Raw genomic sequence first — 72,089 nt, forward strand, 5'->3', positions numbered from 1 at the left:
GAAACTTACCACTGCAATTTCATCTAAATTGCAATGTTAATTATTGTTTTTAAATATTTGCAAAAATTAATTAAAGTCTACTACTCCACGAAACTTATTGCATTCCTGATACAAGTAACATTAAGGAAGCCGTGAAAAAATCAACAAGATTCCAGATGCCGATGTTATTACTGCAATATGTTATATAAATAATATTATTAAAATATTAAAATGAAAAATAAATCATTACATAACCTTACCGTTTGTTTTAAGTTCGCATTTATAGACTGGGGGAAAAAAAGACAGACGTATATCACGGCCTGCTGGAGTATAGTAAATACAGAAAACATTTTATAGCAACAATGTTGAAGAAAGATATTTTGGTGTTCCGAAGTTGCCGTCATTAAACAGAAACCAACATGGAGATTTCATTGCAACTAATTATAAATTCGTCTTTCAGGTATGTAATAAACGATCTTCGCACAAAATAATGTACGATACACGAGCGGTATGTTTGTTTTCATGTTCTCGGAAATTAAAAAAGCTCAACTACGTTTCGCTTTTTCAATCTTTTCCTCGACCATGAAAACGTCAACGTACCGCTCTTGTAACGTATATTACTATTACAAAATAGCTCTCCTTGTTTTTCATTTTCCGAGATTTTGTAATGCACTTCACAAAAGTGAATTGTGTTCGATCATATTTTTAAAATTGCAAACATTACAATATGAAGAGTTCGCGGGAAAAACGATGACCGTCACAGTCTTGTTAAGGTTGATGTCATTATCTAATTCAGTAGATCACTACGAAATGTAATGTTGCTCTTATGAAAAAATGGTAAAAAAGGAGAATTATCACCACGAATACAGTACTCCTTTCCTTTATTTTCTATAGAAACAGCACTACATCTTGCAGTTATAGACTCAATTAGATCATTATCTAATCCTTAACAGAAATGTGACATTCATCGTTTTTCTCGCGAACTCTTCATATGTTTTGCATTAAATTTAGAGCAACATTATTCCAAAGCCTTCGCAAAACTGCACTGTAACGGTAACTAAGTAACAATAAGTGCGCTGTAATGGGTCTAATTATAGTTTTATATTAGTTATGAAGAATGGTTTCCTTAGCAACACGTTTATGTGTGGGAATTCTAACTTACAAGGTCTTACTTACTTACAAATGGCTTTTAAGGAACCCGAAGGTTCATTGCCGCCCTCACATAAGCCCGCCATCGGTCCCTATCCTGTGCAAGATTAATCCACTCTCTATCATCATACCCCCACCTCCCTCAAATCCATTTTAATATTATCCTCCCATCTACGTCTCGGCCTCCCTAAAGGTCTTTTTCCCTCCGGTCTCTATATGCATTTCTGGATTCGCCCATACGTGCTACATGCCCTGCCCATCTCAAACGTCTGGATTTTAAGTTCCTAATTATGTTAGGTGAAGAATACAATGCGTGCAGTTCTGTGTTGCGTAACTTTCTCCATTCTCCTGTAACTTCATCCCGCTTAACCCCAAATATTTTCCTAACCACTTTATTCTCAAACACCCTTAACCTATGTTCCTCTCTCAGAGTGAGAGTCCAAGTTTCACAACCATACAGAAGAACCGGTAATATAACTGTTTTATAAATTCTAACTTTCAGATTTTTGCACAGCAGACTGGATGATACGAGCTTCTCATCCGAATAATAACACGCATTTCCCATAGTTATTCTGCGTTTAATTTCCTCCCGAGTGTCATTTATATTTGTTACTGTTGCTCCAAGATATTTGAATTTTTCCACCTCTTCGAAGGATAAATCTCCAATTTTTATATTTCCATTTCGTACAATATTCTGGTCACGAGACAACCATATACTTTGTCTTTTCGGGATTCACTTCCAAACCGATCGCTTTACTTGCTTCAAGTAAAATTTCCGTGTTTTCCCTAATCGTTTGTGTATTTTCTCCTTACATATTCACGTCATCCGCATAGACAAGCAGCTGATGTAACCCGTTCAATTCCAAACCCTGCCTGTTATCCTGAACTTTCCTAATGGCATATTCTAGAGCGAAGTTAAAAAGTAAAGGTGATAGTGCATCTCCCTGCTTTAGCCCACAGTGAATTGGAAACGCATCAGATAGAAACTGACCTATACGGACTCTCCTGTACGTTTCACTGAGACACATTTTAATTAATCGAACTAGTTTCTTGGGAATACCAAATTCAATAAGAATATCATATAATACTAACTTACAAGGTCTAACAGCTATAAATACAGCAAAAAAACAAGATTGTACAAAAATGATAATAAGGTATTGGAATAAAACGTACCAAATACATTTATATAACAGGTCTATACAGGGTGAAAGGGGAATAGTTGCATCAATTTTAAGAACAGAATCTTAAGGTTGTAAGTAACCAAAAAGTAAAATGTGATTTTGGTGTTTGAATAATGGTTTAGCCGAAAAAAAATTGTCTGAAGTTTGAATCTCATTTGTGGTAAAACTATTGGGTATTGGTATGTTTGAGTGGTGAGATATCAACTCGAAGAGCAAGCCGAAAAAAATATTTCTTTGTCATTTCTACGAAAAACGCTTCTTTTGTGTAACAACGTACAACATTAACTGATTAAGAGGCATTTATAATGTGGCAGAAATTTAATCACCGCACATTGTAGTACCGGTAACTTTATCGTAGATGTCATATGTGTCCACCATTTCGTTCTTGTACATGTAACAGCAGGGAAAACTTTAGTATTCGGTTTATAATAGATAGTCTACTAGGCCTATATACAGTCACGAAGCTTGAGTTTTGAGGGTGCTAGAAACAATAGACTGTGGCGGTACTATTTTGCATTGCCTGTAATGAGGCGATATTAGCGATCCTAGTGGCGAGCAACTATCTAATGTTTGCATATTTACTACGTATTGAGCTTCGCGACTGTATATACTAGACTGTGATAGCATACTGTTAGTATAGATGTCATAGACGCTACCACAAACAGGCTATCACTATTACCATTACAAATATTACTATCACCAGGACAAATGGCATCACCACCACAAACAGTGTCATAGTCACTACCAGAAATGTCACTATATTACTCCTATAAATGCCACAGTCACCATAAAAAATGTCACTATCACTACCAACAATGTCACAATCTCCATCACAAATGCCACTATACTAGTATAAATGCCACAGCCACCACGAAAAATGTCAATCACCACCGCAAATGTCACTATCACTACCAACAATGTCATAATCACCACCAGAAATGTCACTATACTACTATAAATGCCACAATCACCACCAGAAATGTCAATCACCACCGCAAATGTCACTATTATTACCAACAATGTCACAATCACCACCAGAAATGTCACTGTACTACTAAATGCCACAGCCACCACCAAAAATGTCAATCACCACCGCAAATGTCACTATTATTACCAACAATGTTACAATCACCACCAGAAATGTCATTATACAAGTATAAATGCCACAATCACCACCAGAAATGTCACTGTACTACTAAATGCCACAGCCACCACCAAAAATGTCAATCACCACCGCAAATGTCACTATCACTACCAACAATGTCACAATCACCACCAGAAATGTCACTGTACTACCAAATGCCACAGCCACCACCAAAAATGTCAATCACCACCGCAAATGTCACTATTATTACCAACAAAGTCACAATCACCACCAGAAATGTCACTATACTACTATAAATGCCACAGCCACCACCAAAAATGTCAATCACCACCGCAAATGTCACTATTATTACCAACAATGTTACAATCACCACCAGAAATGTCATTATACAAGTATAAATGCCACAATCGTCACCAGAAATGTCACTGTACTACTAAATGCCACAGCCACCACCAAAAATGTCACTATACAGCTATAAATGCCACAATCATCACCAGAAATGTCACTATACTACTATTAATTCCACACTCACCACCAGAAATGTCACTATACTACTATAAATACCACAGTCACCACCAGAAATATCAATCACCACCGCAAATGTCACTCACTACTGTAAATGACTGTGACCACCAAAACTGTCACAATCACCAACACATATGCCACAATCGCCACCATAAATGTCAAATATCATATCACCACCACAAATACCATATCACCGTAAGTACCATACTAGATACCACAAGTAGGCCTATCACTATTACTTATTACTAAAAATATTACTATCACCACTACAAATACCACTACCAGTACCAACAATGCCACAATCGCCACTAATGGCGAAGTGCATCAACATTGATTAAAAACGCAGTAATCATAGATTACGAAACGATGATTAAACAGTAGCCGTGGTTAAAATGTAATTTATGTGCACCATTCATAATCACCGATTACTAAAACATGGCTAGCTGACACCTCATTTAACCAGAGTAAAGTCTATGATGGTACATTGTTTCTACAAAATGACTAAAGGAAAGCATCCATACCGCTGCAAAGATAATAGTCAACGTCTAAAAACGACTGCGCTCACTATGTTCTACATCGAAATGAACGTATCCTACATTTTCGCGTTGCATTTGTTTGCCTTTGGGCGCTGTTATATTTGTGAGTTCCATTTCTTTGTTTTTCAGTACTTTTAGGTTAAAATCGTACAAAATGGAAAATTGAATCCAAAAATGATTATATCCCAATGTTAGGTTGAAGTATCGATAGACTTAATTACTAGATTTAAATGTAGGCCTATTATATAAAAAAGATGGAATATCCATAAAGGAAAAGGATGCAGAAAATTGGTAGGAATGTGTGTACGATCTTGGACTACACCAGGGAATTGTGCATTATCCTAAGATCCATCCAGAACCTCTCTTTGTTCAGCCAGTGACATAGAGAAAGAGATACTGGTATTCGAGTATTCCCTCTTAAAATACAGAAAATAATAGTTACATAGAATCGTAATATAAGCAGCCGATCCGTAGGAGAAATATGATTGTTCTTGTGTTATTTCAATTGATCCATTTGTAGATTTTGATAAACGAAATCCCTCCTGAAATTTTCTGTCACCTAATTGCTCGTAAGAATTCTCTCTTTCCACTAAAGAACCTTCACGCTCACGCTCTATCCAAGTAATTCAAGTACTGCACAATAATAATCGTCTTCGAAATAATCACCTGTGGTTATGGCCGCCATTTTGCTTTACTTGCTCTACTAATCGCTGGTTATCTCCTTTAACCGCTCATATTTGGCCGGTTAGAGATTACTGTGGTTAACTTCCTACTTAAGTCGTAACCGAGGTCGATCCACCGTAAAAATGCTTAATCGGGGATTAGGTCACAATTTTAACCGATGGTTACACTAACCGACGTTGATGCACGTGGGCATAAAGATTTAACTATCACCACTACAAATATCACTGTCACTGCTACATATATCAAACTCACCACCACAAACAAATGTCATTTCTATCATTATTGCTATTTAATATTATGATCGTCATTACTTTCTGTCACTGCTTTTTACAACAATCACCACCACATCACGATAGAATTTTGTAAAATATTGTCCGGTGAGTGAAAACAAATATAATAATATTAATGTTTATAATAATCGTAATATTTGTGATAAGGCGAGGTAATATGTCTGTCTACCTTACAGAAATAGCCGTGTAACTCTAGAGACACGTGGTGCCGCCCACAATTGTGCATTCCTGGTCCGTAATGATGCATGAAAGCCTGCAGTTCGACAGGCCATTAACAACTTCATGTGGCATTCCGGTTTCCAACGTATCTCGGTTTCACTTCCTCGTTTGCACCTTCACACCAGCTAGCCGAAACCTTCGTCCAACTCCTGCTGGTTACACTGTGGCAGGACATCGTTCATTACTTTGGGATTTAGAAGAAATCATTACGTACCGTGGACTGCACGAAAGTTTAAAGTTGTGCCGTAGCATATGCCTACACAGATAATACTTACAAATGGCTTTTAGAGAACCCGGAGGTTCATTGCCACCCTCACATAAACCCGTCATTGGTCCCTATCCTGAGCAAGATTAATCCAGTCTCTATCATCATATCCCACCTCCCTCAAATCCATTTTAATATTATCCTCCCATCTACGTCTCGGCATCCCCAAAGATCTTTTTCCCTCCGGTCTCTCAACTAACACTACATGCATTTCTGGATTCGCTCATACGTGCTACATGCCCTGCCCATCTCAAACGCCTGGATTTAATGTTCCTAATTATGTCAGGTGAAGAATACAATGCGTGCAGTTCTGCGTTGTGTAACTTTCTCCACTTTCCTGTAACTTCATCCCTCTTAGCGCCAAATATTTTCCTAAGAGCCTTATTTTCAAACACCCTTAGCCTCAGTTCTTCTCTCAAAGTCCGAGTTCAAGTTTCACTACCATAAAGAACAACCGATAATATAACTGTTTTATAAATTCTAACTTTCAGATTTTTTTGGCAGCAGACTAGATGGCAAAAGCTTCTCAACCGAATAATACCAGCCATTTCCCATATTTATTCTGCGTTCAATTTTCTCCCGAGTGTCATTTATATTTGTTACTGTTGCTCTGAGATATTTCAATTTTTCCACCTCTTCGAAGGATAAATTTCCAATTTTTATATTACCATTTCGTACAATATTCTCGTCACGAGACACAATCATATACTTCGTCTTTTCGGGATTTACTTCGAAACTTCTCTCTTTACTTGCTTCCAGTAAAATTACCGTGTTTTCCCTAATCGTTTGAAGATTTTCTCCTAACATATTCACGTCATCCGCATAGACAAGCAGCTGATGTAACCCGTTCAATTCCAAACCCTCTCTGTTATCCTGGACTTTGCTAATGGCATATTCTAAAGCAAAGTTAAAAAGTAAAGGTGATAGTGCATCTCTTTGCTTTAGCCCGCAGTGAATTGGGAATGAATGAGTTGAATCATAATACATAGCTCTCATAAGTTGTCTCAGCATATTCGAAAAATTAAGTCAATAGCTTTCCCAAACCCCGCTATGAAATGTTTCATATAAAATAATTTTTGTCTGGAAAAGGAAGCAAAAAACGAGCAAAACTATCTCAAATAATAACTCCCTGAAATTAAAAATTATATAATATTTGCAGTTCTAAGAATTTGAACGTGTAAAAATAGTCTACTTTCTCTCTTCTTTTCTAACCTTTTCTCGATTCTGTTATAATGTGTTTACCACATTTCTATCGCAATTACCCATATTATATCAGCTCCTTTATTGTAAAAATAAATATCATAATAAATTTTTAACAAACTTTTTTTGCCAAGTTATTGGGCGAAGGTAACAAGGTTTCTGCGCACAGAATGACGCCCTGAATATTTCCCCCGTTTATTCAGTGCTACTGTTATGTATATACAATCCGCTATCTAGATTCTGCAACAAAGAACGCTAATGAAAGAATGTTGGCTTACGAGATAACAGGCGTCGTTTGCTTTGGAGTTGAATGTTATCAGGATATCTAACAGGAGAGCCTGGCCACAAGGAGATGTGCAGTAAAATTTGTACCTCGTTAGTAGCTCTACACATGCACTTAATTTTAACAGGGGGATATAAAACTTAATTTTATTTCTGGAATAAAATTTTACTCCCAGTTGGTTACCATAAATCACATTGACAATCAGTGAATGGGTGGATGGGAGATTCTGGAGTCTAATTGGGCAGACACATAAATACTAGCGATACAAAAGCTGCTTCGACAACGCACTCTGCTTCGTGTTTGTTACGGAAAACCCAGTTGGAACTGCATGTCTGTATTTGACTATAATTATATGTGTACAAAACAACCTTTGCTTATCATAAAATAAATAAATTTTCATTAACGTTTTCGATACTTGTGTATCATCTTCAGATGTGAAATGTTAGATTAATATGATGAGAACCTTGCCTATTAGATGGAACTTAATGTGGTAATTTTCGGGTCATATTAGTGTGATTGCTTGGACTTAACTTAGGTTGATCTATGATATACATGCTATGTTAGGTTAAAATCACTGCGAGTCATGTGATATGATCTAAAATATAAAATAAAACTGTTTAAGAATTGTAACCACTACTAGCGTAGTTATTGAAATGTGAACACTTTGTGTAAACACTTTAAAAGTTTTATCACTTTGAACATGTGTTGGCTGTATTTACCGATTTAAATCACTGCAAGTCATGTGATATGATGTAAAATATATGAAAATAAAACTGTTTAAGAATTGTAACCACTATTAGCGTAGTCATTGAAATGTGAACACTTTGTAAAATCACTTTGAAAGATTATAATCACGTTGAACATATGTTGGCTGTATTTGCCGATTTAAAGTTCGTTGAATAGGGCAGTTTCTGTTGATCTCGATGTTTGACGTTGAACTAAGCGCAGTGTCGTTTTGTCACTAACATGTTTATATTTTGTTAAAATGCGTGTTGTTAAGACGTTCCATCCAATTGTAGTTGATGAAATTGATGTAAATCATAGATATATTACTGATACAATATAGAGGTTGTCAGGTCCAGTAATATATCTATGATTTACATCAATTTCATCAACTACAATTGGATGAAACGTCTTAAAAACACGCATTTTAACAAAATATAAACATGTTAGTGACAAAACGACACTGCGCTTTAGTTCAACGTCAAACATCGAGATCAACAGAAACTGCCCTATTCAACGAACTTTAAATCGGCAAATACAGCTAACATATGTTCAACGTGATTATAATCTTTCAAAGTGATTTTACAAAGTGTTCACATTTCAATGACTACGCTAATAGTGGTTACAATTCTTAAACAGTTTTATTTTCATATATTTTACATCATATCACATGACTTGCAGTGATTTAAATCGGCAAATACAGCCAACACATGTTCAAAATGATAAAACTTTTAAAGTGTTTACACAAAGTGTTCACATTTCAATAACTACGCTAATAGTGGTTACAATTCTTAAACAGTTTTATTTTATATTTTAGATCATATCACATGACTCGCAGTGATTTAACCTAACATAGCATGTATATCATAGATCAACCTAAGTTAAGTCCAAGCAATCACACTAATATGACCCGAAAATTACCACATTAAGTTCCATCTAATAGGCAAGGTTTTCATCATATTAATCTAACATTTCACATCTGAAGATGATACACAAGTATCGAAAACGTTAATGAAAATTTATTTATTTTATGATAAGCAAAGGCGGTTTTGTACACATATAATTATAGTCAAACATTAATAGCTTATCGGCAAACTTCAACATGAAATTGCATGTCTGTAGCATAACGTAAGTATACACAAAGAACACCGTTTGATTTTAGCTTGTTAAAGTAGAGGGATATTTGCAAGAAACGTTTGCGAAGAATGTGGTTTGCCCCATTTTTAAGTGTCTCACTTTTTCTACGAGAAATTGTGGGAAAATCATCCAATAACTGATGTAAAGCTCGCACGATTAGTAACGTATCACCGCAACAGCACCATTTCCTTTCTTTTTCTAAGGTTTTTGTACCTTTCATTTATGTTTTCTATTTCCTCTATACCCTAAGTTATTATCTTGTGGTTTGTCATTCTTCATTTTCTCCTTTTCCCATTTCATTTTCCTCTTCCTTTTTTGTCCATCTTCATATTTTTTTCATCCTTTTATTTCTACCTCTGTTTCTCTCTCATTTACTTTCTTCCGTTCTTACGTTTCTCTCCTTTTTTGCCATCATCTCTTTCCTGCTTGGTATTTCCCTTATGGAGGACTACATACAGGGTGTTTACTATTATATGCGGGCAACTTTGGGAAATGGATAGAGGACCTAAAAAGAAGCAAAAATAGTTGATGTAAATATACAGGGTGATTCACGAGGATTTACCGTCACTTACGGAACTTATTTCCGAAGACATTCTAAGCAAAAATGTCATACAAACATTTGTCCTAATCTCAATATTTTCAAAATTACACTAATTTGAAATTGTTTGTCAAATACTTTTTTTTTCTTTAGGTTTAAGGGTAAAACAATATTACAAATAGAGAATGAACATTCAGAAGTATCATTTCTTTAATTGGCTAGTGTTCTGAAGCTAAAAATTTGTTGTCTGTTGCTTTGCACAGATTTTGTTTTTCAATATTTAACTAAAAATTACATTATTCTTATGCACTTATCACGAAAATTGTCACGAATCATATTACTTTAGGAACTTCATTCTTTACAGTTTAATTATGCATCCTAATGTAGAGTCTTCAAGAATTTACAAGAGTGACGTGATTTGTAACAATTGTTGTGATAAATGCGTAAGAAAATGTAAAAAATCGAAAAAAAAAATCTGTACGAAGCAACTATGGAATTCACAACACATTTTTAGCTTCAGAATACTAGCTAATTAAAGAAATGATACTTCTGAATAGTTCATTCTTTATCTGTAATATTCTTTTGCCCTTAAAACTGAAGAATAATGGTATTTTACAAACAATTTCAAAATAATGTAAATCTGAAAATATTGAGATTAGGACACATGTTTATATGACATTTTTTTGCTCAGAATGTCTTCGGAAATGAACTCCGTGATAGTAAATCCTCACGAATCACCCTGTATAGCCAGTTACGCTTTGTTACTGAATTACAGATTTTTAATGCGATTTATTTCTTATGATGATGCGGTGATGATTGTGGTATCTGCGGTGGTGATTGTGGTATCTGCGGTGGTGATTGTGGTATCTGCAGTGGTGATTGTGGCATTTGCGGTGATGATTGTGGCATTTGCGGTGATGATTGTGTTATCTACGGTGGTGATTGTGGTATCTACAGTGGCGATTGTGGTATTTTCGGTGGTGATTGTGGCATTTGAGGTGACGATTGTGTTATCTACGGTGGTGATTGTGGTATCTACAGTGGCGATTGTGGTATCTGCGGTGGTGATTGTGGTATCTGCGGTGGTGATTGTGGTATCTGCGGTGGTGATTGTGGTATCTGCGGTGGTGATTGTGGTATCTGCGGTGGTGATTGTGGTATCTGCGGTGGTGATTGTGGTATCTGCGGTGGTGATTGTGGTATCTGCGGTGGTGATTGTGGTATCTGCGGTGGTGATTGTGGTATCTGCAGTGGTGATTGTGTTATCTGCAGTGGTGATTGTGGCATTTGCGGTGATGATTGTGTTATCTACGGTGGTGATTGTGTTATCTGCAGTGGTGATTGTGGCATTTGCGGTGATGATTGTGTTATCTGCGGTGGTGATTGTGGTATCTGCAGTGGTGATTGTGGTATCTGCGGTGGTGATTGTGGTATCTGCGGTGGTGATTGTGGTATCTGCGGTGGTGATTGTGGTATCTGCGGTGGTGATTGTGGTATCTGCTGTGGTGATTGTGGTATCTGCGGTGGTGGTGATTGTGGTATCTGCGGTGGTGGTGATTGTGGTATATGCGGTGGTGATTGTGGTATCTGCGGTGGAGATTGTGGCATCTGCGGTGGTGATTGTGGTATCTGCGGTGGTGATTGTGGCATTTGAGGTGAAGATTGTGTTATTTTCAGTGGTGATTGTGGTATCTGCGGTGGTGATTGTGGTATCTGCGGTGGTGATTGTGGCATTTTAGGTGAAGATTGTGTTATTTTCAGTGGTGATTGTGGTATCTGCGGTGGTGATTGTGGTATCTGCGGTGGTGATTGTGGCATTTTAGGTGATGATTGTGTTATTTTCAGTGATGATTGTGTTATTTTCAGTGATGATTGTGGTATCTGCGGTGGTGATTGTGGTATCTGCAGTGGTGATTGTGGTATCTGCGGTGGTGATTGTGGCATTTTAGGTGAAGATTGTGTTATTTTCAGTGGTGATTGTGGTATCTGCGGTGGTGATTGTGGTATCTGCAGTGGTGATTGTGGTATCTGCGGTGGTGATTGTGGCATTTTAGGTGAAGATTGTGTTATTTTCAGTGGTGATTGTGGTATCTGCGGTGGTGATTGTGGCATTTGAGGTGAAGATTGTGTTATTTTCAGTGGTGATTGTGGTATCTGCGGTGGTGATTGTGGTATCTGCAGTGGTGATTGTGGTATCTGCGGTGGTGATTGTGGCATTTTAGGTGAAGATTGTGTTATTTTCAGTGGTGATTGTGGTATCTGCGGTGGTGATTGTGGCATTTGAGGTGAAGATTGTGTTATTTTCAGTGGTGATTGTGGTATCTGCGGTGGTGATTGTGGTATCTGCAGTGGTGATTGTGGTATCTGCGGTGGTGATTGTGGCATTTTAGGTGAAGATTGTGTTATTTTCAGTGGTGATTGTGGTATCTGCGGTGGTGATTGTGGTATCTGCAGTGGTGATTGTGGTATCTGCGGTGGTGATTGTGGCATTTGAGGTGACGATTGTGTTATTTTCAGTGGTGATTGTGGTATCTGCGGTGGTGATTGTGGTATCTGCGGTGGTGATTGTGGCATTTGTGGTGACGATTGTGTTATTTTCAGTGGTGATTGTGTATCTGCGGTGGTTATTGTGGTATTTGCAGTGGCAATTGTGGTATTTGCGATAGTGTATTGATGATGGTGATTGACGTATTAGTAATGGTGACTTTAGTATTAAAGATAGCCCCTAATGGTGGTAACTACAACAGTTTTATAATGGCAGTGATTGCGATGGTCTTAGTGTTGTTATAGTGGTAACACTGTAGTAATGGTAGTGGCGATTTTAGTTGTGGGTGAACAACGGTGTAGTGAGACAGTGAATATGAATTGTATTAAACGAAGAAAATGACATATCAGTTTTGCTAATAGAAAAACACCAAGTCAATCATAAATCATACCCTTATTCACTGTGGAAGACGTCATTTAATCCAAAATCGGGCATTACGTAAAATTCCAAACGGAATTCGAATTCAACACTTTTCAAATACCAAAGACAACGGCTGTTGCGAAATGTGGCATTTTGTGAGTATGGAAGATATGTTGTACGGAACACAAGAAACAAGATCAGATATTAAGCATACAATAGCAACACGGATGTATTGATAGCGCATGCGCAAGATTCCATTACCCAACTGTGAGGAAAGCGGTGGCCATAAAAGGATATGATGAAAAGCGCTGAATTATACATATTTACAAAACACAGCACAGTTCCCCATATTTAGGATCATCCAAACGCTGTGATGTATAGTATAAGTTGTTTATTATAAGTAAATTCCACTCCCAGATCACGTTTACGTATGTGACAATAAACGTTTCTGATTCAGGCTTTTGCAATATGTTAACAACAGTGTTTATATCTACGAAATTTAACACTAATCAAAGCATTTGTATGATTATACGAAACGAAAGGAACTACTGCCTAATTTAATCAATTCAGGGCCGACCTCTACGGATAAAATGTAAATCGTGGAAAACCTTTCACCTCACAGACTGCCCGTTCGACCGGTTTCTAGGAACCGGGAAGAAAGAGAGAGAGATTTCACTAAAACGGTCTTTACAAATCACGCAAGCTTACCACAAAACATACCCCTAGTCAGGTTGCATTTACAGAGTAATTTGCTTAAAATAGACCCGATATTCAGATACATCAAGCTTGCATATAAAATGTATAACAACGTTATTACAATCTTTTAGCTTGCGTGCTTTCCTGCACCGGCATTTTCCATAATTTATCTAAATTTGGCGACCACTGCAGAGGACTTAGCAGGGGATAAAATGACGCAATCTAATACCGATTGTATGGTCCCACGATAAACTTAAATTACTTTTAAATGAAAGGAAATATTGAAACATAAATAGAAGTTATTATGTAAGGTACCATTACTGAAAATAATGACGACTGGTATCGGTGAACTTCAGCTTTATGACAAATATTTGAAGAGGTGCATTCCAAACTGGCCTAAGTCAAAATGACAATTATGAGAAAAATGACAAAAACAAACAAAAAATTTTGTGCGAGATCGTGCTTATTTGCTTGGTTTCCGCACAAAACCAATCCGCGGTAAGTCTAAAATTCCACATTCAGTATTCCCAACCTAACACACATAACAATTTCCCTCTTCTTCTTGCTTAAGTGACATATTGATTTTACTGCTTTAGGCTTTTAACATATTATTTTTAGAGACGTTTAACATAGTAATAATTATAAATTGGAAACTTACCACTGCAATTTCACCTAAATTGCACTGTTAATTATTGTTTTTAAATATTTGCAAAAATTAAGTAAACTCTACAACTCCACTAAAGTTACTGCATTCGTGATGCAAGTAACATTAAGGAAGCCGTGAAAAAATCAACAACATTGCAGATGCCGATGTTATTACTGCAATATGTTATATAAATAATATTGTTAAAATATTAAAATGAAAAAAAAAATCATTACCTAACCTTACCGATTGTTTTAAGTTCGCATTTATAGATTGGGGGGGAAAAAAGACAGACGTAGCTATATGACGGCCTGCTGGAGTATAGTAAACACAGGAAACATTTTAAAACAACAATGTTGAAGATAGATATTTTTGTTTTGCAAATTTGCGGTCATTGAACAGAAACCAAGATGGAGATTTCATTGCAACTAATTATAAATTCCTCTTTCAGGTATGTAATAAACGATCTTCGCACAAAATAATGTACGATACACGAGCGGTATGTTTTCTTTCAATTCTCGGAAATTAAAAAAGCTCAACTACGTTTCGCTTTTTCAAACTTTTCCTCGAACATGAAAACTTCAATATACCGCTCTTGTAACGCATATTACTATTAAATGAAAGGAAATATTGCAACTTAAATAGAAGTTATTATGTAAGGTATGATTATTGAAAACAATGAAGGCTGGTATCGGTAAACTTCAACTTTACGACAAATATTTGAAGAGGTGGATTCCAAACTGGCCTAAGTCAAAAATGATAATTATCAGAAAAATGACAAAAACTAGTAAAAAAAAATTGACGATCCTAGTGCTCGCATATTTTATTTCATTAGATAGTTGAATTTGTTTTGACACTTCTCTGAAGTATTTAGAGTCTCTTTGCTTGTTATATACATGGTGAATCCAAAGACTAGAACCATATGAATATCTATATATATGACTTTAGCACAAGCTTCAATGATACGGTTCTTTAAATGTTCTACATAATCAATTTTCTCTTCATCCTACCAAGCTCTTTAATTAACCCCAAAAGAAAAAAAAAATCAAGGGGTGTTAAATATGGAGACCTGGCCGGCCATTCTCCTGGTCCACGTCGACCAACCCAATGTCCAGGAAACTGTTCGTCCAGTCTGCTGCAAAATTTCTGTGGCTTAACCTACCAGAATGAAGAATGATACCAATTTTTTCCTCTTTCGATAATGTCATCACGAAAATGAAGAAATTTGTTATAGGAAAGCTTCAAATAATCACAACAATGCATTGAAACTGTCACAGGTTAACCAAACAGTAAAGCAGGAAAAGTTAATTACCAGAATTACATAAAACATCTTTTCCAAAGCCACCTTAGTACCGTACCATGTTACAATAGTAATATGCGTTACAAGAGCGGTATGTTGACGTTTTCATGTTCGAGGAAAAGATTGAAAAAGCGAAACGTAGTTGAGCTTTTTTTAATTTCCGAGAACATGAAAACAAACATACCGCTCGTGTATCGTACATTATTTTGTGCGAAGATCGTTTATTACATAACTGAAAGAGGAATTTCTAATTAGTTGCAATGAAATCTCCATCCTGGTTTCTGTTCAATGACGGCAACTTTGGAAAACAATTATATCTATTTTCAACATTGTTCCTATAATTTTTTTTGTGTTTACTATACTGCAGCAGGCCGTGATATACGTCTGTCTTTTTTTTTCCCCAGTCTATGTTGAGTCTGGAATCTTGTTGATTTTTTCACGGCTTCCTTAATGTTACTTGCATTACAAATGCAGAAACTTTTGTGGTGTTGTAGAGTTTACTTAATTTTTGCAAATATTTAAAAACAATAATTAACGGTGCAATTTAGGTGAAATTGCAGTGGTAAGTTTCCAATTTATAATTATTACTATATTGAACGTCTTTAAAAGTAATATGTTAAAAGCCTAAAGCAGTAAAATGAATATGACGCTTAAGCGGTAAGAATAGGGAAATTGTTATGTGTGTTACGTTGGGAATACTGAATGTGGTATTTCACACTTACCGCGTATTGGTCGTGTGCGGAAAGCAAGCAAATACGCACGATCTCGCTCAAAATATCTATAGATGCAGTAATTAATGTTTGTATCATTATTACAGTTATCTTTAAATAACTTGAAAACTATTAGAGATATCTCAAAACGGATTGCTCCATTGTTTTTCTCAGAAAATTTCACACGATTTTGAGTACCTACATGACCCCCTTTGCGCTTAAAATTTCAAAGTTTCATTCAAAATGGCGGCTTTTCAGATAGTTGAAGACTACAATCGAATGTGTCACTGGTAGAGCATTTGGTCTTACAAATACTGGTAACACCTATAGTAATCGAAAACCAAGCATATGGAAGATATTTATATGGTCCTAGACTTTTGATTCACCCTGTAGATCTAATGAACTTACAAACATTCTCATGGGAGGGGGGGGGGAAATAAAAAACTTAGTTTTTTCTTCCACCGTGTTAATGTCAAAAGAAGTGCTTATACAAATTTTAGCCTCTCGAGCGTAATTATGAGGGCCGTGATAAAAGTTTTCCTGGGGCCGTTTACAGAAACGAAACACAATTTCATGGACAAATTTATAGGAACAGAAACAGCAATTTTTTAGCTATTTTTCAACACAGGAATTGAGATATTTGTCACATCTCCACAGGATTCTAACCTGGTTACAAGCGTAGAATGCGGACAAGGGATATCATTTTACAGAATAAACTAGAAAGGTGATTAAGCAAGACACTTTTTCCACCACAGACCTTACACAATCTGCCGCCCGAGGTTTCATGACCTGTATTACCTTAGTGTAGTCTACGTGTGTCATAATTTGAGGGGGGAAAAAACTAACCCTCAGGAAGTAACACGAGTTGAATATCCTTGAGTGTATTCCAGCCGCTGTTAACTTCATGAGATGTTGATCTTTACAGCAGAGCTGCAAGCATGATGAAGTGTTTTCCCTGAATACAGAAGAGGCCCTGACAACGGTGTTATCGTGCGCTGCATCTCGGGAGAAATACCACCCAGCCACAGTACACAAATTACAGGCAGAGACGTGTGGGATCAATCTGCGATGAGTTCACGCAACAACAGACAACCTGTTGCTGGCAGCCAGTCCGAGCCACAGTTCCATCTGTCAAGCGACCCGTTTCCATCTTCCCCGTCAGTTTTATAATCCTTGCTGCAATGAAGCGAGTGGTCGCTTGTTCAATTACTGAAGAGCGAAACAGCTGCTTAGAAACTGAGTTACATTGTATGTACAGTACAACGTAATTCAAAAGTCACTTCAATCTGTAAACTATTATTTATAAATAAATAAATATTTGTTTACTTATTTAATTACTCAGTAGTTATTTATTTATTTCATTAATTACTCAGTAGTTTCATTTATTCGTTTATTTCACTTAGTTACTTATTCACTTATTTATTCATTTACTTAATAACGTGTTCACTTATTTATTTACTTATTTATTTGCTTGCTTACTTATTTATTTACTTAATTATCAATTCAGTAGTTCCTTATTTAATTTATTATTTATTAATTTATCTATTTTACTTATTTACTTATTTATTGACTTAATCACTTACTTATTTGTTTATCTACTTAGTTATTTACTTATTTGTTTATTTATTTATTTATTTACGTATTTACTTATTTATGTATTTACATGTTTACTTCTTTATTTACTTAATTACTCAGTAGTTAATTACATATTTATTTATTTATGTCAGTTATTTACTTCTTTGATTGTTTATTTACTTGTTTATTTATTTACATATTTACTTATTTATTTACGTATTTACTTATTTATTTACATATTTATTTATTTATTTACGTATTTACTTATTTATTTACATATGTACTTATTTATTTACATATTTACTTATTTATTTACATATTTACTTATTTATTTACGTATTTACTTATTTATTTACGGATTTACTTATTTATTTACGTATTTACTTATTTATTTACATATTTACTTATTTATTTACATATTTACTTATTTATTTACATATTTACTTATTTATTTACATATTTACTTATTTATTTACATATTTACTTATTTATTTACATATTTACTTATTTATTTACGTATTTACTTATTTATTTACGTATTTACTTATTTATTTACGTATTTACTTATTTATTTACATATTTACTTATTTATTTACATATTTACTTATTTATTTACATATTTACTTATTTACATATTTACGTATTTACGTATTTACTTATTTATTTACGTATTTACTTATTTATTTACTTAATAACTCAGTATAGTAGTTGTTTATTCATTTATCTTTTTACTTAATTACTCAGTAGTTATTTTATATTTATTTATTTATTTATTTCACTTATTTACTTAGTTACTTACTTATTTATTTGCTTATTTACATGTTTATTTATTTCCTTATTCATTTACATATTTCCTTATTTACGTATTAACCTATTTATTTAAATTGTCAGTAGTACTTCATTTATTTATTTATTTACTCATTTATTTATTCATTTATTTTACTTATTTATTTGCTTATTTACTTGTATGCTTATTTATTAACATATTCATCTATTTACTTATTTTATTCAATTATTTATTAGCTTATTTACTTGTTTATCTACCTATTTATTTGCTCATTTACTTGTTCATTTATTTATTTATTTATTTATTCATTTATTTATTTTTTTATTTAGGCCTATTTATTTATTTATTTTGGCAAAGTTAGTTAAGACCCTCAGAAATTACTGATATGCTCATACAAATAATAAAAACAAAAGTAATATTAATAGAAATAGGTCTACTTTTTATATAAAATCATTATCTAACAGGTTAATCAGCTTACATACTACAATAATGAATAGACTGATGCCAGATTTTATCAACAGTAATCTCACAAGAGCTTTTGATTTATCTAGAGAAAATCAGAACTGTAGTGGGATTTAATTGACTATTACACGATTAGGAGAAAGTATATAAAGATTAGAATAAATGAAGTACTCTAATACAACAAAATTTTAATTGACTTCCTAAAATACTGAACTGTCTTGAAAATGTATTATTGTACCATCTCATTATTACAAATATTCCGTGAGATGGCAGTAGTCTGTTATGACCAGCTGTTCTCTCGTTACCAGTTGTGCCAACTATACAATCTTCACTGAACTCTATGAACGGTTACTAGTCAAGAAGGGTTTGTTGATTCAGTTTCATTTTTATTAAAACAGTTGCATTCCATTTCAATTATCAATATATATTAAACAATCTCTGATACGTGACTATCCATAATCTCATAAAGTAGAAGCTGTAACATAACCTAAATAATATAAACAAGTTAAATTATAGAAAAGTTTTAATTGATATAATGATGAAATAAACATGAATCATTTTAAAAGGTACAATTAATTTATTGAAAGTACGTTGGCAAAGAAAGAAACAAATGCTAGGAAGGTGATAAAAATTGTAGGATAAGCAGCCATGATTGGTTGAAACACGTCGTTCCGTACCATTTTATTGGTCAAAAGTAGTATGACGTAGTAAAAGTGTAATAATCACATTAGAGTACAGTCGTTTCACGCTATCATTTTGAATTTTCATAAGTTCCCTGTCACTTCTTTTGTCAGTTTTTAATGATGTTGTATCAACTACCAGATTATTTATTCTCGACGCATATCAACATGGATTTGTGCGCAAGATGAGACCAAAGATTCACCACAGAACTACGTAACATTCCCCATACAAATTGTGGGGGGAAAAAAACTGATCAGGTCAAGCGGGAATCGAACCCATGCCAAAGTGCAGCACCGATAAGTATGTACCTACGACTTGTATATAGGCCTACTTCTACTACAGTGGCTGTGGAATATTACTGAAATTGTTGAGAAGGTTTCCACACTCATTACAACGCAGAATTGTCCACTTCAACGAATCAACCAGGACTTCCAACACAATATCTCACTGTTTGGCTATGAATGACGCATGTTCATATTATAACAGATGATATCTGCACCTGTAACCATTTACTGTAATTGTGTTGCCACAGTAACAATTGTTCCTCGATAAACAAATGACAACTCACAACATCTGAATTCAACGTGTCAGCGTATACCATTAGATCAACGGTTTCAAAATAGTGTGGTGTTGTAACAATATGAACGCGTTGTGAATTATCCTCTATTTTACTGTACCAGTAAAGTCTTATGTTCTCGAATGCATGCATTAATCACGGAGTTGAAAGGTACAAGTCTACAAGCAGAGACGATATTACGGTGTTTGGTCGCCAGATGACAACTCTCGACCCATATTCAAGGCATGAAATCTGTATTTCGAGCCCCTTGAATGATTTTATACGCATAACATGTGAAAATGCTGAAGAAAAAAATATGTTCTGTGTATCGGATTGTCGCGTAACATGTAGAATAGGTATCAAAGTATTAAACTCCGTACTTTTATCTATAGTCTAGTAATCTCGGACCTCGACTGACATTTATTACGACTATTTCGTGAATAAATTGAAAATGTAAATAATATATATCCCTAAAATTCGCTCACAAAATGTTAATAATTGTATATTTATGAATACTTAACCTATTCAGACTTTGTGAAGTCGAAATAGATGAACAACGATTACTGCAATAAATAAATCGAATGTTATTCAGTAATGCCAATTGAAAAAAGCGAAATATGCAGATTTAAAAATGTTATTTACATATACTGCGCTTTTCTCTTGTTATTATAACAGAAATACGTTTTCATTATCTGCTGAAATCATAATTTAATTTAAATATTTTATATTATAATTTAATTAAATGAACATTGTTATGAAGGAATGTCATTTTCTTTAGATACAATGGACATGGAATTAGAAGATGAAGATGTAGATGTGGAAGTAGGATTTCGCACTTTATTCAGTACAATAGATTCATGTTCATCGATTTACGTGGAAAGAGTTGGCGACACTGACTAAACAAAAGAACGACCATGCGATAAATTGATAGTGATAAATCGAGCTGCAGAAATTATCGCGATGTATAATTGTGATTGGTTGGAATTCAAAATTTCATTACACTTCGTTGTCCGAAAATGGAATGACGTCATATAAATGAAATAGTCGTCAAAATTTTACTGCATTAACTTTCTATCACCTCTGATTGAGGTTCTGGCTGATATGTACATCTATTATTGTTTGTATACATCTGAAGTTTGACTAGTGTAATATGTAGCTAGTCAGCGATGTATGGAATGGAGGGGGAAAGGAACTGGCCAACCTACTCCATTTTCTCCTGACGTAGTTGCCTCATGAGTGATGCCTTATTGGAGTCACTTGAGGTTCAAATCTACCTTCGAACAGTTGACTAAACAACTTTCAATGACATTTTCAGATGGAGGGGAGGAAAGGAACTGGCCACCCTAACCCATTATTTCCTGACGTAGTTGCCTCATGAGTGGTGTCTTATTGGAGTCACTTTTGAGGTTCAAATCTACCTTCGAACAGTTGACTAAACAACTTTCAATGACATTTTCAGATGGAGGGGGGAAAGGAACTGGCCACCCTAACCCATTATCTCCTGACGTACTTGCCTCATGAGTGGTGTCTTATTGGAATCACTTTTGAGGTTCAAATCTACCTTCGAACAGTTGACTAAACAACTTTCAATGACATTTTCAGATGGAGGGGAGGAAAGGAACTGGCCACCCTAACCCATTATTTCCTGACGTAGTTGCCTCATGAGTGGTGTCTTATTGGAGTCACTTTTGAGGTTCAAATCTACCTTCGAACAGTTGACTAAACAACTTTCAATGACATTTTCAGATGGAGGGGAGGAAAGGAACTGGCCACCCTAACCCATTATTTCCTGACGTAGTTGCCTCATGAGTGGTGTCTTATTGGAGTCACTTTTGAGGTTCAAATCTACCTTCGAACAGTTGACTAAACAACTTTCAATGACATTTTCAGATGGAGGGGGGGAAAGGAACTGGCCACCCTAACCCATTATCTCCTGACGTACTTGCCTCATGAGTGATGCCTTATTGGAGTCACTTGAGGTTCAAATCTACCTTCGAACAGTTGACTAAACAACTTTCAATGACATTTTCAGATGGAGGGGAGGAAAGAAACTGGCCACCCTAACCCATTATTTCCTGACGTAGTTGCCTCATGAGTGGTGTCTTATTGGAGTCACTTTTGAGGTTCAAATCTACCTTCGAACAGTTGACTAAACAACTTTCAATGACATTTTCAGATGGAGGGGGGAAAGGAACTGGCCACCGTAACCCATTATCTCCTGACGTAGTTGCCTCATGAGTGGTGTCTTATTGGAGTCACTTTTGAGGTTCAAATCTACCTTCGAACAGTTGACTAAACAACTTTCAATGACATTTTCAGATGGAGGGGGGAAAGGAACTGGCCACCGTAACCCATTATCTCCTGACGTAGTTGCCTCATGAGTGATGCCTTATTGGAGTCACTTTTGAGGTTCAAATCTACCTTCGAACAGTTGACTAAACAACTTTCAATGACATTTTCAGATGGAGGGGGGAAATGAACTGGCCACCGTAACCCATTATCTCCTGACGTAGTTGCCTCATGAGTGATGCCTTATTTCTATCACTTACGACGTTCCAACCTGTCTTCGGACAGTTGACTAAAAATTTTTCATACCATTTTCAGATGGAGGGGGAAAAAGAACTGATCACAGTAACCCATTTATCTCCTGACGTATTTGCCTCATGAGTGATGCCTTATTTGTGTCACTTATGACGTTCCAACCCGTCTTCGGACAGTTGACTGAACAATTTTCCATAACATTTTCAGATGGAGAGAGAAAGGAACTTGCCACCGTAACCCATTATCTTCTGACGTAGTTGCCTCATGAGTGATGCCTTATTTCTGTCACTTATGACGTTCCAACTGTCTTCGGACAGTTGACTAAACAATTTTCCATAACATTTTCAGATGGAGGGGGGGGGGAAGAATTAGCCACCGTAACCCATTTATCTCCTGACGTAGTTGCCTCATGAGTGATGCCTTATTTGTGTCACGACGTTCCAACCTGTCTTCGACAGTTGACTAAACAAAAACAAGCAGTAGGACACTGTTTGTAGTTTGGCACTTAGTTACGTTAATCAGCTTCATTTTGGTGAAAAAATGAATATATCTCAATTCTAAGTGCACTTTGTGTTAACATTTAGTGTTGTAAAATGCTGTAAAAGTGAACACGGAGAAAAATCATCTACGTCCTGAGGGTATGAAAAATTGTGAAACTAAACACACAGCTTCCTGACTGTATGAAAAATAATACAGTCAAACTCTACCACCAAATTCGAATTGTTATTAAATGAAAAATATATAAAATTGGCAGAATGTGACGGATTGACATTTGCAGAACTGCACTTCCGGTTTAAAGAAATGTTGCTTCCGGTCAATAAAAACTCAAAGATAATTCATTAACCAAACATCATAGAGACAAAACTGATATATTTTTGATAAATAGAAAGTTCAAGCTTTCAGATTAAAAAAAAAAAAAAAACATAACCTGTAGACAAGGTAATACGGAATAGCTTTTCAGCAGTTATGAATGGTTCGCAATAGGCCTACACACCATAATATAAATAACAGAGAATAGCAAAATCATTATTTCTAGCCATCATATAGAACTATAAAAACATTAAAACTTAAATTAATATTTCCAAAAATGGCAATGCAATTAAAAAAAAATCCCATCTGCAAGATATTGCATTTCTTTTGTTTCTCCTTTCATTTACTATTAATCTTAACGACGTATGCATTCACTTCCACTGCAACAATGCCCACGGCCATAAATTACATCTTCAAGCAACTTTAAAATCATGGCCTTAATTCCCGACCTCTCAGAGAGGATTAGAAAAACGAAAGCGTTGAAGAGCGGAGAAGTAGCTAGCTACGAGTTGGGATTTTTTTTCACTCTGGTTGAGAACGCGGCCTGCAATAAAACAAATGACGGTAGAGACCAACTTTCAACATTCGCCAGTATGAACAGTTGTTAGTGATTAATTTTACCATCTCGCAGTTTGTATAAATTTCACCGAGCCAAGTGTAACATGAAGAAATAAAGCTGTTCTTTCATATGAATTTCTCGTAATTGATTCATCTAGGCCTTTCCCTGTTCCGTGCGATGTAAAGCTCTTGTAAAGGATGAACAAACTCGTAATTAACAAAACACAAAGTTACTTACTATTTCAAAGAAAAACAGACTGTACATTTATAACATGCTTTCCTACTTCCTTAGAATCGAAATAAGGGTGGTTTTCGTTTTCTAAAATGAAGTAAAATTCATTGCAAATAAGACAACGCAAAAATAGTACATTATGCAACGAGCCTATAACGGTAGTAATTAAGACGCGAGTATGTTTGTTTATGAAACGAGCGCAAGCTAGTTTCATAAATTTCATACGAGCGTATTAATTACCATTATAGGCAAGTTTCATACGACTTTTTATGCTCAACAATATTTCTAACTTGAAATTATTCAGAAGCATTCATTTTATTTGTATCTGACAGAAGATCGGAAGTGACCTTGTTCATAGCTCTTAAATTGTGAGATGTGCGCAGACGCGAAAATATTGATTTTTTCCAAGGAACAATAATGTCATTGACCTTGATGTAATGTAACAAACTAATTTTGATATAACCTGGAAATTGATTTAGAATTGAAAAACGAGATGACAAATTGAATTTATTTGAATATTATTTACAATTAACGCTAATTATTATAGTAACAGAACATAACCTTCTGCGACAGTATTGGATTTCCAGCCTCCGTGACGTTTCCCTCGTTGTCTTTCGATTGCATATCCGAGAATAATCGTAAACCTGAACTTTAATGAATAGGTGTACTTTAATGACATGCATTAAAGGACTCCTACCAGGTGTATAATTACTACATTTCGGCATGGTCGAGCATAAACATAATTATACTACAAATATGCTACTTCTGGATACAAGATTTTGCCGGATCATTGAATAAATACCGGGGGGAAAAAAAAAAAAAAAAAAAAAAAAAAAAAAAAGGGAAGTTCGTATTTCATGGTGCCAAATGTTGAAAGCTTATTTCTCTATCACTTGCTCATAACTGAATAAACATAAAAAACTGTGTGGATTTTCTTTATTAAAACACATCACACAACACAAATAATACACTAATTTTAGGTTCGAATATTTACTGGAAATTAAAGTTTGAGCGAACTTCCTATAGTCGCGACACTGTTATTCCCGGCGTGAATCCTCCTCTTTGCTTACGTCGTAGGAAATGAAGGATCTATAAAGTCTAGGCAGGTAGTATCGTTCGCCATTTTAGTTCTTTCGTTGACGAGCTACCATACGAGGAATCTATTTGCCACATCGTTAAACATTATCATGTCGTAGCTCCTATGATAATAAATCAAACGAACTGTAATTCAGCAAATAATTGAGCGGAAATAACGTCCTCGTGTGCTCTCTGCGAACTCCAACGAAAGAGCCAAAATGGCGGGCGATTATATTAAGCATTTATCGAGCCTTAAGAAATGAATAACGTCTTCAAAAGCGAATCACAAGACGCACACGTTTAAATGTAGCCGACCTGCAACGCGATTGGCTGACGGAAATTAGAGCGACGGGACTATAATATGGCAACACTGACGGCCAGAACATAACTAAATAAACATAAAAACTGTGTGGATTTTACTTATTAAAACACATCACACAACACAAATAATACACTAATTTTAGGTTCGAAAATTCACTGAAAATAAAAGTTCGTGTGAACATTTGAAGGACAAAACTAAAATTCTTTCCATCATTTATTATCATAAAACACTGCTTTCTTAAATTGTCTGATCAAATCTGTGGCTTTCCCAAAACAAGCTATAAAATGTTTCATATAAAACAATTTTCTATCTCGAAAAGGAATAAAAAAAATTGTATTTAAGCTTTTATGTTTTAAATATCTCAAAGAATAACCCCGAAAATTAAAGATATTACTTACGGTACACCCTGTATAATACAGAAATGAACTATTTGACTTTGAAATTAAAATGTTTTTGAGATTAGGCAGTCAACAATAAGCAATCTTAATGTCATGCGACGTTAAAGAAATGGATCAATCACGCCTCGCGTTATCAGTTAGCGGGTGTGAAAGAATGACATCATGCGTGACCTAAGAACGGAAGCGTAGTGTTTTGTCTGTTGCCACACTATAAGGAATAGTGAGGTAGAATGACGTAGCATGGTTAGGACAGAAGTGTGAGGTGTTAACATAAAAATGAAAGTAATAGTCAAGTACGATAAATTGATGTTCGACATTTAATTTCTTAACACCGAAAAGCCTTTACGTACTTAGTACATATACAGCTTTACAATTTTTAACTCTTTTGAGATAGCAGAATTTAAGTATCATCTGACGTTAAAGGAATAGCAAAGGTTGTGGCTGAGATAAATTTTGTATATCTGTGTCGTTTTTTCGAAACTGCCCAATCACCGCTCACTACGCCTAAATCATTTTTAATTCCACTATGCTTGTTATGGCCTTTGGAATACAATTTTCGTGTTAATTATATTTACTTACTTACAAATGGCTTTTAAGGAACCCGAAGGTTCATTGCCGCCCTCACATAACCACGCCATCGGTCCCTATCCTGTGCAAGATTAATCCAGTCTCTACCATCATATCCCACCTTTTTCAAATCCATTTTAATATTATCCTCCCATCTACGTCTCGGCCTCCCCAAAGCTCTTTTTTCCTCCGGCCTTCCAACTAAAACTCTATATGCATTTCTGGATTCGCTCATACGTGCTACATGCCCTGCCCATCTCAAACGTCTGGATTTAATGTTCCTAATTATGTCAGGTGAAGAATACAATGCGTGCAGTTCTGTGTTGTGTAACTTTCTCCATTCTCCTGTAACTTCAACCCTCTTAGCCCCAAATATTTTCCTAAGAACCTTATTCTCAAATACCCTTAATCTCTGTTCCTCTCTCAAAGTGAGAGTCCAAGTTTCACAACCATACAGAAGAACCGGTAATATAACTGTTTTATAAATTCTAACTTTCAGATTTTTTTTGACAGCAGACTAGATGACGAAAGCTTCTCAACCGAATAACAACAGGCATTTCCCATTATTATTCTGCGTTTAATTTCCTCCCGAGTGTCATTTATATTTGTTACTGTTGCTCCAAGATATTTTAATTTTTCCACCTCTTCGAAGGATATATCTCCAATTTATATATTTCCATTTCGTACCATATTCTGGTCACGAGACATATACTTTGTCTTTTCGGGAATTACTTCCAAACCTATCGCTTTACTTGCTTCAAGTAAAATTTCCGTATTTTCCCTAATCATTTGTGGATTTTCTCCTAGCATATTCACGTCATCTGCATAGACAAGAAGCTGGTGTAACCCGTTCAATTCCAAACCCTCTGTATTATCGTGGACATTCCTAATGACATAATCTAGAGCGAAGTTAAAAAGTAAAGGTGATAGTGCATCTCCTTGCTTCAACCCGCAGTGAATTGGAGAAGCATCAGATAGAAACTGACCTATACGGACTCTACTGTATGTTTCACTCAGACACATTTTAATTAATCGAACTAGTTTCTTGGGAATACCGAAATCAATAAGAATATCATCGTGTTAATTTTGAACACTATAATAATGCCTGTAGTTTTTTTTTGGTGTTGTTTACAAACATATTGTACTCAAAAAATAATTAGAATGTAATAAAGATTTTGATATTCCGCTACATAACGACATTTTTTACAAATAACGCATAAGACTCTAATTCTGTCTTGACCGAAAATATATCTGATCAAATAAGAATAACTGGCCTATAAACATTCTGATATCAAATATTAATGACTTTTTTTTTTTAAATTTGTGTTCAGTTCGCCTGTAAAATTAGCAGCATGTGTCTTATTTTCGACTGAACACTTCCCTTACTAAACTTAGGTCACTTATTGTCCTCCAAATTCAGCGCATATAGGTTCGACATCCACAACTGCTTATGTACCTTGCTCTATGTTCATTCGGTGTTATTTTAATTATAGTTTATTTAACGACGCTCGCAACTGCCGAGGTTATATCAGCGTTGCCGGTGTGCCGGAATTTTGTACCGCAGAAGTTCTTTTGTGCGAGATCATGCGTATTTGCTTGGTTTCCGCACAAAACCAATCCGCGGAAAGTCTAAAATTCCACATTCAGTATTCCCAACCTAACACACATAACAATTTCCCTCTTCTTACCGCTTAAGTGACATATTGATTTTACTGCTTTAGGCTTTTAACATATTTTTAGAGACGTTCAATATAGTAATAATTATAAATTGGAAACTTACCACTGCAATTTCACCTAAATTGCACTGTTAATTGTTTTTAAATATTTGCAAAAATTAAGTAAACTCTACAACTCCACTAAAGTTACTGCATTCGTGATGCAAGTGACATTAAGGAAGCCGTAAAAAAATCAACAAGATTCGTGACTCATCATAGACTGGGGGGGGGGGGGAAATACAGACGTATATCACGGCCTGCTGGAGTATAGTAAACAAAGAAAACATTTTAAAGCAACAATGTTGAAGATAGATATTTTTGTTTTGCAAATTTGCCGTCATTGAACAGAAACCAAGATGGAGATTTCATTGCAACTAATTAGAAATTCCTCTTTCAGGTATGTAATAAACGATCTTCGCACAAAATTAATGTACGATACACGAGCGGTATGTTTTCTTTCAATTCTCGGAAATTAAAAAAGCTCAACTACGTTTCGCTTTTTCAAACTTTTCCTCGAACATGAAAACTTCAACATACCGCTCTTGTAACGCATATTACTATTGCATGCCAGTAAATCTACCGACATGAGTTTGTCGCATTTAAGCACACTTAAATACCATCGACCTGTGCCGAGATCGAACCCGCAACCTCGAGCACAGAAGGCCAGCGCTATACCAACTACGCTACCCATTCGGTGTTGTCTCACATCTTACTGACCATGTAAAAATTATTTTAGCTGAAAATATTAATCTTAGGTAGGCCTAAAAATTGAATAACACAGACAAACCACGCCCAAAAGGATTGAATCTTCTAAATAAAAAATTAATTCACATTTTCTTATAAGTATTTTTATAATTTATCTTCCTGTTCTGTTATTAATATTTGACATTATTCATATTATATAAGTATAATTGCATATAATGTAAATTGAATTTCAGACTAGCAGGGTTAGAGAAACGCTTTGTTCATAAAATCCATAATTCCATACATGTTTTCGAAAAAAAAAAACAAAATAAACCGTTTGCCCTAATACGCCCACAACCACCTCCTACACACGGTGGTTGCGGTACTCTTTCCATGGGGGCGTAAAGAAAGGGTGTCGCATCAACTCGTATTAAAACCAGGTACAATAACGAATAAATTATATACACACAATTAAAACCTCTAAGTAAAACAGAAATAATAATAATAATAATAATAATAATAATAATAATAATAATAATAATAACATAATTATTATTATATTATATTATTATTATTATTATTATTATTATTACGAAATAATGCCAAGGATTAGTGTTATAGCTTACATAAAATTGAATAAATTAAAAAATCCCGAGGTACAAATCTTGAAAACGTTTAACTTTTAATTTGTCATTATGATTCATTGTTATACTAAGAGATCATACTGTCCACGTCTGGCTATGAAACGAACGGGCCCGGATTCAAATCCTGGTTGGGTTGGGACAAATTATCTGGTTGGGTTTTTTTTTCCGGGGTTTTCCCTCAACCAACTGAAGTAGAATTGCTGGGTAATTTTCGGCGTTGGACCTCGGACTCATTTCGCCATCATTAATTCACATATCATCATCACCATCATCCATACCATAGCCCGAGTTACGTTTACGCGTGCTGTACTTGTACAAGAGCGCGGCCGTTTGGCTATCCAATCAATCACAGAATAGGAGTGGTAAGCACAATAAGCCTCAGGCTGCAGTGTAAGCCTTCGAGTCCCTCCTCCGAACAAAGCTACAATTAGTAGCTATAAAGCAAAGATTAAACTGAGTGGAAAGTCAAGAAAAGTTTAAATGAAATTTGTCATGGAATGTAAGTAAATTAAGTAATATTTTTATGACATAATTCAGTGATATTCAATCTTTCTTGCTAGTGTACCCCCAAAATTCATTTTTTTCCACCTTCGTACCCCAAAGCTGCAGTGCAATTATATGATAAAACCAAAGACTATGATTGATGATGTATGCAAAATAAATTATTATTATTATTATTATTATTATTATTATTATTATTATTATTATTATTATACAAACAGTAGTAAGTTATTGATGTATTAGTAAATGTTATTGAAACAAGGAAAAGCAAGAGATGATTGTAAAAGAAATTATCAACAAATATAATAAAAGAAACATGTCAGCATTTGAACATATTGTAATCAATGGGATACGTACCTCTTGAGACAACTTCGAGTGGTACGCGTACCACAGATTGAAGACCACTAACATATTTACAGAACTCTTACCGAAATTATGATGAAATGGAAAAAGGGATTGTTTATTTTAAAAAAAACCCGAAAACCTTGAAACTAAAAATTGCCACACAAAATTAATATTTTACGAGACAACAAATGTAAATAAATCATTTCTCAGTTAACCTTGGCATAAAGTTAATCAGACGGAAAATACGAACAAAAGCCAACTGAAAAAAAGCACAGAATGTGCTATATCACAGTATTACATACGCCGTCAATTGTTTTATAATGGGGACATAACAATTGAAGTGCGAGATTAAAAATAAGTTCGACCTAATTGAAATAAAACATTTTTATTAAGAATCTGTGAATATAATAACGTTTATTAGAGAAAATCATTACTTTTAACCATTTTTCAAATCATTTTCCACGTGAATTATGCTAGAATGGCAAAGGATGAAAATTATTTGACGCAGATTTCGCCAAGAACATGCGAAACTTCCAACAATGGAATAAAAAAAGCGCAATTTTCAACGCGCTCTTGTAAAAACAAAAGCATTCATACTTTGACATTCCATAATAACGTTAGGTAATAAATATGTAGCCTATTTCATACATATGCAACTAAGAACTCAAGGACATTTTTTTGTCTGCATGTTTCTCTTCGAGTGGGAACACGATGACAAATTTTAATCAAAATTGAAAGTTATTTTTGTTTCCTTTGTGTTAAATTTCGATAATTATATTTTAAAATAACATCAAAAGGAGAATATATGCGTCATATACATCAGTGGCGAAATGGTAAAACAAAAACACGCCCATTATCCTGGTATAGAATGATAACAATGGACAGTAATCGAACCAATGACTTACCTTTCATCCTTCCGTGTGGTAAGCTGAGTTATTTCCGTTTGTGCATCCAGCTTGAAGATTTTTTAAAGTAATTTTTATCCAACAGAAAAAAGAGCACTTTCACATCAACAAACAAAACACACTGAAAAATGAAGCTTGTACCAGATACGGCGAAATTTTTTTTTTACAGAATTTCTCACTCGACAATTTCGTTTCGATTTTTCACACAATATGCATTCAACACCACTAGTAAGGCTTGATTACGTATGTAGAATTCAGCGAGTCTCACAGGCCAACTTCACAAAACACTATTCACAAACATAACACACTGAATTACCACTTATAAAAAGCTTCTTCTACGGCGAATTACACTTCTTGAAGAACCATCTTTTGGAAAACTTCGCTTAACACCTTAAAAAAACCACTTGCCACAAGTTTATAACCACGTCTGCACGATTCCAATGTGGACTCGACTGGGAGAGATTCCTACATAGCTTGCACTCCGCTCGAGGCTATAACACGAGTGTTCGGTTCACTTGAATCTCGTCCTCAAAGTTCCCACCCGACAGTATAGCAGACTGGGTTTGAGAGGCTTCGTACGCGTTCGGGAATGGTCGGGTGTCATCGTTACTAGACACGTACCCACGCTGAGAGAAAGGAAAATGTTTTAAACAATGTTTCGAACTGATATAAGTTACATTATAATATATAAATTTATGAGTACAGTGTGATTCAAAATATAACTGGATTTAGAATTATTTGTTTGTCACGCGCGCGGATAAAATTGCGCGGACTTCAGAACCCGAAGCCATGAAGGAATTTTTTACGTTCCAGTGACTAGTTACCTAGCTGTTCCTGGGTACAGTCCACTTCAAATAGCTGTGGATGCGTCATGCACGATCTGTGTTCCATTCATTATAACACGCTGGGACATTCTGGAAATGAACAATATTCCCAAACGACGATATCCATATAATACTTCTTGTTTCACTTCATATTATATATGGTGGTGCTCCAAAAACAGACTTAGCGATGTTCGCAAAAATATGTGTGCATTCTTTTTAGATTTAGATTTATTTAATAATAATTCATACATAAAAACGTTACATTAAAATACCCCGAAAAAGCAAAGCTCTTCTTCGGGGACAGTTCCGTTACATAATAGTAATATACATTACAAGAGCGGTATGTTGACGTTTTCATGGTCGAGGAAAAGATTGAAAAAGCGAACGTAGTTGAGCTTTTTTAATTTCCGAGAACATGAAAACAAACATACCACTCTTGTATTGTACATTATTTTGTGCGAAGATCGTTTATTACATACCTGAAAGACGAATTTCTAATTAGTTGCAATGAAATCTCCATGTTGGTTTCTGTTTAATGACGGCAACTTCGGAAAACCAAAATATCTTTCTTCAACATTTTTGCTATAAAATGTTTTCTGTGTTTACTATACTCCAGCAGGCCGTGATATACGTCTGTCTTTTTTTTCACCCAGTCTATAAATGCGAACTTAAAACAAACGGTAAGGTTATGTAATGATTTATTTTTCATTTTAATATTTTAACAATATTATTTATATAACATATTGCAGTAATAACATCCGCATCTGGAATCTTGTTGATTTTTTCACAGCTTCCTTAATGTTACTTGCATCACGAATCCAGTAACTTTAGTGGAGTTGTAGATTTTACTTAATTTTTGCAAATATTTAAAAACAATAATTAACATTGCCATTTAGGTGAAATTGCAGTGGTAAGTTTCCAATTTATAATTATTACTATGTTAAACGTCTCTAAAAATAATATGTTAAAAGCCTAAAGCAGTAAAATGAATGTCGCGCTTAAGCGGTAAGAAGAGGGAGATTGTAATGTGTGTTACGTTGGGAATACTGAATGTGGTATTTCACACTTACCGCGTATTGGTTCTGTGCGGAAAACAAGCAAATACGCACGATCTCGCACAAATATACATACTTTATGGACAAAATACTTAAGAAAAAGCTCACATAAAGATTGTAATAAAATTAGTAAATAATAATACTAGTAATAACTGAGTGAAAAAAGAGACGCTGTTGAGATTGGTGGATTACTATTAAATTATTATTAGTAATATAATTAGTACAGGTCATGTTGATATAGTAACCAAGATAAAATAGAAAAATACACTTAGGATAGAAATAAACTTGTTTTACAATACATGGTACATAATATATATATACAGGGAAGTCTGTCATATAAATTTTTTAATTCTGGATCTGAAAATTTCATTGCTTAAAGTAGCCAATTCTGGATGAAATTTTATTATCGAATTATATAGCCGTGGACCATAATTTGTACTGCGTAGTAAAGCAGCAGATGTGAAATATTTAGGTTCAACTAATTTAAGAATTTCATTTCGTCTTGTATTATGAGCATGTGGCTGAGCTACAAATTTCATTCTATTTTTATGATAGAATTTCATTAAAGAGTATTTATAAATTTGGTCAATTCTAAAAACATTCAATTCGGAATTGATCAAATTTGTTGGATAATCCAGTCGCCTTTTCAAACAAATTTTGATTATACGTTTTTGCAACATAATTAGAGGAAGAAGAGCAGTTTTTGTAATGCCTCCCCATCCAGTTATACCACACTGGATAACAGATTCAACTATAGCCAAATAAAAACCAAACGTAATACAGGAGTAGGCAAGTAATGGCGAAGGTTTACAAATTTGTAAATTGTTTTACGGATCCTGTTATATAAAAAGGTGATTTGTCTATCCCATTTCAAGTGCTGATCAACAATAATTCCCAGGTAGGTATTTCACATCTACACATTCTTTCAGGTATGGGCATTTACAGGTTGTAGAGAGTTTACAAAATGAGTTGTGGATTATTAATTTTAAATGAGAAAGTGATTTCAATTTGTTAAGTCCAGAGACTGTTAAAGAATATGACACCGAAGTAGTTTTAGTTATACTTAGAGATAGCAAATTTGCATCAAGCCAGTTTTTGATCAAATTTATACCTACATTGGCATGTTTATAAGTGTTCTCCCAAGTTAAACCACTGAAAATCATCACCGTATCATCAGCGTAACAATAACAGGAGCATAATTTGTTACTATAATTAAATTTTATGCTCCCTACCAATTATATTAGTTTTATTAAGTGGTCGAAATGGAAATACATCACTGCCGGTATGCACAGACTTGCCTTCCGATACTATTTTGGGAATTTCTTAAATAAGACATAGCTCACGCGTGAACTAAATATCGTACTACAGTAAGAAATGCATTACTAACAGGAATTCTAAGAGAACGTACAAGTTAGTGCCCTTTATTATACAAGCAGAACAAACAGCTATTTTTATCCCATAGTCAATGCGACATAATTTATGAGATCGTATACAAGGATAAGATTACATATGCATGTTTGAGGTTAGGAGATAGTGGGCTTTCACTATAGTTGTCTGTGAAATACACAAATACAATGCTAAAGTAAATCAATGTGTAAAAATTAGAGTTTGAAAGAATATTAAAAATATAAAGTAAAGTAAATTCTATATGCATTAATTTAAGTGAAAAGTAAACATGTAATTAATTTAACAATATAAAATATAAAGTAAAGTAGACACTATGAGCGTTAATATTTAGTTCAAAATTAATTAATTCAGTAAGTAAGCTATTCGAAAACACAAACTAAAGTAGACCCTAGGTGAGTTAATATTTAGATGAAAATAATTAATACAGTAACTAATTAAAAAGTGTAAAGTAAAGTAGTTCCTGTGTGCGTTAATATCCAGATGAAAATTAGTTAATACAGTAACTAATTCAAAAACATAAAATAACAAATTAAAAAATATAAAGTAAAGTAGACCCTATGTGCGTTAATATTTAGATGAAAATTAATTAATTCAGCAACAAATTAAAAAATATAAAGTAAAGTAGACCCTATGTGCGTTAATATTTAGATGAAAATTAATTAATTCAATAACTTATTAAAAATATAAAGTAAAGTAGACCCTATGTGCGTTAATATTTAGATGAAAATTAATTAATTTAGTAACTAATTAAAAAAATATAAAGTAAAGTAGACCCTATGTGCGTTAATATTTAGATGAGAATTAATTAATCCAGTAACTAATTAAAAATATAAAGTAAAGTAGACCCTATGTGCGTTAATATTTAGATGAAAATTAATTAATTTAGTAACTAATTCAAAAATATAAAATAAAGTAGACCCTATGTGCGTTAATATTTAGATCAAAATTAATTAATTCAGAAACAAATTTAAAAATATAAAGTAAAGTAGACCCTATGTGCGTTAATATTTAGATGAGAATTAATTAATACAGCAACTAATTAAAAACTTTTAAAGTAAAGTAGACCCTATGTGCGTTAATCTTTAGATGAAAATTAATTAATTTAGTTACTAATTCAAAAATTTAAAGTAAAGTAGACCCTATGTGCGTTAATATTTAGATAAAAATTAACTAATTCAGTAACAAATTAAAAAATATAAAGTAAAGTAGACCCTATGTGCGTTAATAATTAGATGAAAATTAATTAATTCAGTTACTAATTCAAAAATATAAGGTAAAGTAGACCCTAATTCCATGTTTAGTATTACAGTTTGCACCCCCAAAATATCTTAGGGACTATCAGTGAAGATGGATGTGTCATGAAAAACACTTCAAGGTGTCAAATTAGCATTATATGGCAACATCTAGATTTTGTGAACAACACTATGTATGCAAAACGACCCAGGGTCATATCAAAATGCGTAGCTGATAGTGTGTTTTACACATTGCTGTACGGTATGCTGATAGGGCTGTATATGAAGTGGTCTATTCCAAAAGTATGATTTTCGAAACACAAAGCTTTATAGTGTGGTTGGTTTTAATTAAATTTCATTCATTTATATGAAACACGATTTCCCAGCTCTAATATTGCAAACCGTTGTTATGGCAACAGAGACTTCGTTGCAAGTCATAACTTCATTTCGCTTCACGGGTAATTGCTTGAAAGCGTTTTATATCGTACGTAAAACAATTGTGTAATAAATAATAAACAGGGTTGCATCAAATTAATTTATGGAACAGAATGCCCGATATTAAATATTATTTTACCACGCATAATTTCTTTCAACAACAAATATTCAGGACGTAGGAGTGGAGGAAATTGTATTGTATTGTATTTATTTACATTCCACAGTTTTCGTACATCCCTTCACAGCTAGAATATGGAATATGTGAAAAAAATATTAATAGAACTACAAAGTCTTAAATCATAGCCAAAGTCTGGTTGAAATTATATACAGAAGGGTTTTACAATAAACTAGAACAACATAATGAAATTATTGGGGATCATCAGTGCGGTTTTATATGTAGGCCTAATACATCGATTATTGAACAGATTTTTTGTATTCGACAGATATTGGAGAAAAATGTAAGTATAAGGGTACAGTACACGAGTTATTCATAGATTTCAAAAAAGCATATGACTCTGTTAAGAGGGAAGTTTTATATTATGATATTCTTATTGAATTTGGTATTCCCAAGAAACTAGTTCGATTAATTAAAATGTGTCTTAGTGAAACTTACAGCAGAGTCCGTACAGACTAGTTTTTAACTAATGCTTTTCCAATTCACTAAGGGCTACAGCAAGGAGATGCATTATCACCTTTACTTTTTTACTTTGCTCTAGAATATACCATTAGGAAAGTTCAACGGGTTACATCAGCTGCTTGTCTATGGGGATGATGTGAATATGTTAGGAGAAAATCCACAAACGATTAGGGAAAACAGGAAATTTTACTTGAAGCAAATAAAGAGATAGGTTTGGAAGTAAATCCAGAAAAGACAAAGTATATGATTATGTCTGGTGACGAGAATATTGTACGAAATGGAAACATAAAAATTGAAGATTTAGCCTTCGAAGAAGTGAAGAATACAATGAGTGCAGTTCTGCGTTGTGTAACTTTGTCCATTCTCCTGTAACTTCATCTCTCTTAGCCTCAAATATTTTCCTAAGCACCTTATTCTCGACCACACTTAACCTCTGTTTCTCTCTCGAAGTGAGAGTCCAAATTTTACAACCATACACAACAATCGGTAATATAACTGTTTTATAAATACTAACATTTTAGATTTTTTGACAACAGACTGGATGACAAAAAACTTCTCTTGGAGCAACAGTAACAAATATAAATGATACTCGGGAGGAAATTAAATACAGAATAAATATGGTAAATTCCTGTTATTATTCGGTTGAGAAGCTTTCATCATCCAGTCTGCTGTCAAAAAATCTGAAAGTTAGAATTTATAAAACAGTTATATTACAGGTTGTTCTTTATGGTTGTGAAACTTGGACTCTCACTTTGAGAGAGGAACATAGGTTAATGGTGTCTGAGAATAAGGTGCTTAGAAAAATATCTGGGGCTAAGAGGGATGAAGTTACAGGAGAATGGAGAAAGTTACACAACACAGAACTGCACGCATTGTATTCTTCACCTGACATAATTAGGAACATTAAATCCAGACGTTTGAGATGGGCGGGGCATGTAGCACGTATGGACGAATCCAGAAATGTATATAGAGTGTTAGTTGGGAGGCCGGAGGGAAAAAGACCTTTAGGGAGGCCGAGACGTAGATGGGAAGATAATATTAAAATGGATTTGAGGGAGGTGGGATATGATGATAGAGAATGGATTAATCTTGCTCAGGATAGGGACCAATGGCGGGTTTATGTGAGGGCGGCAATGAACCTGGGGGTTCATTAAAAGTAAGTAAGTAAGTACTGCCATATAACGCACTCCTTTTTGATAGCATGATAGACTTGTCAATGGAAATGAAAGTTATTTTTTGACGTGTATTTATGCTATGAACTTTTGAATTAGTTACAAAGTTTTCAGATTACATACGAGGAAGTTCATTAATAATAAAATATACTGACAAATCGTGGGCATTATTTCTAGTTTTTTTTTTTTGTTTAAATTGTCCTATATGATTCCATAGATTTGACACCTACTATTACAGTATTCTAATTACTCTTTTTTGTAGTAAGAATATACTGTTACTACCTTCCATAGTTCAAGGATTGCTGCTAGTTTCTCGATAATTTAATTGAACTCAACGAATGTATGTTGTCATGCTATTTTTTTTTCGAGACCGAAGTTCGAGAAGAAATTATCTTACGGCAACATACATGAGTTTAGAAGCTCAATTATATTATGACAAAGAAAATATCAAGCACGAATTACTATAAATTCAGTGAAATAATTCCGATGAGAGAAAGATGCCATTTTGATTGTAATTTTTATAATATAATCATGATGTTCATGTTCATGGCAGAGACTTACCTCTTTCATCTTCGCAAAACACACAAATTTTATTATATTTATTGCAAGGAGAACAACGCGGATATCTGAAATTTAATTCAATTAAAAACAACTGAACATTTCAGGTTATGGCAACGTAATGAACCGCCATTAATCAATAGCACAATACATGTTTTCTCTACCGTAATTGAATGAACTAGAGATGGTAGGAAAAAACAAATGAACTATAAAAGAAAATTAAACATTTGAAGTTATATACATACGCATAAGAAAAGGCCAACAAAGAATAGTTAGTCTTGTCTCCCTTCTTAAAAATAGGTACAACTATGGACTCCATCCGTTGTTCTGGTACAATTTCCTTTATTATTATTATTATTATTATTATTACTACTACTACTATTATTATTATTATTGTTGTTGTTGTTGTTATAGGAGTGCCTGGTGTTCATAAGCATTAATCAAGGAAGAGCACGACATCCCGTATAACGAATATGCCAGTCACAGGGTCTATGTGGGTATCATAGTCTTGTCACCCCCTCAAGTGCTCTCCATTATATTCCTGATGACAGATCGTCAATCCGATGAAGAAAGAGAAATATGGATGGAAACGAACAATAATGAAGCGTCGTGATTCAATTATTGGGTGACGTCACGAGCAGCACATGTCGGAGTTGTAAGGATGCCGGTGGTTGATATTGATCTCTTCATCAAAGTGGCAGCGGCAGACCCACATACGTAGTATAGCCATCCACTCACACGGACAGATATGCGGCCTTCCGAGGGGCACGATCACATTTGAATTCTGACAACCAGATGCAGGGCTAGCCAGCTATTGGATTTACTGAGTGACCGGTCACCATTCAATCAGTGAATAATCTATTTTGATTGTCTAACCTACCAACTCATTTATTATTTATTTAATTATTTATTTATTTATTTATTTATTTATTTAGTTAACAAGAACAAAACAATTTATTTATTTGCATTAAAAAGATACATTAAGAAACTATTATATACATAAAACAGAAATATATATTAAGAAATTTACCCCCATATGAGCAAACGCTCGTGGTCGGAAGTAAAAATTTACTTATTTATGTATTTACTTATTTATTCATTAATTTAATTATTTATTCATTTATTTATTCATGTATTTGTTTATCCATTTATTTATTTATTCACTTATTTACTTACATATTTATTTATTTATTTACTTATTTATTTACTTAACAAGAAAAAGAAAAATTTATTTATTTACATTAAAAAGATATATTAAGAAACTATTATATACATAAAACAGAAATATATATTAAGAAATTTACCCCCATATGAGCAAACGCTCGTGGTCGGGAGTAAAAATTTACTTATTTATGTATTTACTTATTTATTCATTAATTTAATTATTTATTCATTTATTTATTCATGTATTTGTTTATCCATTTATTTATTTATTCATTTATTTACTTACATATTTATTTATTTATTTACTTATTTATTTACTTAACAAGAAAAAGAAAAATTTATTTATTTACATTAAAAAGATATATTAAGAAACTATTATATACATAAAACAGAAATTTATATTAAGGAATTTACCCCTGTATGAGCAAACGCTCGAGGTCGGGAGTAAAATTTATTTATTTATTTATTTATTTATTTATTTATTTATTCATGTATTTATTTATTTATTTATTTATTCATGTATTTATTTATTTATTTATTTATTCATGTATTTATTTATTTATTTATTCATGTATTTATTTATTTATGACTTTATTTATGAACCTTGTATTCCCTACCTTAGTGCCAAGTATAACATCCCTCTCTTCAATTGGTCAGTGACAGGTTTATTTTTTGGTGCTCGGAGTTCTTTACCAAAATTTACATACAATTTTTTAAACAATTATCAATATGATTTTTTTAAATTCAAAAAATTATCTCGCAAATTCTTAAAGATTACCTGCAGATTATACAGTTTCATTTATACCACCCAGAAGGTCTTAATTAAGGATATGCTAATTTTAAATAAAATCTTTTATTTATAAGTATAATTTTAAGTTCATCTTCTGAGATTTTATTTTATAATTGATAATCAATGGTGCTTAATTATTACGTTTTATTTTATAGCAATATTCATATTTAATTAATTATATTTATTTGCTATTAATTTCCGGATCCTCGTGGTCATCCTTAATTAAGGCCGGACTATTTATTCGTCTCTCTCTTATTTATTTATTTATTTATTTACTTACATATTCATTTCTTTACTTATTTACTTACATACTTATTTATTTATTTACTTACTTACTTAACAAGAACAAAAAACAATTAATTTATTTATTTACATTAAAAAGATACATTAAAAACTATTATATACAGTACATAAAACAGAATTAGCCTATAAATTAAGGAATTTACACCCGTATGAGCAAACGCTCGTGATCGGGAGTAAAATTAATTACTTAATTAATTTGTTTATTTATTTATTTACTTACTTATTTATTTACTTATTTATTTATGTATTTATTTATTTTAGGGTTACCATACGTCCAGGATTTTCGAGGACTGTACCGGAATCGAGATATGCGTCTAGCCGCACCGACAATAATTCTAAGAACGCATAAATGTCCCGGTTTTCAGAGAGCAATAAAGAACAGAAAAAATAAAACATAATAAACACTAAAAAATATATAAAGCAAAAGACGAAGAGAATATATTTTATAGCAGTGAATTTTATGGTTACTTAAAATAGCCCCCATGAATCCTTAGCAACTTACAAACCAGAGCAATATAGACAAAACTTAACATTGCATCGGTCGGAAATCGAACCCGGACCGTCCGCGTGGCAGGAGGGCATCATCCACTGAACCACCGATGCTACAATACGGAGCGTGCAGTCCTTGTTACAGAGTTCAGGAGAGCCATTAAGAATCGACAGATTTAGTTTTTAGGTCATTATGTGAGTTGCGATAACATTCGTTTACAGCTTCAGAAAGACTTTAAAATATTTACGACTGATAAACGAGGCTTTGTCTTTCCTCGGCAGCAGCAACTCCGACACACGCAACCTCAGAACAGAATTTCCAACGAGTACACTGCCAAGTTTCTCCTTTTATCGACTTTCATGTAGAAACAAATGAAAATTTATTGCTCCGCAATTTTGTTGTTAGCATCTGTATTTGAAATGGAGTTATCGACGTACCATATATACACAAAACAAACTATTGCATATTCGTTATAATCGTTCAAAATTATTTTGTGTTGCTTTGTAATTATGGCTCGAAAGAATGGGATAATCACATATCAAGAATGGCAAAACATAAGACTTACGAAACAATAGAAATAGATATATGCAAAAGCACTGCATTCATTTCTGTATCTGTATTTATTGGATTGGTGCTTAAGTTCGTAGTGTAAATAAATACTTGGTTGCTATGGAAACATGGATAACAGATGAATGAAAGTTCAGAAAAACGTTACGAAATTATGCACCAAACCAATATAATAAAATTTTATATTCATAAGAAAATTGATACTTTTTTTATTAATACAATATGAAACGTAACTGGCCGTGTACAGTATATCGATTGTAACAAATGACAACATCCATGGATAATAAGGAAGGCTGTGGAATACCATATAAACTGCAGTTTCAATATTTTCATGCAGTATTCTTATTAATGTTGTAAAATAAAAGTATATGAATAATTTAAAATCAATTCATATTAAATAATAACGTGAACATACATATTATAAAAGTCGTATTTAAAAGTTTTTAAAAACTGATCTCAGGGAAATAAATAACTTTCCACCTCATGTTCGCTAAAGTCCTCGGAAAACGATATAATTTCGTATCGGCATTTATTTTGCAGCCCAGAGTACCATTACCTACATATAAAAAAAGAAGAAAAAGAAAGGGTGGGCATAAGTATTTTCTTTTAGCAGGGAGGTAGGCTATATCTTTATAATGCTCGTTAATTATATTCTTTCATATTCTAGAAAGTAACAGCAGTGGAAATATAAATCTTACAAACTTTCTCATTAATACAGTTTTGGCACCTGTTAAAGTACAGCACCATAAAAATTTAAATGATCAACATAATATTTCTTCAGTACATCATATTATAATGATGATACTAAGGGCATTTGTCGTTATAAACCGTTAATACCGACAAAATGTTGGGAAGTAACACTTAAGGCAAACTGATCATTTTACTGTATTAATATGACTTGTATTCCACACTGACAAAAGTCCGTAATACCAAATGAAAACTTAAGTCTTTTTGTGCGAGATCGTGCGTATTTGCTTGTTTTCCGCACAGAACCAATACACACATAACAATTTCCCTCTTTTTACCGCTTAAGCGCGACATTCATTTTACTGCTTTAGGCTTTTAACATATTATTTTTAGAGACGTTTAATATAGTAATAATTATAAATTGGAAACTTACCACTGCAATTTCACCTAAATTGCACTGTTAATTATTGTTTTTAAATATTTCCAAAAATTAAATAAAGTCTACTACTCCACGAAAGCTATTGTATTCCTGATACAAGTAACATTAAGGAAGCCGTGAAAAAATTAACAACAAGACTCCAGATGCCGATGTTATTACTGCAATATGTTATATAAATAATATTGTTAAAATATTAAAATGAAAAAAATTAATCATTACATAACCTTACCGTTTGTTTTAAGTTCGCATTTATAGACTGGGGGGGGGGGGGAAAAGACAGACGTATATCACGGCCTGCTGGAGTATAGATATTTTTGTTTTCTAAAGTTGCCGTCATTAAACAGAAACCAAGATGGAGATTTCATTGCAACTAATTAGAAATACGTCTTTCAGGTATGTAATAAACGATCTTAGCACAAAATAATGTACGATACACGAGCGGTATGTTTATTTTCATGTTCTCGGAAATTAAAAAAGCTCAACTACGTTTCGCTTTTTCAATCTTTTCCTCGAACATGAAAACGTCAACAAATCGCTCTTGTAACGTATATTACTATTAATAGCTTTCCATAAGCTAAGAACTGTAAAAAAGAAGTAACTTATACCCCATTTACCATGCACCGAAGAATTACGAAAATAAAAATAACAAGTAAAGGGTCTTTCAATAAGAGTGTCCTTTTTTAACATATTATAACTGTTACGTAAAGATTATTTTATTTTATTTTTTTGTCCTACACAATACGTCTGTTACTGTAACAATATTAATACTAGAGGAGAAAAATTCTCTCCGGCGCCGGGAATCGAACCCGGGTTCTAGGTTCTACGTATCAAGCGCTCTAACCATTGAGCTACGCCGAAGTTCAATCCACAGCACCAGATCGAAGCCCTCGAATCTTATTAATATTAATAAATATTATAAAAGTTGCCGTGTTTATGAAGTGATAGCAGTCATATTTTTTCCATGGTTATAGTTTTTGTTGTTGACATATAACCACGGAACGTTACACCATTCCACAACGCGTAGAAATCATTAAAATTTATTATTAAAAAAAAAAGTCACCCGTTCACCAAGCATTACGTGAAGTGTACGGTGTGTGTAAGATACCGGGCTGTGATAAGGGATTATTTTTAGCCTCAATTGAAAGGTATGGATCTCAGAAATGTCTTGTTTCAGGAGGATGGCGCCACTTGTCATACTGCTCACGAAACAGTCGACCTTTTGAGAGTAGAGTTCAGAGGCTTCATCATTTCGCTTGGTGGTGATGTTAAATGGCATTCGAGATCATGTGATTTAACGCCGCAGGATTAGGCCTACTTCTTGTGGGGTTATGTTAAATAACGGGTTTATGCCAACAAGCCAGAAACAGTTAATAACCTAAGGAACAATATCACGTGCCTTTTTCGTGAAATTGAGCCTGGTTTATGTATGTCTGTTATTGAAAATTGGAAGATTCGTATACGCGCAACCAAACGAAGCAGCGGCGGCCATTTAATTGACGTTCTCTTCCGTACGTGATGCCATTAATTGTGCTTCAAAATAATAGTAATTAAATAAATAAACCTCTTTCGTTTATAAAATTTATTTCATTTTAAAAGTGTGACACTAGTATTGGAAAAGACTTTACAAATTTTACTTTATACACTACACTATACAGTGACATCAGAGACTGTCGGAATTTAGTAGCGTTCAAAAGCAAGCTTATTAAGCATTTTCGTACTGTGTAGAGTAGGTTTAATTTTTGCTTAATTAATAAAAAAAATGTTTCTCTCTTCTTAACTTCTACAATAAACTGTCTAGCTTTTATTAATCAGTTAATCTTTTAGTACTTTGATTTTTATTGTATTTGTAAATTTAATATTAATTGTAATTATAATTGCAATTGTATTCTTAATATTGTAGTTGCAATCCCCTGGTAGAGGGGAAGAGAAGGCCTGATGGCCTTATCTCAACCAGGATAGATAGATAGATAGATAGATAGATAGATAGATAGATAGATAGATAGATAGATAGATAGATAGATAGATAGATAGATAGATAGATAGATAGATAGATAGATAGATAGATAGATAGATAGATAGATAGATAGATATAGATATAGAGAGATAGATAGATAGATAGATAGATAGATAGATAGATAGATAGATAGATAGATAGATAGATAGATAGATAGATAGATAGATAGATAGATAGATAGATAGATAGATAGATAGATAGATAGATAGATAGATAGATAGATAGATAGATAGATAGATAGATAGATAGATAGATAGATAGATTAGATAGATGGATAGATTAGATAGATGGATAGATTAGATAGATGGATAGATTAGATAGATGGATAGATTAGATAGATGGATAGATTAGATAGATAGATAGATAGATAGATAGATAGATAGATAGATAGATAGATAGATAGATAGATAGATAGATAGATAGATAGATAGATAGATAGATAGATAGATAGATAGATAGATAGATAGATAGATAGATAGATAGATAGATAGATAGATAGATAGATAGATAGATAGACAGACAGATATAGATAGATAGATAGATAGATAGATAGATAGATAGATAGATAGATAGATAGATATAGATAGAGATAGATAGATAGATAGATAGATAGATAGATAGATAGACAGACAGACAGACAGACAGACAGACAGACAGACAGACAGACAGATAGATAGATAGATAGATAGATAGATAGATAGATAGATATAGATATAGAGAGATATATAGATAGATAGATAGATAGATAGATAGATAGATAGATAGATGGATGGATGGATGGATGGATGGATGGATGGATGGATGGATGGATGGATGGATGGATGGATGGATGGATGGATGGATGGATGGATGGATGGATAGATAGATAGATAGATAGATAGATAGATAGATAGATAGATAGATAGATAGATAGATAGATAGATAGATAGATAGATATAGATAGATAGATAGATAGATATAGATAGATAGATATAGATAGATAGATAGATATAGATAGATAGATAGATAGATAGATAGATAGATAGATAGATAGATATAGATAGATATAGATAGATAGATAGATATAGATAGATATAGATAGATAGATAGATAGATAGATAGATAGATAGATAGATAGATAGATAGATAGATAGATAAATAGATAGATAGATAGATATATATAGATATAGATATAGATATAGACAGATAGATAGATAGATAGATAGATAGATAGATAGATAGATAGATAGATAGATAGATAGATAGATAGATAGACAGACGGACGGACAGACAAATAAATAAATAAATAAATAAATAAAAAAATAATCTTTAGACCTCCTATGGCTCGGAGATCCAAAATTTTTGTGCGAAACGTTGGCACCGTTGAACTTTTGCGAATCCTTAATTGTTTTTTATTTCGGAGAAAAAAAATTTCGGCCTTTTTCGATATGCCCTACTGTACATGTCTGTAACACTAACAACCCAAGAACGAATGAAAAATAAAGTTTGCTAGAAATTTGAACTTCTATTCGATTAAATACAACGCCAAACCAACCCTGTCGAAGCACCCCTTCCAATAAGACAGCCCCATTAACGTGGCCTATTGTTTCATCCCTGCGCCGGCAGAAACGCTTACCGCGGGTTGTACTGAAGTGTCAATAACTCTTGTATCACTTGGCAACCAGTAGGATTTCTCACTTAACGAGACGAGTTGAGTAATGAACTTCAAATTTCCGAGAGCGGGAATTGATTTTGTGTCACTCACGCTATGTCTGTTGCTAACAATATCCGGATGGAATCTCGGTAAAACGTCCATTACAGTTGTATGGAGATGCTTCTTTATGCAGCGACTCATTTTAGCTACAGGGTTATTCAGAATTGAGATTGAAGTGGCATATAAACTGATTGACAAGAAGCGAAACTGACAGAAAAATAATTCAGGAGTTATAGAGCGACCAAGATTCAATTATCGCGGGAAATAATGGGAATCGATATTACAATGCGATGAAAAGAGATTTTTCAATTATCCAAACTCTCGCGTGATATTTAATAAGATTATTTTGCGAATGGACAAATAAACAAGTAATTAATTAATGATAACATATGCAATTATTCTATATCATATAACATTTGATTATACTGTATCATATTTCATTCACTTTCACAGTATACTGTATTCGTAGAAAATAAAATTAAAATATACCTATTCATTTAGAAATAGTCGTCTACTGGCAACAACTCTAACTACACATGCATGACAGAAATAATGGAACAATGCAAATATTATCTTTGCCTCTATGTATTTTTATGCTCGACCATGCCGAAATGTAGTAATTATATACCTGATAGCAGACCTTTAATGCATGTCATTAAAGTACACCTACTCATTAAAGGTCAGGTCTTTCAGCCAATGACGACTCAGGTTACAACTGTTCAGCCAATGACAGGTCAGCTTTCTACCGTTATAAAACCGCAAGTATCGATTATTCTCGGATATGCAATCGAGAGAGAATTAGCGAAAAGTCACGGAGGCTGGAAATCCAATACTGTCGCAGAAGGTTATGTTCTGTTACTATAATAATTAGCGTTAATTGTAAATAATATTCAAATTAATTCAATTTGTCATCTCGTTTTTCAATGTCTAATTTAATTTCAATGTTATCTCTGTAGGTTCTTATGGCCTAGCAAGGTCAATGTGAACATCTGTTGCTCGGAAAAAATCAATACTTTCGCGTCTGCGCACATCTCACAACATACGGGACATTGGCCAAGGTCAGATACAAAGAAAATTAATAATATCAAGTTAGAAATATGGTCGAGCATAAAAAGTCGTATGAAACTTGCCTATAATGGTAATTAAGAAGCTCGTATGAAAATTATGAAACTCGCTTGCGCTCGTTTCATAAATATCCATACTCGCTTCTTAATTATCGGTACCTACATTATAGGCTCGTTGCATAATGTACTATTATTTATAAAAGAATAATCGTCCCCTGGAACAGAACCTCAAATCTCCCGAATACAAGATTTCTGCGAACATGAAAATTTCAAAAGAGCAAAATCTTAAACATTCATGGGACAAGTAGGAAATAATAATGACAACGAGAATAATGACTATATGTAATGACGATGATAGTAAAGTAACAGCTGATGACGATGAGATGATGAGATAACTATGATAAAGAGATCGTGATAACGATGATGACATTATGAGAACGATGACGGCAAAATGACGATGATGGTAATATAACGATGAAATAGACCAAGATAATGAGATAATGAAAACTATGAAGGGACAAGATATGAGATGACGGTGATGTGACTATGATGATATGAAGATGAGATAATAATTATGAGGTGGAAGATAAGACTATATGTCGATGATATAAGATGGCAACCATGGTATAAGATGGCGACGATGAGATGATTTGACGACGATGAAATGATATTACAACGATGAGATGAAATGATGATGATATAAGATGACGACACGAGCTAATGAAATAACGATAATAATGATGAGACAAACATGATGAGATAATATGAACATACCAGATGATATAAGGATAATGAGATAATAGACGATATGAGATGATCAAGATTATAATGAGATGAAGATGAGATAACAATGAAAATGATGAGATTATGATATCGATGATTATATGAAGATGAGATATGACGATATGAGATATAACGAATATAATAATAATAATAATAATAATAATAATAATAATAATAATAATAATAATGATTTATTTTAGCTGGCAGAATATAGTGATGAGAAGATGATGAGAGAATGATGATAATGAGATGAAGATGAGACAATGAAGATACGAGATGATATGACTAAATGAGATGACGATAAAGATTATAATGATGAGGTGAAGACGAGAGAACAATGATAAGATGAATACGATTAAAATGAGATGATGATAATGATGAGATTATGATGTTAACGATAATATGACGATATATGATAACGATTACAATCAAATTAAGATGCTAATGATGAGATTTTGTTAACGATATTACGATGAGATGGTAACAATTACAATGAGATGAAGATGATAATGAGGAAATAATGATGATAATGATGACATTATGATGTTAACGATGATATGACGATATGAGACGATAACGATTATAATGAGATGAAGATGATAATGAGGTAACGATGATAATGTTGAGATTATGATGTTAACGATGATATGACGATATGAGATGATAACGATTACAATGAGATGAAGATAATAATGATGAGATAACGATGATAATGATAAGACTATGATGTTAACGATGATATGACGATGAGATGATAAGGATTGCAATGAGATGAAGATGATAATGAGATAACGATGATGAGATTGTGATGTTGATGATATGACGATGAGATAACTATTACAATGAGATGAAATAACGATAATAATGATCAGATGTGATGATGAGATAACGATGATGAAATAGTGATGGTAATGATTCCATAAATATGATGATGAGAAAATGATGATAACCGTAATAAGGATATGACATGATGATGTGAGGTGAAATATGACAATGTAAGATGAAAAAAGAGAAAAGATGATGATGATGATGATGATGTCGACGACGAAACTGAAGACAACGACGGTGATGACTAAAATTATGGGGACTGATAACTTGTTACACTACGCTCAGAAACAGCTGTCTTACCTTGCTGTACATCAGCATTCAAGACAAATTCTACCAAGAACTTCAACAGTTGATAGACAGTCATACAATACTCAAGAATCGGACACCTGTGTCGGAGCGTTGGACCGAAGGCGGACCCTGACATCCTGACTACTTTGACTCGGAAGCTCTGTTTACACAAGTGATAGAAGGCGGGGAAAGAATTCCACAAATCTCAGAGCGTAGTCGATGTCTCTCCCCTTCTCCTGTAATGAACTCCAGTTCCTCCAGGCTCTGTTATTTAGTTCCTTTCAGCAGCTGGCGTACGGCGGGGTGTGGAATGCGTTTTTTTAAATCGTCTATTTACCATTACAATATATCCCCAGACTTCTTTGCATCCAAACTCTCGGAAATACCAACAAGAAAAGAAATACGTAGACACCCCATAAATATCGTCAAAAAGCTGCAGTGACGCTGTGAAACAAATAAACGAAACTCTGTTACAATGGGAGAAGGTATTCCCCAAGCATGTAATATACACCATCCTCTTCAAAGAGAGCTTTGCATTTACGTCAGGAAATTGTACTTTCACACCCATGCGAGAAAATATTATAGACCTAACGCACTCATTTCCACTATGATGACTGATGACTTTGGTCGGAAAACGAACCTCTACCATTATTTTTAGTAGGCTATTTTACGACGCTTTATCAACATCCTCGGTTATTTAGCGTCTGAATGAGATGAAGGTGATACTGCCGGTGAAAGAGTCAGGGGTCCAGCGCCGAAAGTTACCCAGCATTTGTTCATATTGGGTTGAGGGAAAACCCCGGAAAAAACCTCAACCAGGTAACTTGTCCCAACTGGGAATCGAACCCGGGCATCGAACCCTGGTTGGCGAGTTGGTATAGGGCTGGCCAGTAGATTTACTGGCATGTAAAATAACTCCTGCGGGACAAAATTCAGGCACATCCGGCGATGCTGCGAGCGTCGTTCAACAAAACATAACATTTAAAACATAACATTCGAACCCGGGCCACCTGGTTTCTCGGCCAGACGCGCTAACCGTTACTCCACAGGTGTGGGAATAAGACAGACTGTTACAGTAAACCGGGAGCGCTACTACAGCATGTTACAGAACTTCGTCATCCCTAGACTGAGGAATCACGATATTGAAAACATAATCTTCATGCAAGATGGCGTTCCAGCCCACATCTTTATCCCTGCAAAACAATTAATTACGCAGATGTTCGGCGATCGTGTCATCAGTAGACACTTTCCAACAATGTGGCCTCCGTGATCTCCAGATTTCAATCTGATCGACTTTTGATTGTGGGGTTACCTTAAAGAACGAGTTTTCCTGACACATCCAACAACCCTACTGCAACTGAAAGATTCCATCTCGCAAGAAATTGCCAATATTGCAAGACATTATCTGCAAAATGCTGTGCATGGTGTCGCAGACAGAATGCTGTACGTTGAACAAGAGAACGGCGGACATCTTCCCAGTGTTTTGTAAACCCCGTTGTTTGCCCAACACTGTGATGCTTTTATTTTTTCCCTATCTCAAATATTATAATATTTATAGCGGTTTAATGTTTGAACTGACTTCTGAAATGCAAATCAAGCTTTCAGGTATAACTCCCTGTAAAGTTGATTGCAATAATTTCGAGGGAAAAATTATTCCGGGGCCGGGCATCGAACCCAGGACCTTTTGTTAAACGTACCAACGCTCTACCAACTGAGCTACCTGGGAACTCTACCAGACACCGATCCAATTTTTCCCTCTATATCCTCAAACCTCGAAGTAAGCTGACAACCGTCAAGCAACCAACATTGAGTGCACACTAACTCTGTGTGACTTAAATTGTGGTTTTCAGTTAACGAACAGTTACGTTTATTATGCAAATCAACCTTTCAGATATAACTCCCTGTAAAGTTGATTTGAATAATTTCGAGGGAAAAATTGTTCCGGGACCTGGCATCGAAACCGGGACCTTTGGTTAAACGTACCAACGCTCTACCAACTGAGCTACCTGGGAACTATACCAGACACCGATCCAATTTTTCCCTCTGTATCCTATACTTCTGAAATACCCTACATATTGTCGTAATTCAATAGGGACCAAAAATAGCTAATAAATTCTTCCAGGAGTTCTCTATCAGGTAAAGGGTATCTTTCTGTGCCATAAATCTATGAAACGGGACTATATCTTCACTTCCCTCCCGGAGGAAGTCACGCTAAGCATTTTATCGCTCATTAAAATCCACTGCCTTTACCTGATTTCAACCCAGGACCCTCGATTCAAGGACTCCAGTAGTCTAGTTGTCAATGGGAATTCCACCCTTCATCCGTAAAACAGATAGTAAAAGTATTTCATCGTTATATTGTGTGCAGTGTGTCGTGTTGTACTGTTTGAAAACCCGAGCGGGAGGCTAACTTGGAACAAGACTCTTGTTACTACGTCATTCTAAATTGAAAAGTTGAAGATCGCTAATGGGATTACCGTGTCGTAGTCATCACTATTGAAGAGGCACAGCTACACTCAAATCGCGCCCTGCTGAATTACTGATGGGGCGCCACTGTCGCAAACTGCTCCAAAATAACTCTATAGTACGCAGCTCGTACGGGAGTTCCAGGAAATCTAATCTGGTAATGCCACGAGTTGAATACGTACAATACTACAGCTTCATAAACCAGAAGATATGCCTTGCATTCCTATCTCGAGAGCGGAATTCACTGATACTATACATACTAACGAAAATGATTGTTTCTAATGCTGGAGTTAATAGTAATATGCGTTACAAGAGCGGTATGTTGAAGTTTTCATGTCCGAGGAAAAGTTTGAAAAAGCGAAACGTAGTTGAGCTTTTTCAATTTTTCGAGAATTGAAAGAAAACATACCGCTCGTGTATAGTACATTATGTTGTGCGAAGATCGTTTATTACATACCTGAAAGAGGAATTTCTAATTAGTTGCAATGAAATCTCCATCTTGGTTTCTGTTCAATGACGGCAAATTTGCAAAACAAAAATATCTATCTTCAACATTGTTGCTTTAAAATGTTTTCTGTGTTTACTATACTCCAGCAGGCTGTGATATACGTCTGTCTTTTTTTTCCCCCTATCTATGATGAGTCTGGAATCTTGTTCATTTTTTCACGGCTTCCTTAATGTTACTTGCATCACGAATGCAGTCACTTTAGTGGAGTTGTAGAGTTTACTTAATTTTTGCAAATATTTAAAAACAGTAATTAGCAGTGCAATTTAGGTGAAATTGCAGTGATAAGTTTCCAATTTATAATTATTACTATATTGAACGTCTCTAAAAATATGTTAAAAGCCTAAAGCAGTAAAATCAGTATGTCACTTAAGTGGTAAGAAGAGGAAAACTGTTGTGTGTGTTAGGTTGGGAATAATGAATATGGAATTGTAGACTTTCCGCGGATTGGTTTGTGCGGAAACCAAGCAAATACGCACGATCTCGCACAAGATTATTTACAAGAAACCATCTTATGATTTCAGAATTAAATAGCTGTGGAGTATTTTTTGTTCATAGGTCCAAATGTGAAAATTTATGACTTTTATAGAATCTTTCTTTCAGTCGATAGTCCGATATGCCCTAATTTTCTGGGGAAATGGAACCAAAATTGGAAGCGTCTTGATTTTACAAAAGAAAGCCATTAGAATTTTATGTAAATCAAACTATCTGGAACATTGTCGGCAACTTTTCAGATAATCACGGATTTTAACAATCATAAATTTGTATATATATATGATCTAGTACTTTATACTCGACAAAATATCGACAATTACTCATTAGTGGCCAATATACATGATCATGAAATTAGAAATAGTGAACAAATTAATATTCCATATTATAGATTACACAAGAGCAACACAAACTTTTTAATTATGAGGATGAAATTATATAATAAGCTCCCCAGTGAATATTATAAATTACCAATCAATAGCTTCAAAAGTAGATTTTACAATTGGTTATTAAATAATCCTTTTTATTCTGTTGCTGAGTTTTTCAACACAAATTTGTACGAAATTGTATTTTAATAAATAAGTTTAATTGCAATTTAGTTAGTTTTCTTTCATTTAAAAGTTTCAAATTATTTCACGTTTTCATTGTATTATTTAAATTTTACTGTTTCTTTTATTAGTGTTTTTTAAATGTATTTATATGTTTTTCAATGTATTCTGACGAAGCCTAAAACTGTATGTCTAATGGCCAAATAAATTGAATTGAATTAAAATGTTTTTAAGGACAAAAGTCAACTCTCCTTCAACTAAACCAGAGGTTTTCGACATTTTGAGTGTCAGGAACCCCTTAAAGTTCATATGTCATTTTGGAGAACCCCTAAAATGATTTCTATAATTTAGGCAAGTAATATTTTAGACGTACTTATTAAATTGCGTAAGGTAGTGAACTAAATTTAACTGATAAATTGACAACGATTATAAATTTGGGCATTAACTTTGGAATATATTCTGATAATACATTAAATTATTATTATTATTATTATTATTATTATTATTATTATTATTATTCATAGTGTTCTGTCCAAGACAGGTCTTTCACTGCAAACGCACAATTATCCAGTCTTTCCTATTTTTCTGCCTTCCTCTTAGTCTCCGCATATGATCCATATAACTTAATATCGTCTATTATCTGATATCTTCTTTTGCCCCGAACTCTTCTCCCGTTCACCATTCCTTCCAGTGCATCCTTCAGTAGGCAGTTTCTTTTCAACCAGTGACCTAGAAAATTCCTTTTCCTCTTCCTGATCAGTTTCAGCATTATTCTTTCTTCACCCAATCTTTCCATCACAGCTTCGTTTTTATCATGTCTGTCCATTTCACACGCTTCATTCTTCTCCATATCCACGTTTCAAATGCTTCTAGTAGCTTTTGTTGACTTCGTTGTAATGTTCATATTTATGCCCCATACAATGCTACACTCCACACAAAGCACTTCATTAGTCTCTGCCTTAGTTCCTTTTCCAGAGGTCCGTAGAAGATGCTCCTTTTTCTATTAAAAACTTCCTTGTCCATTGCTATACTCCTTTTGACTTCCTGACAGCAGCTCATGTTACTGCTTATAGTACACCCCAAGTATTTGAAGCTGTCCACTTGCTCTACTGCTTCATTTAGAATTCGCAAGTTTATCTTCTTATTTTTCTTCCTATGGCCATGGTCTTCGTCTTGTTGGCATTTAACTTCATTCCATACTGCTCACAGCTGTCATTTAGCTCCAGTAGAATAGCTCCTAGTATCATCCCCTCTTCTGCTAAAAACGCCATATCATCAGCAAATCTTATGCACTTTATTCTTCTACCTCCTACTGTCACTCCTCCCATGTTCTGAAAACAGTTCTTTACAAAAATCTCCAAAGTAGATATTGAACAGGGTAAGTGATAAAGGACATTCTTGACGTATAATTAGCCTATTATTATTATTATTATTATTATTATTATTATTATTATTATTATTATTATTACTACTACTACTACTACTTACCTAATTACCCTTCACCATCACTTCTTATCTATTTTCTCCCATCGGTCCCTATACTGAGCAAGATTAATTCATTCCATACAACATATCCCACCTCCATTATAATATTATCCTCCCAACTACGTCTCGGCCTCCCCAAAAGTCTTTTCCTCTCAAGTCTTCAAACTAACACTCTATATGCATTTCTCGATTCGTCCATACGTGCTACATGGCCTGCCCATCTCAAATGCCTGGATTTACTTACTTACTTACTTTTAAGGAACCCGGAGGTTCATTGCAGCCCTCACATAAGCCCGCCATCGGTCCCTTTCCTGATCACGATTAACCCAGTCTCTATCATCATATCCCACCTCCATCAAATCCATTTTAATATTATCCTCTTATCTACGTCTCGGCCTCCCCAAAGGTCTTTTTCCCTCCGGCCTTCCAACTAACACTCTATATGCATTTGAAATGCCTGGATTTAATGTTCCTAATTATGTTAGATGAAGAATACCATGCGTACAATTCTGTGTTGTGTAACTTTCTCCATTCTCCTGTAACGTTATCCCTCTTAGCCCCAAATATTTCCCTAAGCAGCTTATTTTCCAACACCCTTAACTTCTGTTCCTCTCTCAAAGTGAGAGTCCAAGTTTCACAACTAAGCATACAGAACAACCGGTAATATAACTGTTTTATACATTTTAACATTCAGTTTTTTGAAAGCAGACTGGATAACAAAAGTTTCTTAACTGAATAATAGCAGGCATTTCCCATATTTATTCTGCGTTTAATTTCCTCTCGAGTGTCATTTATATTATTATTATTATTATTATTATTATTATTATTATTATTATTATTATTATTAAAAATAATAGGCATGGAAAACAAGCATTTGGACATTTTGTTTTCAATCATTTTGTTCACAGAACGTGCTAGTGGTCAGAGCTACGAAGATGCCGGAGGGAGAGCCACTAACGGTGACTTTGCCACGTCCGGTAGGGGCAGACGTGCCGAGAAACCACATTCCGAAGGACGAGGTCGTCAGGAACCGAACATACGACCTTCAGGGTCGCAGCTTGAAGTCGGGAGTCAATAATCCAAATTCTCTCATACTCAACATTACAAAAAACGGAAAGCACGAAGCTTCGGACGCCAGCAACAAAACCAAGACCAGTTTCTCCTTCTATTTTCAGCGTTCGCTTCTCCAAGCGCATGAAATAAAGGATTGTGTCAGGGACACGTCGTGACTAGCGTCGAAGTTGCCATAACAACCAGAAACAACAGAGCAAGTTTTGTTGCTATAGAAATGGGCTCATAAGCGTTAACCATTACTGCTTTATGTAGGAATAACTGTAAACCAACTCCTAGAATGAAGACTGTTTAATTTCTTAATAATTTTATTTTTAGTGGGTTATTTTACGACGCTGTATCAAAATCTCAGGTTATTTAACGTCTGAATGAAATGAAGGTGATAATGCCGGTGAAATGAGTCCGGGACCGAGCACTGAAAGGTACCCAGCATTTGCTCGTATTGGGTTGGGGGGGGGGGGACCGGAAAAAACCTCAATGTTCTGGGAATAATAAGTTAATTAAGTAGTAAAATATTGCTGCAATCGAAAAGTATTGGGAATAAATTTGGATAAGGAATAAAAAAAAGGTTTTTCCTTTCCTAGCAGGATTCGAACCACGAAAGTCTTAGTTACCAGTATATCGTGATCTGGAGTGAACAAGGCTCTGAAATCAACTACAAGAGTCGGTCCGGTTTTTTTGTCACTACTGTACTTGGAGATAGTTAATTTTGAAATGTTTATATACAGAGTGTCCCAAATTGATGTATACATATTTTGAAACACTATTTCTCAGCAACGAGATGAGACAGAAATACGATTTTTGCGGTTTTGTATTTCTTAAGCCTGTTCATGTTCAAAATGGCCCTCTTTCGCCACAGTACACTCCCAACAACGACGTACAACAGAGCGACATACAAACTGGATTGCTGCTAATGAAATATCAATACAGGCATGTTCAATCTGAAACTGTCAGTTCCTCCAGTGTTTGTGGTTTTGTGGCGTACACTGTGTCCTTTAGAGCTCCCCATAGGTAGAAGTCGGAAAGGGTTAAATCCGGAGATCGAAACGGGAACTCCGCAGCAATTCCTCTTCGTCCTATCCATCTCTGGGTCGTCCTCATTTAATGCGTGGACAAGTCTCGGAATGTAAGGTTTCCATTTTTGAGCTCGCAAAATTCGATGAACAATGGATTTGCTGATACTAATCTCACGAGAACATTGCCTCATTGACTTCTTTGGGGATTATGCAAAAGCCTGCATGACTGCATCAACACTCACGTTATCGGTGGAACTTCTCTTTCTTCCGCACCGCCCTTTCAATACATCTTGCACCGTTCCGTCGACTTCAAACTTGTCTCGGATTCTTGTGATAGTTAAACTTGTTGGTGGTTTTGTTCCAAATTCAACCCTCCAATGTCGTTGAACCTCAACAACATTCTCCACTTTCCAATAACATTTCAGTATCCACTTACGTTCATCGAACGATAATTGTACCGCCATGTTTGTTTATAAACCATACCTGCACAAACAGCGCTCAACGAGCGCGCGCGCTCCTTCGGAGCGGGAGAGCCGTGTTTTCCGCTCGCCGAAACGGAGAGGAAGATACGTCAGAATGACATAGACTTGCTATAGGTAGAGGAGAGGGAAACGACCACTCAGTAGTGGAGTGCAGTGTGTAGGCCTATTCTCAGTAACTGTTTCACGTTGCTTACCTACTGCTACAGTACAGTATGGAGGAATTTAAAAGACGGAACATAACATTTAACGATTTACAGCTCGAACTTATTGATCTTCAATGTGACCTAAGGGCTAAAGATCGTTTGAATAATACTACTAGCCTGGTTGAGTTTTACAAGACTAAACATTAGCAATAATATCCACGACTACAGAGGCTGGCTGTGAAAATGATTGCTATGCTTGGCTCAACATTTATATTTGTGAGCAACTGTTTTCTATAATCAACTTTAATAAAGGCAGACATCGAACATCTGTAACTGATCTTTCATTACGATCAGTAGGCTACTGTTCCTTTCAGCTGCCAATAGCATAAAACCTCGTTTTGATGTACTGATAAATAAAAATATAACAAAATGATATTGTACATTTAAGTAGCTATAGAATTTCTATTATTTCTGTAAAAAAAATATTTCTTTATTAATTAATAATAGTCCAAGATAGTTTTGCAAACACTGAACGGGAATTCATTTCATAAACACTCTTACTAGTACTGTATTTTTCCTTTTGTGTATATTCTTCCAGTCCACCCTTATGCAGAGCGCAGCTAATATCTGCATTCCGCTCATGAGCTGTGAGCCGGCTCGGAGAGACCAAACCTTGTGCAGGCCTGTTATAAACAGATGGACATCTTTCCATGCTTTGCACTGCCTTCTGTCATAAACCGGAAAAATCGTATTTCTATCTCATTTCTTTGCTGTGAAATGGTATTTCAAAAAGTGTATACATGAATTTTGGACACACTGTATTAATATGAAAAAAAACACTTCACAGTGACCTTAATGTTTATAATAACATTCTTTTCTTACTTCTTGCATATTTCTTTCTACTACTTCTAGAATATTTCTTCGCATCTTTCTGCTACAACTTGCAACCGAGGCACAGAACGCATCAGTTCTGGGGTTGAACCCTGGCAGTCTGATCCTACATACAGATCCATCATTGTGTACCCACCCTTCAATACGGAGGGTGAATACCATGTATGCGGGCGTGAGTAAGCCAGATGGGGGAGTGCGACCCTTCGTATACATGCGGACGAGTGCAGAATCTATACCAGAATCATTCGCACCACTCTCCTGTTAACAGGGGGTGAAAATTCGCTAGGTTTTAGCGTGTTTCATACACACTTGCTCCTGGAGCCTCCCCTCCATTTTCAAACGCATTTGCAAATACAAATGTTCATTAAGCAAAGTAATTGAATAATGTTTGAGCGCCCAATGAGACAGGCGTGAATCTAGGAAGCTTGATTCGCGTCAGATTTGATCTTGAACGTTCTGATTTGAACGGTTGACAGTGATTACATCAGCGAGATCTGGAGAGGGGACACAGAGTGGAAAAGGAGGGTTATTTCGATAGGACATCTTGCCTGAGGACACTCAATCTTCTCCTCTACAAATTAATTGTAAATACGCAGTCAAGAAATCAGCTTGTTGTCATATAAATTCATCCTCATTCAAAGCACAAAAAAGAATTCAATTCCACATGGTTATTTACATTCTGGATTCGTTTTATTTTCTTCCTCTTCTTTTCTATGATACATACGTACTCCTTCTCTTAGAAGGATAAAAAAAAATGCTTAAAACCGGCAGTTGTGATCATAGAATTAACATCTATCATCATATCCCACCTCCCTCAAATTCATTTTAATATTATCCTCCCATCCACATCTCGGCTTCCCAAAGGGTCTTTTTCCCTCCGGCCTCCCAACTAACACTCTATATGCATTTCTGGATTCGCCTATACGTGCTACATGCCCTGCCCATCTCAAACGTATGGATTTAATGTTCCTAATTACGTCAGGTGAAGAATACAATTCGTGCAGTTCTGTGTTGTGTAACTTTCTCCATTCTGTAACTTCATTCCTCTTAGCCCGAAACATTTTCCTAAGAACCTTATTCTCAAACACCCTTAACCTATGTTCCTCTCTCAGAGTGAGAGTCCAAGTTTCACAACCATAAAGAACAACCGGTAATATAACTGTTTTATAAATTCTAACTTTCAGATTTTTCGACAACAGACTGGATGATAAAAGCTTCTCAACCGAATAATAACAGGCATTTTTCATATTTATTCTGTGTTTAATTTCCTCCCGAGTATCATTCATATTTGTTACTGTTGCTCCAAGATATTTGAATTTTTCCACCTCTTCAAAGGATAAATTTCCAATTTTTATATTTCCATTTCGTACAATATTCTCGTCACGAGACATAATCATATACTTTGTCTTTTTGGGATTTATTTCCAAACATGATAATATTTCAAATCGATAGCGACTTTGACTCTGCATTTCTCTTGCATTCCAGTGTATGAGGCCTATAATTTTTGGAAACAATATACCAAAATATAAGATTTTTATGCTTTAGTCCCCCTTAACCGATAGATGGTCCGTCTTTTAGATACTGCTTCATAATATCAGCAAATAAAACCAACAATAAAAGTGAAAAATGGTAGAGTTGTGCTCACAGCGAAAGGATCAAGATCGTTTCTCTCCCACAGCTTATCTTGCGTCATTTTTGCGCTGTCTGTTGAAGGGAGAGGATAAGAGTGAAGAATGATGTATAATGGAAACACGAAACATTCCAGGCAACGGGCGGGGTTTAGCTCGCGGGCAACGTGAGGCCGCTGCTTGGGAACTTCTCGTACACGAGGTCGGAAATCTGTGTTATGCAACTTTCAAGCGTGGGCGGATGTGGACGAATAGATGGCCAGATAACTGCCACAATGTCTACGCGGGCAGATTTGCAGTGTTGTGCTTACAGCGGACAACACAGCCTGAACAAACACAGGCGAGATCCTGATATTATCTGTACCGAATCAAGACACCTCTACAAATGACAATTCTACCCTTATAACAACCCTTAAGGCATACATGGGCACAATTTTCGGTTACGTGAGGCACTGGATTTGAAATAGTTTGTAACTGCTGTGACCTGCGTCACCTTATCGTAATCGCTATGGCGGTCAGTGGCGAATTATTAGGAAAGCGCTTGGTTAACGTGAGAGACTCGAAAACTTTTATTCAATTTGGCAAATTAATTCGGCAGCTTTAATCATAAACCTCTTTACTATTTCTCCATCATTGAATTGATTTAAATCACAGGCGAGAAATTGCGTAACTAGCCAATAATATTCCATCACGTTGTCTACGTTTATTTTCTTGAATATCCTAGCGTTTCTCAAGATTACTTAATAGATTTGCACGTTCTCGACCTAAAATAATTTCAGAAAATCATATTTCGTTTTCTACGCACATTCGAAATTTTTTTTATAAATTTCTTTTGGAAATAATACGTACAAACAATATTTAATTCCTCGTACCTTTTAATGCAGCGTGTTTAAGGTATAATATCGTATTTAGAATACCATGCAAATGTTAAGATCATAAATTTTCTTCGGAATAGTACGAAAAATAACATTTAATTTGTCTTACCTTCTAATTCAGCATGTTCTTTATGACATAAGGAGTAATGTCGTTGTATATTAAATTTATTAATGCCTAATAGGATTTTCGAGCATAACATACATCGTATGTTCTCCCCTTCTAAACAGCAAAAAAAAAAAAAAAAAAAAAACTTTCTCCCATTTCTCATGAAATAATCGTTTTCTAACGCGTACACACTGCTTTGATAATGCCATTATGCCACCACTGATATTGCTTAAGAAACTGATATAGAACCTGCCCACGCCTAGGAGCTACGTGAAGGAGGAACGGGGACTGTGAAGATGATGTCACTCAGAGCGATAAGCTCTGTGAAGGTCAGTGAGGCACAAATTCTCAAGTGAGGCACGATGCCCATCTCTGCCTTAAGGGGTTAGGTACAGCTTAGGCCTACAGCAGTAAAATTTTGGAAATATTCAACATTTTTTCCCTCCATTTAATATAGAAATCCTTTCTATGTTAACATCATCGTAAAAAATTAATTTCTTATATCGCATTTTTGACGTTTTTTTAACTAATAGGTCATTTTTATATTTTTTTCGGCATTTTTTGGTCATTTTTAATACTTTGAAGAACTTTTAAATCATTTGGAATGCATTTCACTTTCTTCTTTACCCATAGGTCTGTTAAATAATTTTCTAAGCAAATATGTCAGTAGTAATTACCTATTGAATACGTGAATGACAGTGATGTTTGAGTTTTATAGTTTGGAACAGACTCTAAAGTCCATCCCTCATTCCACTGAAGGCTTCACCTCACAGAACGGAAGTAATATAAAATGCTTGACAACAGCTTAGTTTAAGTGAGAGCTTTGACCGCTACTGTTCTTTGGTCAGTACTAGAATGTCTTTTGAATTCATGTTTGGAAGGGGGGAAACTTTCACGATGTCCTGGACAAGACGTTGTGTCTCCATGGAAGGAAGGGACAGTATTTTCAACACAAAGAATGTAAGAATGGAAGCTGCACCAAAATTGGTTTTGTCATTCACAGTCCTCCATCTGGAAGATCTGGTAACAAAAGTGTGAAGAACGGAAGAAGGAGGAGACGGAGAATGAAGGCACTGACATAGACCACCACCGATTGAAACACATTGTAAATCCTCATTAAAATCTATAGTTTTCCCTTAAAACTTTCATTTTGTCGCATGTTCTTTTCCTTTATCTTAGCCAAATTCCAGGAAGTTGCCGCCTCTCTCTGAGATTTGCAGGCAGTCATTGAAACAAGGTGACTAATTTTTAAGAAGTTGTGGTGCAAGTACAGTGAATAATATTTAAATGTCATTTTCTTTCAATATTACGTCATTGTTCCATTAGTTTAATGACATTTTAATGATCATTTTAAGTAGATTTTAGGCCATCATCATCCGACCCCTAGTAAGCTTCAACCAGTCGCATGTAAAGTCATCCAGGGCAGGAAAAGGAGCTATCATAATATCACTTCTGATCAGAAAAAAAATGAGAGAGAGAGTTTAGAGAAGGAAAAGCAAATAAAAGACGGAGCTAGCAAGAAGTAGTTCGAAAAACAACAAAAATCACAAAAAATCTCAGTCCAGGAAGCACTGCTTGAGTTCATCCAGTGATGAAGAATCCGATGTGGAAATGGAATTAATTAACTCTAGTGACTCGGAATATGGACAAAATTACGATTATGGAGAGTGTTTGTTTTGCACTGAATTTTTTTTTCAGAGGACACCAGGGCTCAGGGGGGAGAAATAGATTCAGTGTTCAAAATGTCGTTGTTGGGCACACGAAGACTGCAGCACTGGTGATGAACCTTTCGTTTGTCTAACTTGCTCAATATAGCGAAATAAGAATTGTGTCAATTAAAGGGGTCGGCGAAATAAGTGCAATCAACTTAAAATTAAAATATGGAGATCGAAATTTAATATTCTATCATTTTTCTTTCTCTAGCAAAATATTAACGTTACCAATAGTAGCCTGAATGAGATTAGTACATTCATGTCCGATTTGACCGACTTTGTGTTTTTTTTTGTAAACCATCTTAATTTCACTTGGAAAATACCAAATAAACAACAGAATTTCTGTTGAGAGGAGTTAGGTCACTGTTGCACTGACCACTTCAATTTTAAAATGTTTCTGAATTTATTGAAGTATCTACATGACTTCACAATGTTATATATTGCTTCAATTTTCAGCCAAATGATTATAATTTTTGTCCATGTTCAAAAATAAACTTAAATAACACACGTATCTCTTATTTGGAACCCCTTTTCAAAACATCAGTATTTCCCAGTTTTATTTTTTTTTAATAATTTAAAGTAATAATAAAAACTGACTAAAATTTGTATTGTCAATTCTAAAAATAGACGAAATGCTGTATGTATTCCACTCATTCAGATTATAAATGTCTATTCTCATCCTCATTCATAACCAATTAAAAAAAAAAGTGTCTCTTATTTGGGTACTTTACCTTATGTGAATTAATGATGGCGAAAGGAGTCCGAGGTCCAAGGCCGAAAATTACCAAAATTACCCAGCAATTCTGCTTCAGTTGGTTGAGGGAAAACCCTTGAAAAACACCTACCAGGTAATTTGTCCCAATCAGGATTTGAACGCGGGCCCTATCGTTTCATAGTCAGACGTGCTGACCATTTCTTCACAGCGGTGGACTTACTGATGTAAAATGTTCAACAAGATAAAATGAAAACTGTAGATTTTACGGAACATCTGCAAAGCGTCACCTGAAAGAAGAAATGTTTTCGTAAAATATGTAGGCCTACACCGTTCTATCTTCATATGGAATTCTGCACGCATCCTGAAAGTATGATTTTTACAGACTTAGTCCCTACTTCCTCAGCAATTTTATTGTCATTCAACGTCAATTCCAGGTCCCCCGCCACACAATAGAGAACTGAGTGATATTTCTCTTTAAAATCCCACAACCGACCGCCATGTCACGTCACTCTCCTGATAAAAAACAGAATTGTCCCCCTGAAGCTCAGACGGAAGCTTAAGACAATCGAAACGCCGGCTCCTGCTCCGACAGATGGCTCTGTGGCATCTGGAAGGAAATGCACAGACGACTCAGAAGAAGCGTCCTCTAAGCTTACTTCCGGCGATCACAAGGCGTGACCAAGGCAACGGCGCGGGCAAACAGTTGCGTGAATACTATTGTTTCAAATACTGACCATCCCGAAAACATTTATCCGGTTAAAATGAATTCAAAATAAATACATGGATAGAAACGTTCAATAATATTGTAATTAGTAGGGAGCGGATTTTTATGTGCTAAAAAATTTAAATATATTTATTTTTATGTGCTAAAAAGTACGAAAATATTTGCTAAAAATAAAAAAAAAAATACTTCTTATAAATATGACAAAAATACCTTACTTAGCTTGGAAAAAAAAAATGTTACTAGGTACTTACCAACCACACTTGAGTGCTAGTAGTTGGCCGAGAATTGCAGTGAACAACAAAGATCATCTCCAAATTCTCCATCACAAATGCATGTCCATTATCTCTGAACAACGACTTATACTGTGAAAACGATCTTTCCACATCACAGGACGTCAGACGTGCATATTTAAAGAGAGGAATGACACAAACACAAACATCGTCAATTTCACCTACAGGCACACCCTCCAATACTTGAGCAACTTTCCACATTTTTTATATCCACTGTTTTTCCCAAACACATTCGGGAATTTGTCCCTTCGTACTTGTACTTCTGAACCTGGTAGCGAGTCTAGTTTAATTTTCACGGCACGCACCTCCCTGTTTCAGACAACAGGCTTTTGGATGTTTCGAGTTTTTTTATGGTGTCACACAAAAAGCTCAGATTTGCTAAAAGAAAGCCAAATCGTTTTTTAAACAACCATCTTTCAGTATATCTTGAAGGATATCGATTGACCAAGCCCGATAACAGGGAATCACAACAAGACGTATTGCCTTACTTGATGGACATGAGCGAGAGGCGAGAGATTTGTTTAAATTAAGTAATGTTCATACCCGAACTCTTATCTGTTGTGTTTCACAAACAAAGCGTGGAATGAAATCATCTTCAGCAACAATAAGCATTCCTAATTATGTGTTGCAAGATCTCTCCTCCTTGTCCATGTTAATTTATTCTCTAATAATAACACTGATATGCTGCCTAGCAGTTCTCAGAACCTGAAGCGAAACTATTACAAAAATGGATCACGGATACATCACACAGCGCTTAGAAACACGAAGCAACGAAGATTCTTAAAAAACGATAAAGTACTTCTGAGTGACATAATTGATTTAGTTTTAAAATGTTTAAAAGTCCTTGTAAAAAATTTATTTAAGTAAAAAAACGCCAAGATTTGTGTGTTTATAATGGACTTTCTGAAAATATATATTTACATAATGTGTTTGTGAAAATATGTGTTTTTATGTGAAATAAAATTTGGGTTTTAAACTTGAAACTTCATGTTCGGAATTTTTTACTTTGTTAATTGTGTTTTATCAGACGCAAAAATAATATTTAATTACATAGAAATCCGCTCCTTAGTAATTAGTAACACTGCTGCCAAGAAGGAGGTTCCAAGTTCATATCCCGGGGCCGCTAATCAAATAGGAGTTTTAGTGGTTCCCTCGATCATAAAATAAGTAGGAATTTAGTTATTTTAAAAGTAAATAAGCCTATCGATTGGTTCCCATTCCACTGAAATCCTACAAATGTTTCACAGAATTTTTTTTTTTTTCTGATTGTACACTAGCGTCCATTACAAATCCCAGTAAATATTTCATTCACTCATTTAGTGTTATGCCCAAGGGCAGGTCTTTCACTGCAAACCCAATCTTTCCTATTTTCTGCCTTTCTCTTTGTCTCCTCATATGATCCATATATCTTAATGTCGTCCATCATCTGATATCTTCTTCTGCCCTGAACTCTTCTCCCGTTCGCCATTCCTTCCAGTGCATCCTTCAGTAGGCAGTTTCTTCTCAGCCAGTGACCCAACCAATTCCTTTTCCTTTTCCTGATCAGTTTCAGCATCATTCTTTCTTCACCCACTCTTTCCAACACAGCTTCATTTGTTATTCTATCTGTCCATTTCACACGCTCCATTCTTCTCCATATCCACATTTCAAACGCTTCTTGTCGCTACTCTTCACTTCGTCGAAATATCCATGTTTCTGCTTCATACAATGCCACACTCCATACAAAGCACTTCACTAGTCTCCTCTTTAGTTCTTTTTCCAGAGGTCCGCAGAAGATGCTTCTTTTTGTATTAAAAGCTTCCTTGGCTTTACTATCCTCCTTTAGCAAATCTTTATATTTCAGTAATTTTTATCGTGTTACGGAGTTTTAGGTAAATAAACAAATGAACGCATTGCAACGCCTATTGGTCACAACAAAATTCAGCTGTTTGTGTAGACTCCATATAGTCTATTTAATCACAGGCTAAAGTTATTTTTCAAAATATTTTTTTTTATTGTAGCAAATCTTATTTATTTCCTTCCTGCAATGGTAATTTACTAAATAAAAAGGTAAAATTTTATTTATTGTTATTGTTGTTCATTCGTTATATATTTGGTTGGTCTCGTCTTTTATTAAAATCTTATATAGCATACCGACGATACAATTATAAATATATTATTATTTATTATTATTATTATTATTATTATTATTATTATTATTATTATTATTAATAAAATATAAAAAATAAAGGAAAATTATAATTAAAATGAAGTTTGAAGTTTACATGGAGTTAGTATTTAGGTCGCAAAAACTCGCTTCTATTTGAAGCCCTTTCTTTTGTCACGAATTATAAACGCAAGGAGGTTAAAACCCGATTGTCACATGTTCGACGATACTAAAAACAAAGACTCGACGGAATGTTGCTATGCAACAATAATAGTGATGAAGTTACAAGGGAATGTATAGAGAATGACGTAACGTACAACTTCAAGGTTCATAAGCGTAAACGAGTGATTAAATCATTCCAGTTGTGATTTAAGAAGAAAAAAAAGAGTAAGCAAACACAAATCCATGCGGACTTTATGCTGTTTATTGGCACAAGAAACACGCATTTCACATTGAATAGCAATATAGGAAGTGATTTTAAAAAGTCATACCTAACAGGTATGACACTTTGAGGAAAAAAAAAAAAAAAAATCATATCGCGGACATTTAATTATGACGTCATTACAAAGGGTTTCAAATCGATTTTGGCACTTGAAACTTTGCAAAAACTTAGAGTCAATCATTGGCAACAATTTTCATAGCAAATTGAAAAATAGATTTTTTTTTGTCCAAAAATGGCGTATTTTCTCTATAGACTTCTCTTAAAAAAACACCTCCTCTATTAAGTGATGGAACATCATTTTATTTTTACTTCAATTTTTATTGTACCTGAGTTTTTGAATGTACTTCAATCCCACCCCCTCTAACAGTAAACTTCCAATCGTCCTCCACACAGAACCAAGGCCGCGTATGCAGTCAAAGTCGCCTTACGGTCATAGTAAACAGTACTGAGTTAGTGAGTATAGAATGTTCGCGCTTTTCCAGTGACGAAAGAGCTTTCAATATTGAATCATATTTTCGCACAGGTACTGTCGTCCGTTTGCATACGTCGCATCCCGGTTTCACCCACCTGCTTCTGCTCGCCCCTCTGTAAAGGCTAGTGGCTGGACTGTCTTAGCTCTTTTCTGAAAACTTTAATTTCTGTTAGGAATTGGGCGTCTACGTAATATTATACGACTGTTTAAAATAACTTAAATAAAAGTGCCTCGTTAATTAACTGTAACGTAATTTTCCCCCTTTCTACGACCCTGCGACAAAACCACTTGGACGGACAATAGATAACATGTCTGATTAATTTTATCTTTTCGGATCGCGCAGAAAAGAAGACTGAATTTACAGTACATAAGGTACTCTTTTATAGAGTAGGTACAGAATTATTTCAACAGGAGTTACTAGTACGACGAACGAAACTGGTAATTGGAATTAGGTACAAATTTTACTTGAAGCAAGTAAAGAGATAGGTTTGGAAGTAAATCCCGAAAAGACAAAGTATATGATTATGTCTCGTGACGAGAATATTGTACGAAATGGAAATATAAAAATTGGAAATTTATCTTTTGAAGAGGTGGAGAGGTTCAAATATCTGGTAACAACAGTAACAAATATAAATGATACTCGGGAGGAAATTAAACACAGAATAAGTATGGGAAATGCCTGTTATTATTTGGTTGAGAAACTTTTATCATCCAGTCTGCTATCGAAAAATCTGAAAGTTAGAATTTATAAAACAGTTATATTACCGGTTGTTCTTTATGGTTGTGAAACTTGGACTCTCACTTTGAGAGAGGAACAGAGATTAAGGGTGTTTGAAAATAAGTTGGTTAGGAAAATATTTGGGGCTAAGAGGGATGAAGTTACAGGAGAATGGAGAAAGATACACAACACAGAACTGCACGCATTGTATTCTTCACCTGACATAATTAGGAACATTAAATCCAGACGTTTGAGATGGGCAGGACATGTAGCACGTATGGGCGAATCCAGGAATGCATATAGAGTGTTAGTTGGGAGGCCGGAGGGCAAAAGACCTTTGGGGAGGCCGAGACGTAGATGGGAAGATAATATTAAAATGGATTTGAGGGAGATGGGATATGATGATAGAGAATAGATTAATCTTGCTCAGGATAGGGACCAATGGCGGGCTTATGTTAGGGCGGCAATGAACCTCCGGGTTCCTTAAAGGCCAGTAAGTAAGTCTATAATGTGATAATATTCACAATAGAACTGAAGCATGTATCGAATGTTATGTTTTATTTAACGACGCTCGCAACTGCAGAGGTTATATCAGCGTCGCCGGATGTGCCGGAATTTTGTCCCGCAGGAGTTCTTTTACATGCCAGTAAATCTACTGACATGAGCCTGTTGCATTTAAGCACACTTAAATGCCATCGACCTGGCCCGGGATCGAACCCGCAACCTTGGGCATAGAAGGCCAGCGCTATACCAACTTGCCAACCAGGTCGACTGCATGTATCGAAATGAACGGCCACCATTTTCAAAAACGTATTTAAGTATCCATATTTTGATTATTTTTCAATTTAACTTCATTCTCTATATTGTACGCTGATGTGCTACTGCATAATGAATACGTCCGCATGGATAGTTCTGTTCGTGAGTAAAAACACTTACTGTTAATACAGAAATGTATTCTGATTAAACAAAAACCTAATGAAAGTTATCTAAATGGATGAACTACTTTTCTTCCCTCCTATACCTAGCAAAGTGATTTGTTTGTATTTTACGCCAGTATCATCGAACTCCAGTTATGCAAGGTGGTAGCAAACGGTGTTTCCGGTTCTCAACCGTTAATCCAAAGGTATAGCCAGGTTGATATTAAAAATAAAATGATGTCCCTGTAGTATAGCGTCCGGTGTGCGCCGGTCTTTACAAACACAGTCCTACACATTTATTAGAGATGGGTAAAAAATAACACAACAGTTATTTTGGAACTGTTCCGGTCTCGGAACTGTTGCAAAAATGAACAGTAGGTCGGAACCTCCTGTTCCGAAATAACAGTGTTCCGACTCCGAGCTGCTCACTTGCCCAGCTGTTGCGGGCTCGCAGTACCGCGTTGCACAAGGTATGTTCCGACTCCGAGATAACAGTCGGAACGTCGGAGCTTGTTCCGATGAACCAATGACAGCTGCAGTTACACTGTTCTCGTTGTTCTTTATGTTATACTTGGAACTTCGTTGGATGAAGTTGGTACTTGAAACTCTCACGTGGTTGGAGGGGGGCGCATGGAAATTGAAATCCTTGCGGTGGCGCGAACTTTAATATCAACATTTGTAAGACTGGCCAATCATCTGTAATGTTATAGTAAATATTTAATAATCTGTAATATTCATTCCCGCTTTATGGTTTATTTCACCATTAGTTGACTAATTCTGTTTTATAAACATTCTACAAAGTCATAAAGTACGCATACTATTATTAATTCATTGATCAGCTGATTTTATACAAAGGTTAAAGTCGTAAATGGTAATGAGTGGTTTAGTTACAATGTCTGTATGTCGTTTGTTGAGGTTAAGTCCGACAAGCACAAGTTTTTGTGCTATCTTCTCTGTTATCAAAGAACGACAAAAATGTTGTAGCATTATTTGTTGGAAACTACCCATATAAGTACTGATTTGGAGAGCGAGGTTTAATGCGAAGTTTAAATTACACTTTGGTAAAGATGCGATTCCAACATTTTACTAACCCACTGCGGGGTTTCCAGGTTTCAATACTGCCAATATATATCTTTTTTATTTATGAAATTGTAATATATATTATTATTATTATTATTATTATTATTATTATTATTATTATTATTATAACTGTGCATTAAGAAAAGTAAAAATAAAAATTAATGATGTTTTTTTTTATTATGTAATAGGACAGAAATTACATACCATATGTTTTAAATGTTATGTTATTTTTTTTTTTTAGTTGGCTACCATGTCTTTATAACTTTATGTACGAAAACAAAGTGTTGTATTCTGTCCTTGTAGTCAACAGCTGTGTAATTACTAACATTAAGCTTTTGAGTTCTGTCCGCATGCACAGCAATTTTCCAAAATCGATTCGAATGTGCATTGCAGTGCCATCTATAGATAAGAATGTGTACTATGTCATGCCTATGAGTGCTCCAGTGTGAGCAGCATGGTGAAGAGGGAAGGTACTGTACCGTTCGTTTGAACGACTCAACGACTCCGACTCATCACCACTGATGACTGTTATTTCGGAACTGTTATTTGGAACATAGTATTTTTTCGGAACCGGAACAGTCGGAACTGTTCCGGGAAAAGAACAACTTCGCCCTTCACTAACATTTATATGATGCAGGAGACACTTCGTTCAGTGTGCGAGCAGCTGCGAGCTATGTCACGTGACCCAGTCCTGCTGAATAATGAGAGGATGTGACCCCTGAGCTGCAGGTCTCATTATTCTGAGAATTACGGCGAAGCGGAAGATTGCGACACGAAAACATTTGCCAGTAACTTCCATCTATTAAGCCCATTCACAACTAAATTACGTCTCCAATATCAAATCAACTTCAATTATAAAATCCTATCAATTCAACGTCAGCGAATCTAAATATAATGGAATGGCTTAATAGATGTCGCATTCATCTATGGAATGGAACGGAAAGAGGAACAATTAAGGCTTTTAATAGAGGATGAAGAAGTCTGGAGTCTAGAGAAGACAGCTTAGAAGAAATCGACAGTAAAGACTCTTCACTTCAACGCAATCGCCTCGCGAATCGTGGGACCCTAATTAGAAGGCTTCTGCGTCTCTTAAATTCGTACTCGTAAATTTAGATTAACTGATGTTTATATGAAATATTTAATTTAGATGAACTGGTCTTTAGATGAAATATTTAGATTTATATGAACTCATTTTTATATTTAGATAAACTGATTTTTAGATGAAATATTTAGATTTAGATAAACTGATCTTTAGGTGAAATATTTAATTTAGATTAACTCATTTTTATATTTAGATAAACTGATTT

The sequence above is a fragment of the Periplaneta americana genome, chromosome 4 (assembly GCF_040183065.1).
Source record: "Periplaneta americana isolate PAMFEO1 chromosome 4, P.americana_PAMFEO1_priV1, whole genome shotgun sequence".
In the NCBI taxonomy this organism is placed as follows: Eukaryota; Metazoa; Arthropoda; class Insecta; order Blattodea; family Blattidae; genus Periplaneta; species Periplaneta americana.